The 72,089-nt window shown below is 41.3% G+C and overlaps 2 protein-coding genes across 5 annotated transcripts; one reads left to right on the plus strand and one right to left on the minus strand.

Annotated features, from left to right (window-relative positions):
• Positions 1-7,191: 7,191 nt before the first annotated feature.
• Positions 7,192-40,207, minus strand: CUL4B (cullin 4B). Of its 4 annotated transcripts, none has more exons than XM_056125851.1 (21): positions 40,111-40,207; positions 38,846-39,376; positions 36,759-36,874; positions 30,477-30,580; positions 29,944-30,013; positions 28,826-28,899; positions 27,907-28,069; positions 27,485-27,574; positions 26,767-26,849; positions 26,038-26,105; positions 25,003-25,121; positions 23,944-24,136; positions 22,838-22,942; positions 21,899-22,009; positions 21,248-21,333; positions 20,015-20,122; positions 18,634-18,747; positions 17,865-17,970; positions 15,763-15,935; positions 13,296-13,448; positions 7,192-9,368 (listed from the first exon to the last, which is right to left on the minus strand). In XM_056125851.1, exons 1-21 carry the CDS (start codon positions 40,136-40,138, stop codon positions 9,273-9,275), a joined length of 2,691 nt encoding a protein of 896 aa, XP_055981826.1. In that variant the 5' UTR covers positions 40,139-40,207; the 3' UTR covers positions 7,192-9,272. The 4 variants fall into 4 exon arrangements, with proteins under 4 accessions (XP_055981826.1, XP_055981824.1, XP_055981823.1 ...); XM_056125849.1 differs by having other exon boundaries at positions 21,242-21,333; XM_056125848.1 differs by having other exon boundaries at positions 27,485-27,601.
• A 24,328-nt stretch (positions 40,208-64,535) lies between these two features.
• On the plus strand, positions 64,536-65,732 carry LOC130034283 (ubiquitin-conjugating enzyme E2 variant 2). Its single transcript, XM_056125853.1, has one exon. It carries the CDS (start codon positions 64,557-64,559, stop codon positions 64,992-64,994), a length of 438 nt encoding a protein of 145 aa, XP_055981828.1. The 5' UTR covers positions 64,536-64,556; the 3' UTR covers positions 64,995-65,732.
• The last annotated feature ends 6,357 nt before the right edge of the window (positions 65,733-72,089 follow it).

Consider the following 72,089-nt stretch of genomic DNA (forward strand, 5'->3'; position numbering starts at 1 on the left):
ACTGTGTTGGGGCTAGAGCTATAGCACAGTGGGTAGGGCGTTTGCCTTGCACGCGGCCAACTCGGGTTCGAATCCCAGCATCCCATATGGTTCCCCTGAGCATTGCTAGGAGTAATTTCTGAGTGCATGATCCAGGAGTAACACTTTGCATCGCCGGGTGTGACCCAAAAAGCCAAAAAAAAAAAATAGACTACACTGTGTTGGATGAGACTTGGACCCTAGCTCGAGCTAGCGCTGGCTTGGGCTAATAATAAAGTTCTTTTGCTTTTGCATTATAGTATGTGAACTAGGTCTCTCCACAATTGGGGATGTGATACTTGGGCACGATACTACCTACAAAAGACTTCCACAACAGTCCTAATGATGATTTAAACCTAAAGTGAGATTACTAGACGAGAACTCCAACAAATTTAAATGATGAGGGAAAGTTTGTAAAACATCCAAATAATTCACTGAGAGAAGACATACAGTAGCTGAACTAAGAATGATAATAGATTTCCGGAGAGATGGTTCAACATATTAGAACACATGCTTTATAAGCAGGAAACTGGGTTCCATCCTCAGCACTACAAAGTCCTCCAAATGACCCCTGAGCATGGCCAAAGAGTAGCCCCCAAGTACCGGCGGGTGTGACCCCAAAGCAAACAACCCCTCCCCCAAATATAGGAGGCTCAAAAGAAGAATGGAAGAAGCCAAATATCCAATCTGTGAGCTTGAATATAAACTTATGGAAGATAAAAAAAAGACTATAGTGAAAAGAACTGAAAGCAATGAAGATGGCATACAAGCTCTATACAGACAGCAGCAGAGAAACAAAATTTACATCTAGGGTTTATAAAAGCGTGAAAGGGGCACAATTCTTATTTGAAAAAAATACTGGCAGAGAACTTTCCCAGACAGAAAAAAGGTATCAGAGAGTTCTCAGGCCCAAAGAGAATGATCAATGGGCTGAGCTGGTGCTTTGCCCAGCACTGCATGGTCCCCTGAGCACCTCCAGCAGCAGGAGTACGATTGACAAGGAATACGATTGACTGGTTCAGCACCCAACGTGGCTTGGTGCATGCCTCAGGCAACCACAAGCAAACGTCTGAGCTCACAAAGCAGTGCAGTGATGCGATAAAGGAAGACCTCAAAGAGAGAAGAGCAGAAGTACTGGTAGATGCGGCAGAAGCTGGGAAAAGCATTCGTAACGCCCGCCTGTCCTTCGCCAACTACAAGACCAAGATGACTGCCCTCCGACGTACTAATGGATCTCTCAGATCTTCCAGAAGGGCAATGGAGAAGATTATCCATGACTTCTACTCAGATCTCTTTGATAGCCACTTCCACCTGCCCACATACCAAATTCCGCAGGATGGATATGTCATTTCCAACGTTACTCCTAACTCTGCACTCTAGGGAGCACATCTGGCAGACTCGAGGGACTATATTGGGGTGCAGGGGATTGAACCCAAGTCAGCTGTGGGGAAAGGAAGTGCCTTACCAACTAACTGTAATATTGCTTCGGCACCCCGTCATCAAAGGGAAATGTGTTTATAGGAAGTTCCCAAACGGCAATAAGGCTCCAGTTGTGGGGATGAGGATGCAGCTATTCATGAGTGCTGCACAGTTTTGGGGTGGGGCTGTAGATTTGGGGTTGTGGGAGCCAATTCCAGAACTCAGCAGAATGGTAAGTATAAACACACACACACACACACACACACACACACACACAAACACCCCCCATTAGGACCAAGGGGATAGATAGCTCAAAGGGCTAGAATACAATCCCAGTTGGATTCTTAGACCTCTCCTTGGCCATGTGTTGCCCCACTATCACATGGAGAGACCTCAAGCACTGCTCTGAGTGTGGCCACACCACACCTAGATATATGCAAGACTTGAATCCTACAAATCTCTCCTTAGAAATGCTATTTAAGATATTTCAAAATCAGGGCTGGAGGAATAGTACAGCAGGTAGGGTGTTTGCCTTGCACGCCGTCAACCTGGGTTCGATTCCCAGCATCCCATATGGTCCCTCGAGCATCGCCAGGAGTAATTCCCGAGTGCAGAGTCAGGAGTAACCTCTGTGCATTGCCGGGTGCGATCCAAAAAGAAAAAAATACTTCAAAATCATTCCAATTTAGAGAAAAAGGTTTCCCACTTTCCATCATGGACTAGAAGCATACTCTTTCATTTTAAATATTTGAAAAATTTGGTGGAGACTTCTGCTTCTGAATTACGTTTTTTAAATTGAGGGGGGCACACCCATCTTACTTTTGACACTCTCTGCTCAGGCATCACTTCTGGTGGGACTCGGTACTCTGGTGTGGGGGACTGAACCCCAGTCATCTGCTTAAATGGGCAAGCATCCAACCTACTGTACTATTGCTCTGGTTCTTGCTTCACAGTTTAATCCCATTATGGTTATGGGTAATCCTTTGTATTAATCTTAAAAATAGAAAATAAAGGGGCCTTTTTGTCTTGCATTTTGGAGAACCATTCCCAGATGTACTCAGGGCTTTCCCCTGGCTTTGTGCTCAGATATCACTCCTGGTTCTGTGCTCAGGGAGCACTCCTGGCTGAGCTCAGGGGACTGGATGTGTAGCCATATCAGTCAAGTGCCTTCCTGTTGTATTCTCTAGCCCCCAAATTAGGGTTTTTATTTTGTTTTGTTTTGGGCCGGAGCGATAGCACAGCAGTAGGGCGTTTGCCTTGCATACGGCCAACTTGGCCGAGCTGAGTTCGATTCCTCCGCCCCTTTCGGAGAGCCCGGAAAGCTACCGAGAGTATCTCGCCCACATGGCAAAGCCTGGCAAGCTACCCGTGACGTATTCGATATGCCAAACACAGTAACAACAAGTCTCACAACGGAGATGTTACTGGGCCCGCTTGAGCAAATCGATGAACAACGGGAGAACAGTGCTACAGTGCTTGTTTTGGGCTACACCCGGTGACGCTCAGGGGTTACTCCTGGATCTGCACTCAGGTCAGGAATCACTCCTGGCAGTGCTTGGAGGACCTGGGGTACCAGGGATCTAACCTAGTTGTCCGCATGCAAGGCAAGCACCCTACTAGCTATACTCTGGCCCACCGAAAATGAGTTTTAAGATTTGATTACAATTAAGAGGTTAAAGGGGATACTTTTATAGTTTGAAAATCTACTAAATTCTAATTTCTTTGTGTAGAATTGTTTGTTTTGAGGCTATACTCACTGTGCTTGGAGTTTACTCCTGACTCTATGCTCAAGGATCACTCCTGGTGGGGTTTGGGGGAGCCTATGTGGAATCCCAGAATCAAACTCTGGTTGGCCTCAGGCAAAGCCAAGTGTGTATTTATTTCTCCAGCCAGGATTTTTATCTTTTACAGGAAATAAAAGAAGTTCTGCCACTGAGGAGCAGGAAACTAGTCAGTGGTAAAAGGCACTAAATTTAATTCCTGGCACCATCTGCAAGAGCCAGGCCCACACTGCCAACTTAAACATGGCAGTGAGTGGTCCCAGACCCACATGGCAGTCTTGGGTGTGGACCCTAAGTTTTTTCTTTTTTTTTCTTTTTGGGTCACACCCAGCAATGCTCAGGGGTTAGTCCTGGCTCATGCACTCAGGAATTACTTCTGGCGGTGCTCAGGGGACCATATGGAATGCTGGGAATCAAACCCATGCAAGGCAAACGCCCTACCTGCTGTGCTATCACTCCAGCCCCCAGTTTTGTTTTTCTTTACAAAGAATTTATTTCACTGTGTTGGTCACAATAAAGTTTGTGAGACTTTATTTTAGGGTTTTGGGGCCACACCAAGAGTGCTCAGGGCTTAGTCCTGTCTCTGCACGCAGGCATCACTTCTATCCACTTGGGGATCCCAAGGGGTGCCAGGAATTTAACCCAGGTCAGCCAAGTGTAAGACAAGAAACCTACCTGCTGTAGTATCGCTCTGGCTCCTAGGAGTATGAAACTTTCAAGTCGATGAAGGGCCTGTTCAAAACAGAAAGGGTCAAGAAGTAGAGAAGCAATTCCAGGCATGTACCAGGTCATGGCTTTGATTCCTGGCCTTGCCAGCATGACTCTGTGTGTGAGCACTGTGACCCCTCAGGTGAGCACTGTACAATGCAAGCACACTGCAGAAGGCTTGTCAACCTCGTTGTGCCTTGTGGTGGAGTGTGTGCCTGGGTGTAAGCATCACAACCTGAGGCATGATCTGTGGTGCTTAGCTGAACCTAAGCATCACCAGGGAGTGGCTCCCTGCTCCAGCCTTTCTGTTGGGCCACCCTTAGCAGTGCAGAATTGAGTCTAGGGCTCCTGCATGCAAAGCATACACTCCAGTTCTTTGAATCATTTCCCTGGGCCTCAAATCCTTTTCTTTTTGACAGCATGGAAAAGAATTCAATGAAGAGTTAAATTTATACCAAGGGTTTCTATCGCTTCACTATTCAAAACAAATCTCTTCACTATTCAGACATTAAGCAGTTTGGGGGTAGGAATCTGAAAAAAAATTAACAAAGGATCAGCAAGGATATACCACACAAAGCCTAATTATGCAAATTTCCATTACTGTTGCTCTTTTCTTTTTTAATGAACCATTTGTTTTGGCAATTTTATGTAGATGAGGGAACAGAACATGTTTATAACACTCCTGCCACTCATAGCATTAAACAGAATGGTCATTAAAACAAACAAAACCAACTCATGTTAAAAAAAAGATTTACAGATAAGAGGCTTACAGGAATGTCACAGCCTAGTGAACGCCTGCCTAGTGAATCACTGATCAAATCCTCAGTGTTGCCAATGTGCCAAGTGTGATCCTGGCAGCTCTGCTGTCTGTGCAATTCCCGCTGTCACAAAATCTAGCCAGGTGTGGAAGTGCAGAAAGGGGAAACAATTTGCAGGAAGCACCATGGCCAGGAGGCAATCATGTGTGTGAGCATTGTGACCTCTCAGGTGAATGCTGTGCAATACAAGCACAACAAGAAAGGAGTGTCAACCTTGGTGAGCATTGTGGTGGAGTGTGCGCCTGGGTGTAAGCATCGCAACCTGAGCGTGATCTCTAGTACTAGTAGAGCGTGTAGGCCATTTGCCTTGCACACAGCTGACCCAGGTTTGATCCCCCAGCATCTCATATGGTGCCCTGAGCACCACCAGGAATAACTTGAGCATTGCTGGGTGTGAGCACAAAACCGAAATAAAAATACTCAGAGGGTAGGGTATTTGCCTTGCACACGGCTGACCCAGGTCTGATCCTTGGTCCCCCAAGTGTAGCAGGAGAGATCCCTGAGCGCCGAGACAAGAGTAAGCCCTGAGCATCACCAGGTGTGGCCCCTAAACAAAACATAGACAATGATTTAAAAATGAATCTTTAACTTTGGACACAGATGCCTGAATAGGATAAACTCATATTGAAAACTGTACACACCAGGGCCGGAGTAATAGTACAGGGGGCAGGGCATTTGCTTTGCACCCAGCCGACCCAGGTTCAATCTCTGGCATCCCATATGGTCCCCCAAGCAACGCCAGGAGTAATTCCTGAGTGCAAAGCCAGGAATAACCGCTAAGCATTGCCGGGTGTGACCCTAAAAGCGAAAAAGCAAAGAAAAAAATTGTACACACATAAAAGATAAAAATCAAGAGTATGCTAGACTTTACGTTAATACTATTTAGTAGACTCAGGTTCAGAAGCCTTCTTGAAGGGCTGACAAGATGGCTTAAAGTCCTAGAGTGCATGCATTACATGTAGACTTGGATTGGTCTCCCGAGAACATCAGGAGTGACCTCATCCAAAGTGCCCCTGGAAAAGCCTGACACCACCAGGTGTGGCCACCTCTCCCCCATAAACAAAACAACCCAAAAAAGGTTTCTTGATTTGTCTTGAGACAAATCAAGACAAATCTCAAGGAACACTTTACTATACGTATGTGGCCCCAAACTGCTAACTCCAACCAACTATAAATGAGTGGGCTTGTTTTGATGTCACTCCTGCAGTGCTCATGGATTACTCTTTCCTCTGTGTGCAGGAATCACTCCTTGGGGGGCATCCTATGTGGTGGCTGGGAATCCAACCCAAGTTGTCCATAGACGAGGCAAATGCCTTATCCACTGAATTGTCTCTTCAGTTCTAAACAAGTAGTTTTTAATAGACAGGTTATGGAAACAACCTAGGTGTCCAATGACAGAAGACTGGGTTATGCAAATGTGGTATACATACACAATGGAATACTGTGCAGTCACAAGGAATTTTGAGATCATGCAGTTCTCTGCAATTGGAGGATCTCATCATCTTAAATCAGAAGAACAAGGAAAAATATGCTGTTTTCACTAATCCGTGGTAAACAGAGTAACAAGTCTGGGGAATGGAAGGAGTCACAGGTGGACAAACCAGTTGTCCTAGATTACAGAAATAAAAATGCCCGAGAAGGAGAGAAATAGAAAGGGGGGAACAAGAAGAGGTCTTGGGATCCTCTGGTCTAGATGTAAGTCACTGGTATAAGTATTTATCTAAAGCACTAGAACCAATACTACTGTAAATGGAGATTTAAGCTATAATAATTTAAAAGTGTGTGTCAAGAAGACATTGGGGGGTGTGGGAAGGAACCTGAAGCCACTGGAGGTGCTGGAACTGGAAGCAATGCATGCCTGAAACTATTATCAAACAACTTTTCTTTGAAAATCATGGTATCTATGATAGATAAATAGTTCTTTTTTCTGATATTCCAAGGGGCAGGGGAATCATAAGGTTAGGGAGTCATGATTCTTAGCCAGGTGGTTCAATGTGAGGGACTGAGGATATGGTGCTACTTGGGCCCTGCAGCACTAGAAATTACTGGGGCCACCCCACAGTTCTCAGGGCCTTAAAGGTTGCACTCAGGGATGCTTGATGCTTCAGTGCCAGTGACGGAATGGATTCACTGCACACAAGGCATGAGCCTTAACACTTGGATCATGTCTTCAGCACTAAAAGAGTACTTAATGATCTTCCTGCTAGCCCATGATTTAAGATTAGCTTCATACTCAAGTTTATGAAACTGAGTTTTGAGCATTTGGGTAAAACAGCGTTTATACTGGTACTCAATTCTTACAATATGACGTTTAACAATACCTACCCTTCAGGATTCCTGGGGATTTTAATAACCCTTTCCCATCCCTCCCCTCATCCACATCCATAAAACATAATCACTAAACCATAACAATCAAATATGCATTTTCAAGATCTGCACCAAAAAGGTTTTTTTTTTAAATAAAACTTTTATTGGAGAAAAATAGAACCACCACGTACACAGGGAAAAGAGCACAAAAATTCAACTGATACAGAACAACAACCGAAAGTCACAATTTTCCATGTCGTTTGTATTACCTTTTAATTGCTCATACAGCTCCCCTCAACTTGTTTAATAGCTACACCAATTTTTCAGTTGAAACAGCATCAAATTTTCGAAAACTGAAAAGCCACAGGGAGGGAGGGGACCAGCCTCCAGATAATAAAAGTGACACCAAGTCTCCTCCTAACAGGACCAAGTCTACCTAGAAATTCCTTAAGAGTAACTATCAGGTCTTATGATGTAGTCTACATCTCTCAGACACCATCAGAGAGATGTTTCAACACTGACATAGATGGTCCATTACAGAGAGGGGGTAAAAAAGGCATATTCATTCTCAAATGAGCTCATGTAAGGGACCCAGGGAGGATCTATGAAAATACAGGCAATGGTTGCTCAAAAAGCATTAGAAAGGCATTCTAAGTACCACAGATTATTAGACAACAGTGTTTAAGTTGGTACAATTAGAAACAGGCAACTTTTTATAGCCGATTTTGAGAGCTGAAGAAATAGCAGACACAAGAGCCAAAAGTCTCCTCCAGTTGAAGATTAGGACCTAGGTTGTTACTAATGGCTCCAAATAGTCTAGGATATATACGGCTGCAAAAAGCACTAAAGCAGTTTTGATATTAAAAGTCAAAACAACATTTTCTGCTTTTCCTCCAAAATCCATTCTCTTCAAAGTTCCAAGGAAAAATAAACAAAGAATCAAAAGTCTCACTTACACTGTAAACACTTTTGCTATTTTCTATATATGAACAATTCGAGGACATTTTCTTGAAAGGTGTCCAGTGGCTGTGTGAGTTTTTAAATCTTTAAGCAGTTTTGAAAGGAGTTAAGATCAGCATGACAGAATTTGAAATTCCCAATTAAGGGCTATGTGAGGAAAATGTTTATGTCTAAGGCTTCAGAAAGTTCGAATGAGAATAGAAAGGGCATTTTTTACCAACGAGGAGGAGAGCTGGGATGCTTCCCAAAAAAAAAACTTTGGTAAACAGGAATGGTAAATCCTAGGAAGCCTGTAACAATCTACAATTGGTCCAAGTTAAAGACAAAACTGATCAAACAACAAAGTCAAAAGGAAGTTGAGAATTAGTTGAATTTTTGCTCTTGTAATTTTTGTAAATTAAATTTACAAAACATATTATTTTGGTCTCTTTTGCAATGTTCAAATAGTATTCATTTTTAATATAAAGAAAGAGCCGGGATTTTTCTCTCCTATCATATTCTTCTAGTACAACTCCATCAGCAATTTTCTATTCCAGCTATTTTTTATAAGTACCTGTTAATTAGCACAGTAAACTTAGGGCTATTTATATACACACATTCCATAGTCATAAGTGGAAAATTCTAGGATGTGTATATATATATATGAGTAAGCAACTGTCCCTCTACTTGAAAAGTTGTTTCCAAATACGCTCTTTTTTGACCAAAAAAATCCCTTTTAATGTAACAGAACAATACCTAGTAAAATATCAATTAGCTATGACAACTTATTTTTCTTTTCAAGGGAAATCACAAAACAGGTGAACAACCAAGTCCAGGGTGGTTTTTCTATTTGATAAATACATCCAGAACTCTGTACAGTAAATAAAGTCTGCATGCAGTTTAAGTATCTTTAAATGACATTTTAAGCAAATAAACCTTTTGCTTAGTAATTAATGGTGTATAAGAACCCCCCTTCTGTTTTAATAGGCATAGGAACCTCTTCCCCAGTTCCAAAGAGGAATCATGAAGACCAGGTACTTTCTTAAGAATTTTCTGCACATCATACTAAATAACATGCAAAGAGTTCAACAACATTCTTCTTAAAGGTAAGTATTACTCTTTAACTGGGCATGTTAACCACTGAAACAGTCCACCAACTACTCCATTACATTGCTTCATTTGGTCATTGGTAGTATAAAACAAGTCAAATAATACAGGATCAACAGATTAGTTATTCACTGGCTACTGCATGACACCAAATGCTCCTCCCAAGGCCAATATTTTATGCGATGTAGTTGTACTGGTTCGGATTTTCTTTATCTCTTTCCATATAATCTCTGTCAATTAATGACTCTATTCTCTTCTTAAGATCAGCAGGCTGTAAGAGAAAGCAAACTTTCAGTGCAAAGTTCATAATCACAAGCTCAAGTCCACTGACCAAATGTCAATAAAAAATAAGTTTGGGCCTCAGACTGGAGAGAGTACAGCACGAAGGGCACTTGCCTTGCGTGTGGCTGAGCAGGGTTTGATGCTAAGAACCACAGAGGTCCCCTGAGCTCGCCATGAGGGATCCATGTACGCAGAATCAGGAACAAGTCCTGAGCACTGCAGGTTTGGCCCAAAAAACAGAATTAAAAAGTTTGGGTTTATTATTTCATATTTAGTCTTTTTTGAGGTGGGGGAGCCTTCCAAGAAGTGCTTTCTCTTGGAGATTCAGCTACTCAGGCTTTTCGTTCAGTACTGAAAGTCCAAGAATGAGGTTCTCCTTGGGTCCTACTGTGTTAGTGTTGGGGATCACCAAGGCCTTACTTAGTCCTCAGGTTTCTTAAGGGGCCAAGTGGTGCCAGAGACTGAACTGGGATCCTGAGCATACAAAACATGAGCCCCTGAACCCTATATAGATCCCCACCGTGGGCTTAATTTCAAAGCTTGCTTTTCTTTCTTTCAATCCCTGGGCCACAAATATGTATGGCATGTATTCTTCATTTTAAAAAACACTAACTGCAGTGAAAAGAAGCCCAGTTATGAAATGCTTTATGCTTATATATATACAATCACACATGTCAAATATTGTTAGATCACTTTTCTATTTTAAAGAGGCATTCAAAGAACTAGCTCCTTTATTCACAGTTAAAAATGAAAGACTAATATAACCTAACTTCACCCGAGTAACACATTAGGGAAATAATACTATATAGTTTCAACAAGATAGTTTGAAAAAATCAGCAGACCTTTACTTTACTAAAGTTCTCACACTTAGGATGCATTTCATAAATTAAAAAAATGAACTGGGAAATCATTACTCACACACACACAAGTACTCTACTGTTTAGCTATATTCCTGTTTCTTGGGAAAATCACAATTTACAAGCATAATAAAATGCGGGGCTGGAGAGACAGTACAGCTCAGCGGTCGGGCGCTTGCCTTGCATGCAACCCACTCAGGTCGATCCCAGTTTTCCATATAGTTCCCCAAGTTCGACAGGAGTAATCCCCGAGTGCACAGCCAAGAAGCCAAGAGTAACCCCTGAGCAATGCCAGGTGTAGCCCCAAAACAAAACAACAAAACAAACACTAAAACAAATGGTTTGATAGGTACTCCATAATTTAGACCTTCATATTTTAGGCTGAAAGTAACATTTAACTACCTACTATAAAAGATTTGGATTTCTGAATCCTTCTTATGTTTTAAATCTTGAGAAAGCTTATAAACTGTCCTCATGATTGCATTCTTAGCTCTTAAGTGACAAAATGCCACAGCTATTGTATCTAGTTTAATTCAAAAAATATAATCTTGCTTGCTTACAGAGGGTTTTTCAGTTTATGTAAAATAGAGACTTTATCAAGAGGTATAGAGAGAAAGTAGTCTGAGGAACAGTCAAAATTCTAAGCATTATTTTACTGAAAATTTCTAAGGTTTGAAAATCCACATAGCATTCTCTCAATCAAAAAAACCTGGAGGGGGGCATAAGAGTCATAATAGTGGGTAGGGCACTTGCCTTGCATGTGGCCGACCCAAGTTTTTCCCCACTATCTCATATGGTCCCCCACGCACAACCAGGAGTGATTTAATAGCTAATTTAGGGGCTGGAGCGATAGCACAGTGGGTAGGGCATTTGCCTTGCACGCGGCTGACCCAGGTTCAATTCCCTGCGTCCCATATGATCCTCCCACACACCACTATTTGCCAGGATCAAAGCTAAATTTATTTACTTGGGGAAGGGCACAGCTGATGATTGCTAAGGAATTATTTCCCATGTTATTTGAGGATCAAACTGTGGTCAGTGCATGTAAGATAAACACTTTAACCTTGTACTACCTCTGGCTCCCAGTGCTATATTTTCTATATATATCATCTCATTTATACCTCATGAATTTTCTATCTAAGTATCCTCATTTTACAAAAAAATACCCTCAGCAAAGTGAGAGAGGTATTACTTGAGCAGAAAGCTCATGAGAACTTTAGTCACCAAGAGTCTATTCAAAGTCTACTAGGTGTTCTTATTACAAGTTTAGGAATCTTCTAAGACTTGAAAAACAGAGGCCAAAGAAATAGTACAGTGGCTAGGACCTTGCCTTGCATGTGGCAGACCTTGGTTTGATTCCCAGCACCTAATATGGTCCCTTGAGCATTGCCAAGAATGATCCTTAAGTGCAGAGCAAGGAGTAACCCCTGAACACTGCCAGGTGTAGCCCGGAAACAAACAAAAAACCAAAAACATCTTGAAAGACAGTCCAGTACACTACACTGTCTGTGCCCTGGGTATTTATACTGGAACACATCCATACAATGACCAACTGCAGTTGGGCAGAACTGAACTTAAAAAAATAAGATGCCCAATGAGGACTATTAAATGGATGTTTTTTTAGGGGGGGATTTGTTCTGAGGGTCACACCCAGTAGTACAGTGCTGGAATTAGAACCAGTGTCACAGCCACAGCTGCTAGGCAGGTGCCTTAATCTCTGGGCCTGTACAGTTTTTAAATGGGCACTATGTAACTAAACAGAAGATTAGTCTATGAAATAAACTAAACAATTAAAAAAATCCGAACCTGTCAAATACCGAGGTGTTTCAAGTGGGAATAAGAGGCCCAAAAGAAATAATGATATTGAAAATTTTGAAAGACAAATTTAGGGGCTGGAGAGATAGCTCAGCAGGTAGGGCGTTTGCCTTGCACACGGCCGACCCGGGTTCGATTCCCAGCATCCCATATGGTCCCCTGAGCACCACCACGAGTAATTCTTGAGTGCAGAGCCAGGAGTAACCCCAGTGCATTACTGGGTGTGACCCAAAAAGCAAAAAAAAGAAAAAAGAAAAAAAAAGACAAGTTTAACAGTAAGGTGGCAGCTCTTTTTGGGGGGGAGGGGGGTCAGGGTTGGGTGCCAAAGAGCAAACCCATAGTGCCATATATGCAAGCCACCTACTTTACATCTTCAGACCCCAGGTTTAAGAGCTTATATACATTGCTTTCTTTTTCTGGCTGGACAGGGTAGAGCTGGGCCACATCCGGCAATGCTCAGGGCTTACTCTAGCCTTTGCACTTAGAAATCATTCCTGGTGGTGCTCGGGGATCACATGGGATGCCAAAGATTGAACCCATGACGCACTGTACTCTCTCTGGCGCCTATTTTCACAGCTGCTGACATAAGCTAATAAAGTTTTTGGCGGGGAGGGAGGGTTATATATATATATATATATATATATATATATACACACACATATGTCTATATATATATAATGAAAAAACTTTTTATTAATTTTTATTAGTGAAACACCATGAAGTACAGTTGTAAACTTACAAAATTTGTGTGCTTGGGTTTCGACCATACAATGATCAAATACCCATCCCTCCACCAGTGCCCACTTTCCAACCACCATGGATCCCAGTATCCCTCCCACCCCCATCCCCCCCTGCCTCTGTGGCAGGGCATTCCCTTTTGTTCTCTCTCTCCTTTTGGGTGTTGTGGTCTGCAAAAGAGGCATTGAGTGGCAATCATGTTCGGTCCATAGTCTACTTTCAACATGCATCTCCCATCCTGAGAGGATCCTCCAAACACCCTTTATTTGGTGCTCCCTTCTCTATCTGAGCTGCCCTTTCCCCTAGAATGCCTGGCTGGCCTCTAAGCCATGGAGTAATCCTTCTGGTACTGATCTCAGCTATTCTTGGGTATTAATCTCCTATTTTGTTACTTTATGTCCCCCAGATGAATGCAATCTTTTTAATGGACAAAACTTTTACACTATAAGATTCCTGTCTGAAAATCCTTTATAAAATGGTCAATATGAAAACACAGAAGCACCTACCTTCACTGGAAATTTCAACTGATTGTACACTTCTGAAACAAGGAGATTGTGGCTAAGGGTCTTTCTCATCTTCATAATTCGAACAATTGCAGCATCAATTTGATACTGTCTGTCCTGGAATACTCTTTCTGTAGTACTTGCTTGTTCTTCAACCTACCAAAAAAAGATTTTAAATTTAGGAATTCCACCTGAAGACAGTTATTTATTATTACACATTTTACATTAAGGGATATGTATGCAACACTTGTTAAGATTTCAAAGTACTTAAAGGAACTTTGTAAATATACACTATGACAGAAAACACCCTGCAAATATTAACTCCTTTCTTTCCTGTATCAATAGTAGTAGTTAATATACCAATACCATCTTTGAGTTGCTTTTCTAGAAACAGGTGACCGACAGGAAATCTGTCATTTCCTTCAACCTTTAAAATCCTCTTAGATGGCTGCTGACGAGAATTCTTTTTTGTTTTGGGACCATACCTAGCAATGCTCAGGGGTTACTCCTGGCTCTGCACTCAGGAATTACTCCTGGCGGTACTTGGGTGATCATATGGGATTCCGGGGATCAAACCCAAGCTGACCAAATGAAAGGCAAGTGCTTACCCACTGTATTATTATTTGTACAGCCCCATTGTTGTTGACCAGATTGATGTATGATGTTAGCTTATATGCCACTAATTTCTGACTCAAGATGTGGTACAAATTAGGTAAAGCCAAACTGAAAGAAACATTTTGTAATGTACAAAAATTAAAAATTCATAGTGCCTCTTTCGTGTTTTGAGCCATATCCAGCAATGCTCAAGGGCTACTCCTGGCTATGCACTCAGGTATCACTCCTAGTGGGCTCAGACTGGGATGCCAAGGATTGAATTTGGGTCAGCTGCGTGCAAGGCAAGTGCCCGACCCGCTGTACTACCACTCTGGCTCTAACACAGTTCAAGACCCACAGAAATGTAGTTGTTTGGGAATCAATTTACAAATCTAATACTAATTCGAAATATCTTTAGCACCAGTTAAAAGAATAGTTTTGAGTTTTTGCAGTTAATTTCTTTCTGGTACAGCATTAACAGTTCTAAAAGTTAGGAAATGAGTTTTTTTTCAGGTGCTGAGGGTGTGTGTGTTGGGCTACTCCCAGCAGTGGCTCAAGGCTCATTCCTGGTAGTGCTCAGAGAACCTTCTGTGGTGGCCAGGACTGAACCAGGGCAAGCAACATAAAAGTCAAGTGCTTTAACCCCTGTACTATCTCTCTAGCCCCTGACACAGTAATCCTCTAAGGGCCTACACTGCTTTCAATGTGAATGTGGAAAAGACGAGAACTTGTTTGAGATACTGAGTTGCCCCATATTAAAACTTTCCATCAAGTATAATTAGATCTTGTTGGAACTGAACACTACAGTTGTTGGTTTCCTTAATAAGTTTCTTAGAAACTAAAAAGGCTTTTTTGGGGGAACAGTCTTGGGGGTGGAACCCAGGTCACACTGCAACCAAAGTATGTACTTTACCACTTTGAAATACTAAATTATTCAGATTTTTACCAAGCAAATCAAAAAAGCTTTTAAAAGGGCAGTATAAATTGCTAAAGCTTTTCTAGAATATTGTACAACCATATGTATGAAGACCCTTATATTTTAATACTTTTTTTAGTTTTGGGGCCACAACTGGAGGTGCTCAGGCCTTCCCCCTTATTCTGCACTCAGGGATCACTCCTGGCAGTGCTCACAGGATCATATGGGATGCCAGAGATTGAACCCAGATTGGCCATGTGCAAAGACAAATGCCCTACCCACTGTACTGGTGTTCTGGCTCCATATTTTAAATACACGTTTAACTCAAAGGAACAACTTCCATAAATTTATCACAAGGGAGTGATCAAAAAGATTAGGACACAGGCAAGGACTGTTTCCTGCAATTTTCATTATAGTTTTAAGGAGCTATGAACTCAGTTGCTAAGAACAGATATAACAGTCATTTAAAAATACTGTATAGGGCTGGAGCGATAGCACAGTGGGTAGGGTGTTTGCCTTGCATGCAGCCAACATGACCGACACAGGTTCGACTCCCAGCACCCCATATGGTCCCCTGAGCACCGCCAGGAGCAATTCCTGAGTGCATGATCCTGGAGTAACCCCTGAGCATCGCCGGGTGTGACCCCCCCCAAAAAATACTGTATAGCCATCTGCTATCTCCTACAGATAGTTAATGACATGGGAAAACTCAAAAAACTTAATATTAAAAAAATCAGACTATAAAACTATGATGAGTATGCAATAACCAACTGAGTACCAATTGAGTACCTATCCCTCTCTTAAAACTCCAAAACCAAATGCTTAAGTTTATTTATGCTACTCTAGTCACAGAGAATGTTAATGCTACTGTGGTATTATAGGCATAGAAACTTTATATAAATTTAATTATGAACACATAATTCCAGAGCAAAGAGGACTAGGAGAATGCTAAAGAAATACCGTTTCTTTCATCTGGATCTGATTGATCTTTATCCTAAAAAGTTTGTGTTTGAAGTCATCATTACAAATGAACTTGTCACCATCTTCGATATCTTTGCCTTTTGGATTTTTTGCCAGAACTCTGGCTTTGCCACAAGCCAATGACTGTAGTGTTCTCCGTAATTCTCCATCCTCTGAAGAAGAAAGAGGCTTAATTACTTTTGTTATTAGCTCATCAACATGAACAGCTACAGTCAACCTCCATCTATCTATTCCCCCATTCCTCTTTTAAGTGTTTCTGATTTCCCTCAAGGTCACTAAAGACTTTCTCTTTGTTCCATCCAATGCCTTTTCTTCCTGGGTGTCCTCTAAACACTCCAATGATCATTCTAAGTAGGTAATTATTAAATCTCAAAAAATGACATCTCACTTCTTTTAGTTCCACATTTGGGAGTTGTTGGGCCACACTTGACAGTGCTCAGAGGACCATAAATAGTGCTAGGGGTAGATTCAGAATCAACTGTAAGTAAGGCAAGCACCTTAATCTCTGAACTCTCTAGTCCTTCAGCTCTGCATTTAAAAGACACCCTGAACCTGGCTGATTTAACAACTACTCCAATATGTACAAGATTTTATTAATCATTTTTCCCATGAAACCCCCACAACACTGTGTCCTCTTTTCAATTGTTATAGCCCTGGAATAATCACTTAAGGGGCTTGGATTACACACAGGGGACCATATCGTGCCAAGGACTGAACCTGAGGTCCCAGCATAGAAAGCATGTGTTCCAGCCCTTCAAATCATATCTGCGCACCCCGGAATCATCCACCATGTATCCAGTAGTTACTTCCTTAGAAATGTCTCTTGTTCATTTTCACTGGCCTCACTCTAGTCTAAACCCCCTTATTACATCTAAATTACCAAGTTAAACTGTGGACAGAAATCTCCTCATGCTCAAAACTGTCCTCCTGTATATCCCAGACTAGTCCAAACAGTTTATGTTAGACATTTGAGATGTAATAATGCGGGTTTATTTTGCTATGCTTACAAGGTTCTTCACATCTTGCCTAGGCTAGGAAAATACTTCAAAAGGCTGGAGGGCAAGCCTTACAAATGTGTGAATCCTAAATTCAACTCTGGCAGTGGACTAATCAATCCCCACTGGATGTTTTCCCCCCTCAAAACATTTTCTTGTGACTGTCAAAACATTGCTCATTCCTATCTCCAAAGTGTTTTCTTTCAATATTTCCCTTTGTGGCTATGCCTCCTGTTTAACTAAAGCTTGAAGGCCCAATTTAAGATTAACTTCCCTCATGGATATTGTTCCTATTGTGCCAGTTTACAGTGTTCTCTTATTTGTGGAATTTGGGGGTGGGGAGTGGGCCACAACCAACAGTGCTCAGACTGTGTGGTACTGGAAATTAAACTAAGTCAGGTGCACGCAAGGCAAGCACTTGCCCCTGTACTGTTTTGCCAGCCCCATATACTCCAGGAGTATATGTAGAAACCTCGATATACTATAAGTAGGCACCACAGATTAGTATGTGGTTTAAAAATTATTCTAATGTCATTTCCCTCTTATCCCATAATTCTATTTACAAGATTGAGAACATTATTCCCTCATACCCCTTAGAGCTCTTTTTTGTTGTTTTATTTTTATTTTCTTTTTTTAAAAATTTTGTTGAATCACCGTGAGAAAGAAAGTTACAAGCTTTCATGTTTGGGTTACGATCACACAACGATCAAACACCCATCACCTCCACCAGTGCACATTCCCCATCACCAATCTCCCCAGTATACACCCCCTCCCCCCGCCTCCATGGCAGACAATATTCCCCATACTCTCTACTTATGGGCATTATGGTTTGCAATACAGACACTGAGAGGTTATCATGTTTGGTCCATTATCTACTTTTGGCACACATCTCCCATCCCGACTGATTCCTCCAGCCATCATTTTCTTAGTGATCCCTTCTCTATTCCATCTGCCTTCTCCCCTCCGCTCATGAGGCAGGCTTCCAGCTATGGGGCAATCCTCCTGGCCCTTGTATCTACTGTCCTTAAGAGTACAGTGCACATAATGTACACCGAATGCTTACTCTTAGATTGATTTAACACAAACCTATTCCAGTAGCCTGCTTGATTTCTTCTAAACTGAACTCCTCTCCCTCATTAAACATTAGCAGCACCAAAGTTTGGAAGAGAGAGACCTGAAGTTCTTTTTTCCCCTGTTGGAAAAACAGCAGTGTTTAGACATTTTTAAAAAGCACATGAAATGTTAATCAAATACCTAATCTCTTACAGGAAAAGCATTATTTTAATTGGTGGATTTAGAAACATGGATTAACATAATCCAGAAAAGCCAGTATGTTCAGTGTAAGGTTTAAGTGTGATCTACCCAAAATAGGGGGATGGGCTGAGTGAGAGACCTTTCTACAAGTCTTTTATTAAACCTAAAAATTAAAAGAGAACACAGTAATAAAAATTAATAATGATGTGTCATCATAGACATTTATCTATTTCAAATGCATTTTCTATTTGCTTGCATCCAATTACTCATAAAAGGCTCTACGAATTTTTAGAATTAGGTATGGGAGATGTTCCCCTAACACAAATCTATTCTCTAGATGCCAGCAACAAGTTGTGTATCCAAACATTATACATCTAGAGGCAGGTAAAAAAGATGGAAGGAAAGGCTTTGTGGTTTTGCAGCAGGAACATTGAATTATGGGGAAAAAATCACACTCAGATTATACACAAAACTGCGACTATCAGCTGTCATGCAGATATTTAGGATACATGTATAAAACATCTTAAACCTTGGACTCAAGAGGAATGCCTTCAGCATCAAAGATGAAGGTGTACTTTAAATTTTGGGAACATCTACTTACTTCTTTAAATTCTGCTTTTAGTACACAGTGGCCGAGGGTTGACTGCCACTGAAGTTTTCGGCCACTATGTTTACCCAGATAAAATGTCTTAAAAATCTCCTGAAGTTTTACCATCTGCAGTGAATAAAATAAAGGTCTGTTTGAACTCTGTATACAGTATCACATTCATTTCATCCATACGTTCATAAACATATAAATATCCCTTGATTAATAGTATCTGGAAGTTTACAAGACTATATAATTTGCTCCTGACCACCACTGGATGTGTCCCTAAATGCTCCTAAACGTTAAAATAATGGACTACATATGTAGCAGATCCACCGATCATTTTGTTGTGAGGTAATGATCTCACAACCACCAACATCTAATAGTATTTATCAGTGTGCATACTCTTAGATAATTCTAGAACAGTCTATTCAAATTTCTGAAACTGGATCATTTCTAAACATTCACCTCTGGTGGTATTTGTGCCTCTAAACCTGCTGTTCCTTGACCTCATTTCTCAACTGATTTCTTTCACAGGTTTCTCTTCCTACCACCTGAGAAAAATGGGCAGTTTCTAAGTTTTGTCTTTCTTGTACCTTTCAAAATAAGCTGTTTTTATGTTCATCTCCTTTTTTTTGCTCTTTTGGGTCACACCTGGCGATGCACAGGGGTTACTCCTGGCTCTGCACTCAGGAATTACCCCCAGTGGTTGCTCAGGGGACCACATGGGACGTTGGGAATCAAACCCGGGTTGGCCGTGTGCAAGGCAAACGCTCTACCCGCTGTGCTATTGCTCCAGTCCCTCATCTCCCCTGTTTTTGAGGGAGATCCACTTCCTATACTTATAAGGCCATCACCATGGAGTATTTTCAATCTTACTCTAGTATTAACCCCTTTTCCAGGCTTCAGTTCTGATAGATTACTAAAATACCCATCCTTTATCAAATCAAAACCACCCAGGCAACCATCTGGGAAAAATAAAAGATGAGTCAAGGAAAGTGGTGCTGAACTGCGAGGTTTGAGTTTTTTGGTAGGCTTTTTGGGCCATTCTTCGCATGCTCAGGGGTTACTCCTGGCTCTACACTCAGAATTACTCCTGGCAGGCATGGGGGACCATACTGATGACAAATAATTGAACCCAGGTCAGCCACATGCAAGGCAAATGCCCCCCCCCCCCCGCCATGATACTATCACTCTGGCCCTGAGCTGGGAAATTTGGCTTAATAAAATATACTCTAATTAAATGAGAAGAGAGAAAAATACGAAAACAATGGTATTTGGTGGTAGTACACTTTCAAACACAAGGGCATTTACTATTTATTTGATGATAAGCCAAAGATAAATACCATGTGCTTCGTCTGGGTGTTTTTATTCAAAACCTAGACAAACATCTTACCTCTGGTGGCAAATGAACTTCCATAGGCACATAAGTTGGCCAATAACCCATTGTCAGGATATTCACAGTTAACTCAATATTTCCAGGTACATTCTGATTCTGCATATACTGTAAGAGGATGAAAACACACACTGGTCTTAAAAAAGTGCATCTATGTCATTTCATAATGACCCATTCAAGAAACCCCCCTATTATAAAATCACATGCAAATACTGACCATTCTTAAAATACAAAGCAGCTATTAAAGTTACTGTAAATAGATGAAACCTATTATTAAGTACACAAGGAAAGCGCATTGGTTAACTTCCATTTTGTTTCAAATAGCACAAAAAAAAATCACCTGCCAATGTTACAGGTACTATTAAATAATTTCTCACATCCAGCTGGGCTGTACAGGATCTCTTCTCATTCCCCCCATAATACCACCTGTTTTGCCCACCTTTGGTGAACCCTACGGAACACCTTGCAGCAACCCCCATTCCTCAACCCACCAGCCAGACCAAGTCACGGGTCTTTCACTTGCTTCACTGCCTGTTTGCAAGGAGTGACCTGAAGTGAGGAAGGAAGAAGAGGGGGGAAAGGGCAGAGCACATAAACCCTGTTCTACAGCTACTTAGGACTATTCTGCAGCTACTATCGAACTACTGATAGTGATCTTGTTCCAGTCATCTTTTCCTACTCTTTTTTCTCACCTCAGCAATAGTAAATAAATCACTACTATAAGTCTGAGAAAATAAATCTAACTAGCCATCACTACTGCCAATACCCTTAAATATTTCAAAATTATCTTCTACCAACATCTTCAAAACTGTGGATAGAACTTTTCATTCCCAATGTCACCAAAGATCTTATATAACCACTTATAAAGGTAACAAAACCTTTTCTCTTCCCTCCCCACTGCCACCTCTAAACATGCAAATCGCCAACAGTAATTAGATACTGGGTAAAGCCTGTTCTCACAACCTAGCTACAGATTTTGCTCACTCAGATCTTAGTTTTATGTATTTTATTGCTATGCTTCTGTTATCTTGGGTGTAGACTGAGAATATATGCTGAATATACTCACATTTCATGGTTGATCTTTTTCTCTACTGTGAATATCATCTGAGTTGCTATTGAGTGTTACAACAAATACATGTTTTTATTTATCCTTTTCAGTACAAAACATAGTATGGAGGTAAAGAAACACATTTAAAATTTGAGGAATTAAGTAAGAGTTTAACTCACTTTTACCTGTTTGAACTGAATCATGATGTCTTTAGAAAGTTCCATGTCTTTAAACATTCCTTCAAGTTTGCTGGTAAAAGCAGCTCCACATTCTATTAAAGATGTTCATACATTTATAGTATTTTTAAGTAGTAGAAACAATATGAAATCAAAACATAAAATGTGAAAATTATGCTGGAATGAAACTTGACCTGCAACTATTCTTAAGAATAAGAAGAACCCTTACCTCAAAGTGTATGCCCCACTAATTTAAACTCTTTAATTCTGTTGTAATCTTATCTACTTTTATATAAATAATGATGATTTTATTTTGTTTTGGGGTTACACTCAGCAATGCTCAGGGCTTTCTCCTGGCTCTGTAGTCAGAGGTCACTCCTGGTGGGGTTCAAGGGACCATAGAAGGTGCAGGGGATCAAAACCAGGTTGACAGCATGCAAGGCATTTGCCCCACCTGCTTTACTATCACTCTGTCCCCTATTAATTATTTTAAAAGTAATGTGTACTAGGTATGTACAAGAGAGGTTGGAATTCTCATGACCTAATTACTCAATTTATGTTTTCATTGTATAAACATGTACTGACGACTAAAAAGGCAACCAATTGTTTAAAAGAAAATATTTTCCCTCAGTAATGAAAGAAAAGAAAATGAAAACATACCATGCTTAAGTTTGGAGAGCATTGATTTTTCAGCATCTACAGATGCACTCTTCCCAACTAACAGGCGTTTGGCTAAATCTTTCTTGTAGAAGGCTTCAAAAACATCCTTGCCTATATTAAATAAGAAAATACAACTCAAATATTCCAAAAATAGTTCTGAGAAAATTTCCTCAGAGCGCTTAATAGATCACATTACTTCAAGCAATATATATATGTATTTATCCAAGTTTGTTAAATGCAAAGAAAAATAAAATGGAGGAAGATCTTTTGTGCCTGACATTTCAGAAGACTCCTTGCTACAAAGAATTAAGATTGCATTAAATTTTCTTTAGAAAGCTTTAGTTAACCAATGACTTTGGTGTCAATACTCTCAATATTAAAACAAGTATCAGGGGGCCAGAGAGATAATACAACAGCTCGGACATTTTGCCTTGTATGTTCAATCCCCGGCACCCCATATGGTTTCCCTGAGTGTAGAGAAAGGAGTAAGCCCTGAGTACTGCTGGGTGTGTAACCAAAACATTAACAAACAAACAAAAATAAAACATGTAGCGAAAGTCAAGGTTCTTATAATGGATAAGTCAAAAGCACAAGATAATTAAAAAAAATTCCTTAAGAAACCCAATGAGGGACTGAAACAATAGCACAGTGGGTTAGGGTGTTTGCTTTGCATGCGGCCGACCTGGGTTCGATCCCCGGCATCCCATATGGTCCCCTGAGCACCGCCAGGAGTAATTCCTGAGTGCAGAGCCAGGAGTAACCCCTGAGCATCGCCGGGTGTGACCCAAAAAAAAGAAAAAACAAAAGAACCCCAATGAATTAAATAGAATTTTAAATCTCTAACTTCCAAATAAGCACTCTCTCCAGGTTCATTATACTTGCCAGTTTTTCTGTTGAGTGCTTTGTTTTGATAGAAAAATATCAAAACGAAATACTTACCATAGATAAATCTAAAAATGATCATAATCTTATCCAACATTTTTTCAAGTTCTTCATCTGTGGCTTCTTTGTTGCCTGCACGAAGCTTTGAATCTACATACTTAGCTAAAATGGGGAAAAAGTTTGTTTACTGATCACAGTATACATAGTCAAATACACTGGTATACAATATACTGTTTTTCAATGTATCAGATTATTTTTTAAGGCATGGTGCTGAGTATCACATATAGGGCCTCAAATCTGAACATAAGACTATTACTGAGCTACATCCCTGGGGCCTTGCTGCATATTTTTCCCTTGGTGCATTTTTCAGTCTCCAAAGACAGGGAGGAAAGGTCAAGTGACTACAAATGTCACTAAAATAATAAGTATCAAAGACTGAATTCAAATCCAAATCTCCTGATATTTAACATACCTTCTAGTATACTGATGCTCAGTAAAATGGAGTATGGGTACCCAGTATTTTGGAGGGTGGGATGGGGCGGGGTATTATATACATACAGCCCGGTGCTGGTGTAATCAGTCACTGAAGACATGGCAATCTTCTGGAGTGTCCATTTTACACTGATGCTAAGCAATCTTAAACATTAATTTTCTATTAAAACAAACCATATATATTACAAATGCAAAATTTCCCCCTAAATAGAAGGATTAGTAGGCCAACAAATTAATCTTGTTGACAGAGGACACTAGAGATCTCAGGTACCTCTTCCTCTGAAAATAAGGGACTGGTATTTGGATAAGAAAAACTGAAATGAACTTCAATGTATCACACCCTTCCACTAAATGGGTGCAGATCATTAGGCCTGTTTTTTTCCTGGACTTTTATTTCCTCAGTAACAATTATAATTGTTTTACTTTTTCTGGTACCCCTAAGACCACTCAGAAATAACTGCTCATCTCTAAATTATTATAGGATTAGAAAACAGGTATATCGAATTTATTACCAATAAAAGTAAATGGAGCCCAGTGTCATATTTTATATCAAGATTCTTAGAACCCATCAGGTTAAGCAACCCTGGATCAACTAATATACCACACCTTGCTAAAAATCCAGACTAATGCAATTTTATGAATAAAATAACATTAAATTACTAGAAAAGTACCTATAAGTTCTGCAGGTTTGTTTGGTCTTTTGTTAATAAATGTTTCAAATGCTTCTTTCATGGCATTGATGAATTTCTCATTCTTCATAAAACAAATATCGATTATGTGGTCCACCTTATCTTTAAAATCCAGCAATTCTTGAACCATGGTTTTATCTTTTTCTGGATTAATTACTATAGTGCTGCCAAATGCCTGAAAAACAAGTATTGTCATATCTTATTAAAATTATCTACAATCTCAAAATTTTAAGTTTTAATACGTATTTAAAATACCCAAAAAGTAAAATAAAGTAGCTTAGGAACTCAGAAAAATAAAAAACTATTTTGGAGTGAAAAAACTCCTAGCCCATTTACCTGCAATCACAAATATGTAAAGGAATGACCATGAGGCACATTACCATAATAGAGTATTATAAATATGTGGGCTCTGTTTTCTACTTTTGAAAAAGTTAAATTTGAAATTTAAAAATATAGCAATCTGGAATGAAGAAAATAATGAATTGCGGAGGGGCTGGGTTGGGCACACTTCCTGGCAGTGCTTGGTGGACATATGCAGTACTAAAACTGAACCAGAGTTAGCAGCATGGAAGTCAAGCACCTTAACATCTTTGAACTATCGCTGTGCTTCCACCCCCACAACAAAATTTTGAATGCAAAATTTGTTCTGTCCTATCCTATGTTCACATAGCTAAAAACTATGTCTGACATCAAGAAATGTATTTTGGGGTGGGTCACACCTGGCAGTGCTCAGGATTTACTCCTGGATCTGTGCTCAGAGATCATTCCTGGTGGGCTCGGGGAACATATTGGGTGCTGGCGATCGAACCCATGTCGGTCACATGAAAGACAAGTGCCCACCTGCTGTACTATAGCTCCAGCCCACAAAAAGGTAAGTTTTATTGTTGATTTTACCATGTAACCATCATTATTGGGTTAACTGTCCCCATTACTTAAAGAAAACTGGATCTAACAAGTAAAAAGTTTTGCTAATGTGGATTCTGGTATATAGATTATAAACCATGAGGCAGTGGGGAGGGATCACAGAGTAATAGACAATACCTTAATGTATTCAATCCACTGTTGCAAAAGAACCTGAACGCCACCTCGAACTCTACTGAAAAGTTGGTAGAGTAGAGATAATTCTTGAATCCGGTTTTCATCAAGGAGATTAGTTAAACCTGAATTAAAAAAAAAAGTGAGTCAAGATGTCAAGTATCTTAAAGAAAGTTAAAATTTTTATTGTAATACAGGTCTGAACTATAGTTAGTTTGTGGGTTTGTAGAGATTTGCTTTGAATGAAACTCAAATAATCACATTTTCGAGTTAAAACTAAAATATAACAAACTTAGTCCATAAAAATAATTATGTAACAGTTTGTGCCATTTTCAAGCCAGATCCGATGCATAAATCAAATTATAAAAACTCACTGACATAAATAGATATTATAAATATTTTATATATACAGGAACCATATCAGGCATTAGTATACAAAATTGTATCTCAAAGCATTCAATATGGCCTGTGGTACATTAAAGGCCATGCATTCATAGGCCAGCTTTAAGTGAGGTTCGAATATGTCTTGTCAGATTAAAAGAAATATATTTCAAAATAAAACACTAAAGTAACTATAAAATTGAAATATATTCGCTTCTACGAAAGAAAAAATATAGTGTGAAGGTGGACTCCTGAGATATATGTAGTATATAAATGATAAAGCAGTAAAATTTAAAACAAGGAAAAAGAAAAGGTGATTGGAAAGAAAGGTATCGCCTATTTGTGGCATTAGTAAAGTAAAACTCACATTATTCTGTAAGATCACTTGGGATTAGAGGAAGTGCTTGATTTTATATGCTACAAACAAGAACTGGTACAATAATGTCTTTCTTTACTGTGGTCTTACAAATAAGTCAAGAATTCTCAAACTTCTACTATTCTTTTGTTGGTATTGCTGGACCTTTCTGATCCCACTTATTAAGCTAAGGAAAGTCATGTCCTGAAAATTTACTGTGGTTTAAGAGGGGACAGAGAAGATTGTATCCATCAGCCACACGCTAGCAATCTTTTAAAATCTCTTATTTATAAACTGCCAATTACCTTTCTGGAGAATTGCTGCTAAGTGTTCACCTAGAAGTTGCTTTTCTACAGTAGCGATTAATGATTTCCTACAAGGAAACAAAGTTAGGATCATCGGCATTTGATTTTGCTAAAAATGTAAAGCCTGAGGATGTGGTGGGGGGCAGGAATCAAACAGTACATTTTATATTAATTTTAGTATTCCTATCCTATGTATAATTTGTGAGTTACACTCACTAGAAAATATGCATACTTAAAATTTTATTCACATCATGAAATTAATATTTGCGTGGTCATGCCATGACTGGATTTTTCCAAATGTATCTGCTTTTATTAGGAAGGTAAAGAAGTTATTTATGTTGCTTACAGGAACTTCTTGGTTGATGATATTTTAACAGAGCACAAAAGAGGCAGGGGATGTAGCTCAATGGCAGAACACATGTTTCACATTTATGAGACTGAGGTTTGATCCTCAGTACCCCCACCAAATAAGTAAAGGCAGCTTCTTTCATCACTGAATTTTAACTGGTGTGAAGATTTCAAAGATCAAATCAATCTCTACTACTATTTTAATATTCTATCCTAAACATATAGATCCAACCAATAATCAAACCCTTGATTACATCTTAGGGAAACAGCTATGTTTGTATTATGAAAACAACTGCTACAACCTCCAATCACACATCAAAATAATTACGCTTGCGGATGCTTAAAGTACCTGGAATGATTCAACAAGTCAGTAATACTTACTGGGTGGTCTGATCTAAGTAAGTAATAAGTCTGTCTGCTTCTTCTTCTAGACGTTTGTTAACATGATGAAGATACTCAGGAACCTACAACAATAACTTTTTGTATTAGTGTTTTCCTACCCATAAATCATTCAGAAAGTATCAAACCCAAATGACCCTGAAAGCAGCCTTGTCAAATACATATATGAAAATTAATGATATGTGAAAAAATTAATCATATATGAAAACTATGAGTAGAGTTTAGGATCCAGAATTCTAATTTTAAGAGGAGGGAAAAAAAAGGACTGCCTCACAATGTTGGGAAGATAAATGCAAAGGGGAGATTATGTTCTAGAAAGTGAGGTATAGGGCAGAGGTTGCCGAACTTATTTGGGCCTATTAACTTGTCCCCTTTTCAGAAAAAATCTATGAGTTAGGACTCCTCCAAAATACACCTTCTTTAAGTGGACAGTGCTTTCCAATTGAACCCGAGGCTACTATTCCCCCTAGTTAAGAATGGTAGTGCCCACTTTGGTAAACACTGCCTAAGGGCTGGGGAGATAGCTCAAAGGGCTGGAGTACATACCTGGCATCCACACAGCTGAGTGATCTTCAGTCACTGCCTGTCTTCCTAACTACCTCGGCCCTGGGGGGCCCCAGCAGCATTGGTGAGATCCCACCCTCCAAAACACATAAGGTCTATTGTGAGACAAAGTATATAAATCATGACTTATACATACCTCTCTTTCCTGCATCAGCTTTTGGCCTTCTGCTGCGTACAGCCTATTAGTTTCTTCCAGAAATCGTTGTTCAAAAGAATCTTGATAAATCTGGGAGGGCGATACAGAATGAAAAGGCTAACTTATTTATAAGTATCCAGAATATTCTCGCATCAACAGCATTATAACTGTAGTTCTTAAAATATCAAAATGGTAGGTTTTGTTTTGGGGTCACACCTAGGGAATTCCCAGGGGCTACTCCTGGCTCTGCACTCAGAATTACTCCCAGCAGTTCTGGGGGTATATGGGATGCTGGGACTGGACCCGGGTCGACCACATGCAAGGCAAGTGCCTTACCCGCTATACTACCACCCTGGCCCCTAAAGCAGCAAAATGGGTATGGCAATCAACTCTGTAGTATAAGAAGTGGTAAATTAACTTACTTGCAAATCAGAAAGCATGCTTAAGAGGCTTCGAAGCAAACTCCGGTCAATGGCTTCACCATTCCTTTCCCTTTCTATCAGGAGGAGAATGCCATCAATTGTCTTATTCTGGACTTTCTGATCACTTATAATATGGGCTCTAAATAACTCCAGACCCATATCCCTAAAATAAAAGATATAATATATGTTAATTGATTACAATAGCACTTCTGAAGAGGCTTAACTTTCTCAGTAAATGTTAATGAAGACTTTTGGATCTGAAGCAGCATTTGTAAAAGGATAATATCCACACATTTAATTTTAAGTAACATCATTAAAGCATGCAGGAAACTCATTTTGTCTTTAATGAGAACAGAAGCTAAATTCTGAGTTCCTACATAACTAAGTTTTATTATTTCTGTTGGTAGAGCTCTCCCATGGTCTAATCAATAAGGCAAAATTAGTTCAAACAAATAAAATGGTCTTCACTGCATAGGTACTGAAGGCTTAGTTGGTCATTTATCATCTGACTCAGTATTCAACAATAAGTATGCTCTGATAACTGCTTAATTAGATACTAGGAACATGGTGGAAGAGTTCATTAAATTAGTCTATTTTTGGTATATACATAGAATTTTCCGTAATGTTAACAAAATCACCAGATTAACAACAGCAACAAAATTCTACACACTCACATTGCATAAGAAACTATACTCTCATGGGTTAACAAAGAAATTTCATAAATTATGTATGCTTAGGGAATATAATGATCTTCAATACTGAGTTGGGTAAAACAATTAAGAAGGCAAAATTAAAATTCTCTAAGTTGAAACGTGAATTTTTAGAGAATATTTACAGTATTACTTTCTTCAGTAAGTGTAATTAAGGTTTAAGTATGATTTGCAACAAAACCTTTTTTATAATTTTCTGGCATCCTTACCAAATGGAGGGTAGCATTGAGTTCTGAAGAACATAAGTTCTATCCAGGAAGAGAAATATGCTCCTGATCATTATCTGCCAATGAAAAGGGAAATCAAACAGATTTTTATATATTGTGAAGCTGAAATATTTGCTTTTTATAATGCAAGAGTAAAATTTCAGGAATCCTTGGACATATACCAGACAATTAGAATGAAATATGCAAAGAAACACATGTACCTGAGAATATTTCTATACCATTTCGCTCAAGTATTTAACTTTCTCAATCCTTCCTTGCTACAGTTCCCAGAAAAGAGACTTAATATATTCTATGATTTATTTGCAACTTGAGAAGTAACAAAATAGTTAAAAGGGGATCAAAGGGACTTTCACACAATTCTTCCTTGCCAACAGTGCTGAGGGTTAAAGTAGCTTAAACTGTACATGTAGGGGCTGATCACATGGCTCAAAGGGCTGGAATGCAGGCCTTGCAAGCAGAAACCCCAAGTCCGATCCAGGCTCTCTTCAAACACTGCTGGGAGTGACCCCTAAGCACTGCCATTATAACTCAAAATCACACCAAACAAAAATTGTATCTATTTTTGGCGGGAGGAAGGGGTCAATTTTAAGATTTTACTCTGCAGAATGTAAGGTATAAAATAATCCTGGGTAAGAAAAAAATGCTGGGATCTGAATTAACTAAAATACAGAATCATTATGCATCTTCACAGATAACCCAGATAATGAACAGGATATCCATCAAAACTGATAAACGATAACTTTTTTTATGCTTTTTGGGCCACACTCACTGATGCTCAGGGATTTCTCCTGGCTCCACACTCAGGAATTACTCCTGGCGGTGCTCGGGAGACCGTATGGGATGCTGGGAATTGAACCCAGGTCAGTCGCATGCAAGGGAAACACCCTACCTGCTGTGCTATCGCTCCAGCTCCACGATGTAACTTTTAAAAATGAGACACTTTTTACGTTTAACTTAAGAGTTTTATCAACAAAACTGAGGCTCTAGTTCCAAACAAGAGCAAATACAAAGGGAACACCCTATTGCAAAGCTTTTAGAACATTCCTATGTTTGCTGAAATTTACTTTTACCTATTTAGAAATATGCGTTTTTCAGCTTACCATTTGTCTACAGTGGTTTTGCCAGCATCTATCAATCTTCTTTAAGAAAAGAACACTATCCAACGAATCCGTGAGCCAGGTTAAGGATATTTTAAAGTGCTTAGTGCAATTAATATAAACAATGTCAGATGGCATTTATTATAATCATGGACTACCATACACACTAAATATAACAAGCACTTTCTTATAAAACAAAATACTATTACCATGTAAAAACAGATCCCACTTAAAAATATCTTTAAGAGTAGTCTTAGACATAAGCATTGTTTTCTCAGCTTATGATTTCCCTTCGAAGTTTCTCTTCAAGTAAAAATGTTAGAATGAAAAGATAATTATGTAAGAATATCTTATTAACACTATTCACAATGTAGATTTTTTGGAACCATAACAAAAGCTGGAAAGTAAAAATTTATTTCTTCTCTAGAAAAACGAGCAAAAAAATTATAAAAAATTCAGGCATTCCATTTAAGCTGGAAATGAGGGTTAAGAAAGGAGGAAATAAAATCATAAGAACTATTGTTTTGAAAGGATATTCTCTAAACTGGAGAATTTGTGATTTGATGTGATCTTCACAAATCTGTCTCAGCTGTTTGTACAAGTTGGCAGAAATCTTGTAAGAGCACAGATTTTCCACAGCCTGCCAAGATTAAATACACGAATAAATATATTATAGTTATATAGGTTAAGAATTAGGAAATCAAGCAAAGTTCTCCCTTGTGAACACACCCAATTTATAACAACACACACATATAAAAGTTGTGTTAAATATTAGGAAAAAGAGATAGTATAGAGAATAAGGTGCATACCTTGACGTGGCTGACTCTGGTTTGACTCCCCCCGTATGTACCACAAGGCCCACTGAATAGCATCCTGTGTAGCCTCCAGAACCCTTGGGTGTGGTGCTTGATCACTGCAGCAGGGTCCCAAGCAGAAACCCATCCTTGGGCCCCCTTAGCTGAAATTCTCTGGCAAGGGCCTTCAGTCTCTGTAGCACAACTTGAGAGCCCCTCTCAAAGTTGTTTATCAGTAACAGAACTCCATTTTGAGTTTAAAAATCATAATTTCAACTTTTTGTTGTTTGGACCATACCCTGTGGTACCAAGAACTTAGTCTGGCTTTGCGCTCAGGGATCACTCCTGGAATACTTAGGGGACTATATGGGGGCCATGTACAAGGCAAATGTACTACTACCTGCTGCTATACTACTGCTCTAGGCCCTAAAACAGAAATAAATATTCTTGATTGGTAGAAGTAGTAATACTGAGAGTAAAGTATTATGCTTGCCTGGGTTTGATCACCAGCATTCCATAATGTCCCCCAGCACCCCATACGGTCCTGCAGCCCTGCAAGGACTGATTCCTGAGCACACAGCCAGGAATGAGCCATGAAGCATAACTGGATGTGGCCCCTCCAAAAAATGTTGAATGAGACTTAAACCTTTATTCTTCCCAATTCCAGCCCCTCCATCTAAATTTCACACATATGAAATAAAAAACATTTGCCTTTAAAACACTCAAGAGTGTCATGCTGAATTAAATGAGTCAGAAGGAAAGGGACACATATAGTATAACTGCATTTATTTGTGGGATATAAAAAATATGAATATCCAAGGCCAGGGAAAATGGGCAGGAGGACTGTTCAATGGTTGGTTGATGGTGTGGGACATGGAGGATAGTTAAGATAGAGGAGGATCCATTGTGACAATTAGTTGGAAATGATCACTCTGGACAAGAACTGAGTGTTGAAAGCAGGTAAAGGGATATACATGATAACCGTTCAGCATCTGTATCGCAAACCATAATGCCTAAAATGAGAGAGAGAAAGAGAAAGAGAGAGAAGAGAGGTGTCTGTCACAGAGGCAGGCTAGGGTGGGGAGGGTGGCTTGAGGGGATGGGAGGGAAACTGGGGACACTTATGCTGCAAAATTACACTGGTGAAGGGATGGGTGTTGGAACTTTGTATGACTGAAACGCAATCATGAACAATTTTGTAATGCCTGATGTCACAGTGATTTAATAATAAAGATAAAAATAAAAACATTCCAAAGAAAACAAACATGAAGCAAATGAAACACAAAATTATAGTCGGTGACCATGTGATGCTTTGGGAATACAGGATTTAAGAAACAGTAACAGCATATAATAATCCACTTGGGACAAGGAAAAGAATGGGGGAAATGAAGGTAAAAATAAAGTATAAACAATTAAAATGACGACAAAAATATAGAGCACAAAAAAATTTTTAGCGCAGTAAAGGAGGAAATCTAGAAAATTTTCTGATTTAGCACTATACAAAAATATACTACATTCCCACCAGGGTGTGCCAAACACTGGTCATTGGTACAATGAGTTAAGTCTTAATTTTCAAACCACATATTTAAAGAAGGAAAAGCACACACCCCCAAAAGAAAAACCTCTAAAAAACCTGACAAAGCAGTAAAATCTAAATGGCCTCTTCATACTTACTAATAGCTGAAAAAACATAGTTAAACTACTTCAAATGCTACGAAGTCATATGAAGGAAACCACAAAACGAAACCACCTTTTTTCTTTCTCGCTTGTAATAAAGAAGGGTTTAAACAAGACAAATTATCAAGGACTAAGAATTTGTAGTTTTGGTTCCAGAAAAAACAGGACAGAGTGTAGAGTGTCTGCTTTGCATGCAGCAGACCTGGGTTCAATGCCCAGTATCCCACACAGTCCCCTGAATCTGGTTAAGAGTGATCCCTGAGCACCACCAGATGTGGCCCAAAAACAAAACAAAAAAGAAGCAATTTGTAGTTGTACGTATTTGTAAATCAGTAGGTATAATATTCACAATTCAGTGAAAAGAGGAGCAAGATATAATATGTGGCAGATGAAGCTAAAAATCAAGAGACACCAGTTATACAAATTTACATAGAATAGGTAGTCATATCTGCTAAGCATCTATTTTACAGTCAATGACCAGTTATGCAACCATATTTTCTATGATAATAACCTATACTAAGATAGACACACTATTTGTTTGCAGTATTGTGGTCATCTATTCAATGATATATCATTACTAAAGAGGTTCATTATCTAGTATTTCACAAAAATATACAAACATAAACTCCCATTATTAGACTAAGCCTGTCTTCAGAAATAATAGCTACATATAAGAAAAAATGGAAATCCTGTCTTTTGCTACATGTATGGAACTGAAGGGTGTTCATGCTAAGCAAAATAAGTAAGAAGGAGAAAGACAAATACCAGGTGATTTCATATATAGTATATAAAGAAACAAATTCTTAGGACTCTAACTACAGAACTAAAGTTACCAAACTAAGGTGGGGGTGGGCTGAAACGAACTGATGGACTGTGATAGATGGATACTGGCAAGTTTGGTGGTAAGGTAATGTAATATTACCATATTACAGATATGGTAATACTGTACCCCTAAAACAAACATTTGCACTCTTTGTAAGCCAGACTACAAAGTGAATTAAAGGCATAGAGATAGCTCAGTGATCAATGGGCTAGAATGCAAAGATTTGCATGTAGATGCCCTGGGTTAGCTCTAGCATTGCACGGTCCATCAGTTCCCAGCACCACAGGGATGCCTGGATTACAGAGCCAGGAGTAGCTCAAGCACTACTGTATGGCCCAAAACAAAACAAAAAAGACTGGGGCCAGGGAGACAGAATAGCATGCAACCACAATCAATCTGATGTGACCCTGGCACCATTATCTATTATCAGAGTATCAGCAAGTAAAGCTCTGGGCTCTCCACTACACTTCTGGGTGTGTGGGCCCTTGGCATTGCAGGTCCCAAGCAGCAGTGCATCCTCAGGTCCTAGCAAGGTTAACTGACAGAGCATCATGGCCCCTGAGCCCCCTGGAACAACTTGAGAGTACCCCTTAAAATATGGACACTTGGACACTTGTACTGAGAAAAAAGATTATACTTTCATATTCAAACTAACTTTGTCTGTTTCTCTGCTTGCCTGTTTCTACTCTGGAGAAGCCTGTGCTCTCTTGACCACTCACTTCTCTCTCCCTTCACATCTAAATAATTTTCAATAAAAACTGTCTTGCTTCACCAAAAAATCAGTACACTTAAATCATATTCCTAACAAACAAGCAAATAAACAACAACTAAAAAACCCAAGTCTAAATAATTATATCATTTCAACAGTTTCAACGAAAGGTAATTTTGAAACTCAGGTAGAATGCTAATCTAAAATCAACTGTAAACGATGTTTATCACAACTGCACTATACTAGCTTGTGTAGAAATAAAAAACTTATTAGAGGAAGTAGGGCAAAAGATAGGATAGCGGTTAGGGCTTCAGTCTCAGTGCCACATGGTCCCCCCATGCCATCATTGTGTGCTGCCATGGAGGCCCCCATGAAATCTGTTGTTTTCCATAAATAAACCTCTTATAACACTTAACTTATAAATTAGATATAATGATATATTAACAGCACCTAATAAAACAGGCCAATTAGACAAATGCATGGTAGCAAAAGTTATCTATAGTTTTTTTCTCTCAAAATGCCTTATTTTCCAACTGCCTTTTCCATGGAGCAAACCAAGGATTCCAGACACACTATGCTACATCCCTGGCCTATCAAAATATCTTACTGTACTAATATATTCAGACCTAAGTAGACTGCATGTAACTGAAACTAAACCATGAATAAGGGGGAAACTACTGTATGCCAATTAAATGTTTACTCTAGTGTTTGAGAATAGGATGTGGGAATACAGAGTTTGTAGAACTTTTATTAAGTATACTGCATATTTCTATATTGCTCTCTTAGGAGAGTAATTTAAAATTCATCTAGTCAAAATCAAACAAGCAGCTGGAATCCACAGGGTAAAAATAATTTTACCCCCTATATCCTTTGTGAACTTGAACATCTCAAGAATAACCTCTCTCACAAGAATCCAAGGAAGTATTTATAAGCTTTATGGTTAAGAAGAAAACAATAAAAACTAAAAACGTGTGCTTCTGAAGTTACTTGAGCAGAAGAAATAAAGTACGAAGAAAAATGTAAAGTGGAAAAAACTTGACTATTGATATTAGGCTGAAGAAGTGCAACTGAACAATAGCAGCATTAATTCTCACGTATGAGAAAGAAAAAATAGCAAAGTATGTGACGAGCACTTGAAACAGGAATTTAACAGAAATTTATCATGAGAATTTTTTTAAATTAAAAGCTCTGGGAAAAATATTAAAGTAAACAGTACTGGTTAACAATCATGATCAAAGATCTAAATAGAAAAGTTTTACATTACTGAAATTAAAGATGCTGCAACACTAGCATAGCCAAATAAACATTATACATGTACAATTGGGAAAAATTACTTTCTTTGCAAATAAAGATAACTTTTTTCCTAAAATAATTTGCTTCGAACAAGTACTGAAGTGCAGTCTAGTAGTGAGGCAGTATGGTAGTGAAAGTGCAGTGGACCAGCAACTTTGGTATCAGTTTGAGTCCCTCTGCTTGGTCAACAAATGACAGGGCATGTTATTTAACTTGCCTAAGACCTTGTCAAGTTTCCTCGTTATTAGGAGTGTGGATAATAACTACGACCCTGTCTACTTCATGAAGGATTCTGTAATGTGTGATATATAAAAATAAACTGACTTGCAGGTTGTAATGAGGGAGAAGATATTGGACTCTTGGATCTCTTAAGGATCTTCAAACTCTTAATTCCATAATTCTGCTTTTATGATTGAACCACCCAGGAGTCACTTATGTAACATTATTGCCAAAAGAGGTGGGCTTTATCCTTAATAGTAGTAATGTTACCTGACACTTAGATAGGATTATAATGCTTATTACAGTAGATAGTTTTATTAACTATGTGTTGGGCATCACTCTGAGCATTCTGCATGTCTTGACTCACTTATTTTTCAAGCAACAGACACTGGTCATCTCAACTGACATATTACAAGTGAAAATGTCACACTGGGGTTTATGAGATAGTATGGTGACATCATTTTATGTATTATACTGCTGCCCCATGTTTTTCCACAAAGCTTGCATTTGGTTCTTCTAAGCAACCACAAAAAATAGAGAGCAAGTATTCTTTCCCTTATTTTACAGAGGAAACTGAAGCTGAGAACTTCAGTATTTTCAAGATCACAAGGTAAAGGAGACAAAATTAAATATCAAACTTGTCTTGTGACTCCCAGTCTAAGATTTGTCCATCACTTCTAGCACGCAAATAAACTGATGAAAACTATAAATTATGATAAATTACACTAATATAATAACTTAAGCTATTGAACTCTTAAGTATGTCTTATATGAAACTGCTGCAACTATAAAAAAAAGTGACAAAAATACAGAAAGGCAAAATACCTTTGTAGAAAAAAGTTTCAATCAGTAAATCAGCCCTATGACCACAGGGAATACATTCCAATATACCTAGTGGATACCTGAACAACTCTTCCCAAAATAAAGAATAAGAAAAAAATGACAAGAGACTACTAATAAAAAATTAAATGAAACATATGGAGAATATCTGAATACATTGAAACTTTGGAGCAACATTGCAATAGCAATAGAAATCATCTTTGGGATCTACGCTACAGTACTGCATTAGATGATGTAAATCTTTTATTTTACAAAGTATTCCAATTATAAACCATAACCAGAAGGATTCAAGAAAAAGTACAATTTATGCCATGATACTGTACCTTTAGTTTGTGAGAGATCGTGGTCCGATTATGAAAAAAAGAATAAATTGTGAAATTAGAAGGAGATCAAACATCTACTAAAGCATCTTACTTTTTTGGAATGTATAATCCAAATACATCCCATTCTATGCTTATACTTACCTGATAAAGTTCTTCTAAATTGTATTTAATCGAAGTACTATTCTGGATAGCTTCCACTGCTTCTTTTAATTTATTCCATGTTTCATCTGTGTAGTTTTCTGGTAATTTAGGCTTATCTAGATGACATATAAAAGCACATATGAGAGTAGGATACAATAATGGAATGTCCCACAAAATATAGTAAGCTAACTGCCTTTTAAGGTTAAATTGTGATCTTTATAATAATTATGCCTAAATATTAAAGTAATTGCTATATCAAACCTTAGTATAAAGAATAAAATTTGAAATGCCACAGTACTGCTCAAGTCATTTGGGCTTACCTATTAAAATAAATGACTTTCTCTATTAAATATACCACTTCAAAAAATGAAAATCGAAGAGTAAGTAACAGGCAAAAATAGTCCCCTCTTATTATAAAACTTAAATCAACATGAATTTTGTGCGTGGCATTTAAAATATAAAATGCTCACAATGCTAAAAGTATCTTATAAACATCTTAGTTTCCCTAATACTGTCCTCGGGAAGGTATTAATAATTTTACAACTGAGGAAACTGAGGCTGACGCTTTTAGTAAGGTTTGCCCCCAACAGCCACCATAATCAGTCTTTAGCAAAGCTGGGATCTCCAATCCATCTATCTGACCCCAAATTTTGTAGCATATACAGAAATGGAAATGTAAATCTTAAATCGGGCTTTACTTTAAACTACATACTTAAACATAGCAAAATAAAAAAAAATAAAAACACTCAAATGACTTGAAAACCATGTAACATCTTTAAAATGGAACAAAACATGCAATACTGTGCTTTAATGTAAACTTTACTGGCAGCAATGAGTGAAATTTTTTTAATTGAAACATCCAAATGTCTTAATGCGCTTTTATTTTAGGAGAAAGAGAAAAAATACCTATGGAACCAGTTTGCAAATCTAATTACGAGCATAGTTTGTCTCTTTAAAAATCCTTGATTATATTTTCAAGTGAAACAGTGTAACCATTAGCCAATTACAATTCATATTTACTTAAAAGTGGTCTATTATCAAATCAGAAAGATTACACCACTTTTGAGAGTCTGGGGATGGGAGATAGAAAAATGGTTAAAAACAAACAATACTATAACCGCCTGCTTAAGACAAAATTGAGATTACTCCTGATTTTCACACTGTTGAAAATACAGCATGAAAATTCTACTTTTTTCTATACTAACAGTTATAAGGCAGTTGGTAAATATCACTTTAGTTCATTCATTTACTTCTCCATTTAATAAGCATTTCAGAATAAACCTGTCAGTTTAGGATGCAAGCAAAGTCAGAGAAAGAGAAATGCAACAGACAAAAATTGTGTTCAATTGTGTTCTTAGTTGCTGATTTTCTATTTGGCTCAATAAATTTATAATGCTCTTAACCACATATCTAAAACTCAGAATGAACAAAATTTCCTCAAAGCTGCAGGTCAGTACTTTTCCCCAGTGGTCAAAAAAATAGATGTAGCCATCCCATCCTATCTTTAGACTAGTGCTACAAAGAGTTACTACTTTTATGTCCACAGTATTTTTCATTCCTAAACTCTACCTTTGGAAAAAAATAAGAAATAATTTCCCTAAATACTGTTTTGGTAATGAGTTTCAAGAATTCAGTATTCGACACCATAAATCTATAAATTTTTGATTATCACATGATTTACCACTGTTACCTGCATTTCTAGGGACTGGAGAACATGCCTTTTGAAGCATAAAAATAAAATAAAAACCAACGACAAGGTTCAGTGTGCACCTGAAATAAACCTTTAGAGTGCAAATTTCTCACCTGTAAAATCCAGATCAACCATACCAAGAGTCAATGTTATACGAAATAATATGCAAAGACAGAATTTGAAATACTGCACAGAAACACCCCGCGTATGCTTCAACACAGGCTTTAGCCACCCCCCTGAAGGTACCCTCTACCCACAAAAGTAACCCTCTTCACCTCATTGATTATGCATAAAGCAGCATGCCATCTCTATACTGTTAAAACATATTAACGCAGAGCACGTGATAACGCAGGTGTCAAATCCTTAGTACGTGATTATGGATTTTGGCCATCGTTACCTTTAAAGTTCTTGATGACTAACTTCTTAGCCGAGCCCGGCTTGCTGCTAGCAAAACTAGAGACGGTGGTAGCTTTGGTTAGGCCGTTTGCGTGATGCACCGAAGACACAGATGAGAACAGGTTCTTATTTTTAAGTTGCTGCTGCTGAGATGTTGCAGCAGTGGGTGAAGATGAGGAGGAGGAAGAGGAGGATTCCTCAGCCATCTTCGTATCAAACCCTACTAACTCCAGGGTTTCGTCAAAACGGAGCTTCTTTTGTACCGGTGTGTGGCTGCTAGAAGCCACTGAAACTCCGAGGCAGGCAAAGGATGAAGTGGACGGGGAGGCAGAATCTCTCTGTTGTAAGGGAGGAGTGGAAGAGGACGAAGAGGCGGAATCAAAGTCTTCTCTCTCGTTACTACTGTTACTGCTACTGCTGTTTAACTTTCTCTTCTTGGCAGAGGTGGGCGGAGTGGCGCTGGTATTACCATCAGTGGCAGATCTGACCTCCTGTGCAGCAGCAGCAGTTGAGGTACTGGGGGAAGAAAAACCTGTTGGAAACATGAAAATAGCGGGGTCAACAGGCAGAGGAGCATCCAAAACCTACGTTTATATGCCTGCGTGCGTGAAAGAGAGGTGGTGGCAGTGGTAGAGGGGGAAGGGAAGAAAGATGAGAGGAGAAACACAGAGGACGAGAGGAGGAAAGTGAAGAGGGGGAGGGTGCCAAACCGGGAATGGAGGTTTTGGGAGGCGGTAGGCTGAGACCCGAAATGAGCAGAACGAAGGGGGGACAGCTACTGGGGCGGCAGGCAGGTAAACGGCCGTGCTGTCCCCCTCCTCAGCTTTCCGGCCTCGCTCCCCCCTATCTGCAGGAGCGACTCAGTGAGTCAGTAGCTCCTCCTCCTTTTCTCCCTCTCCCTGGGAGGGGAGCCGCCGTGGTGGAGGGGAGGGGGTGGGGGAGAGGAAGCCCGGCTTGTTATTGTCAATAGCACGGGCGAAAAGATGGCGCCACTTCCGGTCACGAGGGGCGGCGGGAGGGGCGGCGTCTGGCCGGGGAGGGAGGGGAGGGGAAGCGCTACGGGCGCCGAGGGACGGACTCGTGGGAAGGCGGCGGGAACCTGGCCGTGAAGGCGGACACACCGCTCCTCCGCTTCGGCTCGCTCTCCCCAGCCACTCCCGACCCCGCTTCCCTTCCCGCGGCGGCACGCTCCGCTCGCAGCCCACCGGCAGCGCCCACCCCCTCCGTAACGGTCCCGCGGGGAGCTTCGCGCCGCAGCGCCCTTACCGGAAGTGACTGTGCAGACACTTTTCATAGCTCCCAGATCCAAGCCCCCAGGTCCGCAGGATTGGAGTGGGGGGGTAGAGTGGGGAGGGGGAGAGCGGGCAGGGAGGAGGCGGGCCTTCCAGACACCTTTGGAGCTCCCGATTGGAGCCCTCGGCACACGACGGGGGTGGGGCGGCGGAGGAGGTGGCGGGAGAAGGAGCGGGAAGGAGCCTAAGGGGGAGGGTTTAGGTGACGGCGAGGGGCGGGGTGAGCTAGCTGGGAAAAAAAGAGGAGGAAGAGGGACGAGTAAAAAGTCAGGGAAGGGAGAATGGAAACTTTGAAAGAGATAAAGGGAACAAGGAGGGGCTGGTTCTAAGAAGAAGGGAGTCAAGCAAAATAGAAGAAAACAATCCTGCCATTATGCCTGCATCTAGGGAGGGATGTTAAGATAGGAAAGAAAAAAGAAAGAGTTTAGGTAGAAGAAAAGAGTTTCTGTTCCATCGGTCTATACCTTATTTCTTTTTTACCTTATTTCTTCTTTGTCAACCAAGGATATCACTGACAAAATACTGCACAGGGCCTGAGTTTGTTAACTTTTTCTCAGCAATGTTACTTGCGAATACTATCACCTTCCTATCAAAATCATTTTCTAAGATGGCTGGCCAGAATTAGGAGTGCTTTCTAAGGCCAAGAAGCTGGAAAGTAATTAATACCACCCCCCCCCCCCAACACAGTTCGGACTACCCCTAGCCCAGTAATTTGCAGACCAAGCAAAACTGAAGACCCACTTCTTTTTATCAAATCTCAGTCCATACACTTTGTTTTCAAAAAAGACATTTTGTAAGAACAGTATGAGCAAAGTGAACGCAGGTTTTAAAATAAATTGCTCATGACAACAAACCTCTAAATTTGGATAACACTGAAAAACCTTTAAACTGTTTTTAACTAGTCCTCATTTGGAGGGAGCTGGAGAATCCAATGTAACAGAGCTTACCAACTTGTAGATCATTTCATCTGTAAAAACATTGAATAGAGTATGTATTGGAAGAGTTTGCATACCAGAAAATACATATCCCTGCCCTTGAGAAGCCAGTGGGGGAAGATTCAAAACTACTTTCTAGGGACCAAGGCTATATATAGCTCAAAAGGGGGGCATGCTTTGTATGCAGGAACCCTGATTTGACTCCTGGCACCCCAGTCTGAGCAGAACCAGAAGCAACCCGAAGTATTGAGCCAGGAGTAGCTCCCAAGCATCTCAGAGAATGACCCAAGCCCCCTCCCCCATACCATTAATTTCCACATAATAATTTTATATAGCATGATGTTATATAACATGACAACATATAACAATAATTCCACAACAACATGCTATAGGAACTGGGAAAACAAGAAATGGGGGAGGGATTTTGAAATCTTTTCACAGAGGAATGAATGTTTGTTCTGGGTCTCACAGTGGATGTTTCAAAAAAAAAAAAAGGAAAAGGAGGGAAGAGGTTGAAAGGCATTTTCCGCAGTGGAAACAAGCAAAGCAAACGCAGGTTGTGAAAGAACTTGGCCTGTCTGAAAATATGGAAAGTAAAATAAAACTGGAAAGTAGGTCTTGTTAGAAGAAGAGACGCTCATGAGTGTCTGGAACAATGAACCCCAGAAATGTGGAATCCACACTAGCAAGGAGATGAGCTATGCAAGCTGGGCTTTTAAGAGCAATGGAGAACTAGTCTCCCATAGAGATGTACAGGGGTGCGCGCCTTGCATGTAGTCCACTGCAGTTTGAGCCCCCATAACCACATATGGTTGCCCGAGTACTGTCATGAGTGATTCCTCACTACTACAAGATATGGCTGCCATCCCTACCCTCCTCCCACAAGCTATAAAATGAGAACAAAGGAGTGGGGTCGGGTATATCATTCAAAATGGTAGGTCCTTGGTTAAATCCCCAGCACCATTAGTTTCCCACATCCCCAGCACAGCCTGCTGTAGCCCTAAACACCTCACAGTTCCACAGCACAGATACTGCCGCATGCCCCGGGAATACTAGACAGCCTTGCTCAGTCTCTCACTGCAGCCTCACCACCCACCCGCCACACACAGCCCCCTACTGCCACAGGGCAGAGCAACTGAGTATGGCTAGCAATCCCATGCACTACACGCAGGGTGCCCACCACAGCACCTGGGAAACTCTTAAGGCCACTTTACAGCAGGGCCTGAGTACCACTAGCAGGCCTAAACTCTGCACAGACCCCACACCACAGTTCCTCAGATACTCACAGTACCTCTTTGCCAGGCTGGAGCACCAGAGAGCCTGGCACTGCAATGTGAGACTACCAGAACCCAGCACCTCCAAGGCCACTGCACCGCGCAGTTTGCACCACACAGTTTGCTCTGCCTACCATCGCCTGGCATTGGTGGGAGTGGCCCAGGGATAACCCACAGCCCCAGCATTGGTGGAAAAGGCCCCTTTTTCAAAGAATGTAAGAAAGTGACAGGACTGTGGGCGGTGTTATGCTCTGGGATCCCCAGGCAAGGCAGGCTTATACCACATTGTATAGTTTGAGACAGAATCAGAAGGCTAAGAATAAATCACAGGTCCACTTATTTTTGTCCTATAGTCAAGAAAACACCTGAACTGAAATGAATATTCTTTGGGGTCACAGCATTAGTGCAGCAGGTGAGGTGCTTGCCTTGCACGTGGCCGGCAGACCTGGGTTTGATCCCTGACACTCCATATGGTCTCCCAGGCCCACCAGAAGTGATCCCTGAACACAGAGCCAGAAGTGAGCTCTGAGTACCGCAGGATGTGTGTACTCAGAAACCAAAACTAAATATTCTTTGGCCAAAAGAGATAGCTAAAAGGGCTGAGCGCATGGTCTGCATGCCAGATGCCTGGGTTCAAGCCCAGCCCCATGTGGCAGGAGCAACCCACAAGTAGTGTGACCTCCCAAAACACAACAAAACGAAAACTGAATCAGGCTAGAGCCCCTGATTCGACCCCAGTACGTCAAGGTCCTGGAGCACTGCCAAATGTGGCCTCCAAATAAATAAACAAATAAATCCTGCTAGAAAAGGCACCACTTTAGGCCGTTACCATTATTAGCTTTGTGTTGATGACAACTGGTTGATAACAAGGCTCTAGCGGAATTTAGGTTCCAAGAATCAGCAAAGTGAGGGAGAGAGTCCTGAAAGCAGGCATACTGAGTCCTTTCAGTTTAAATCTACCAGATTGCTCTTCGTCTTTTGTGGGGGAGGGAGGGCACACCTCATAATGTTCAGTGCTTACTCTGGCTCTGTGCTCAGGAATCACTCCTGATGGTAGTCTTGGGTCCATTGCACTGTCAGGGATTAAACTCTCACAGGTAAGGCAATTGTCCTACCTGCTATACTCTCTCCTATCCTGTACCATGTTCCTATTACTGTGTAAAAAAGACTAAACTCTTCAACTCCAGGCGGTGGAAAAAATATCCTAAAACATCAAGCACTGCTTTATTGTGTATCACATTTCACATGATTCTGAACAACTGGGGCTGGACCAATAAGCAGTAGGGCGTCTGCACTGCACGTGGTCAATCTGGGTTTAATCCCTGGCATCCCATATGATCCCCTGAAAACCACCAGGACTGATTTCTGAGTGCAGAGTTAAAAAGATTCTGGACAACTATATAAACTAGTAAATACTGAATATTTAGTGAACAAGAATAAAATATTGCCACATCTTCAATAATTTTCAGGATTTAATGAATAGTGTTATTGTAATTCATGTAGTTAATATTCCTCAGAAAGATATATAAAAGTACTATTTTTTGCTTGCTTGGGGGTCATACCTGGCAGTGCTCAGGGGTAATTCCTGGCTCTGTACTCAGAAATCACTCCTGTCAGGCTTGGAGGACCATATGGGATGCCAGTGAATGAACCCAGGTTGGCAAGTGCCTTACCCACTCTACAAATCTCTGGCCCCACAGTGCTATTTTTTCAAGTTACAAATATTAGTGTAACTGAAAGAGAATGGAAATAAAGATAAAAGTCACTTTTGCTGTATCAAGATAAACTTTTATATTAACATAAAGGATAGCCACGTCTTGTTAATATTCAACTACATTCTCAATCCAGCATGATTATCTAAGCCCTTCAGTCTTACAGGTTACATTCTAAAGCTCAGGTTCATTCTAAAGCTACTGATTTGGGCCAAGGGTATAGCTCAGTGGAAAGAGGCCATGCTTCACCTGTGTGAAGCCCTGGGTTTGATACGTCACCAAAAATAAGACAAAACACCGCTTGAGTTCTACTCCAGGAAGCTTTCTGACCTGTGGATAGCTTGTGATGAACGACCCAAGAGTTCAATGACATACTGTTTAAGCCTTTCATTAAACAGTTTTAACTTTTCTGTGGAAAAAATTTTTTTCTTATGATTACTTTTGACAGTTTACTATCTCATTTCTCGCCTGAAGTATGCTCTAACATGGGTACAGTTTTCTAAATGTAACATGGGTAAATGATGATTTCTGGTTGGATCATATTGTGTTTGGGATGAAATATGGACCTCCTACATGAAAAGCATGTGCTCTGCCCTTTGAGTTATCTCTCTGGTTCATAACAGTGATTTTTAAACATTTACAATTTGAGACACAACCTACTGGGATATTACTATATGATGTGGGGGGGACCAGAAACTATGTGTCTTCTTACATCCTGTTCAATTTAAAAAGAACATTTTAAATGGGATGTTGTTCAGTGGTAGAGCCCAGGCCTCCAATGCTCCAGTGTCCTAGGTTTAACTGCAGTACCACAAAAAAAAAATACAATAGCAAATAGAAAAGTCCTCTCATGTAGCTTTATAAGATATCTTTTATATCAGGAATTGACTAATTGTGGATAGCTGAAACATAAGTATATATTTTATATATCCAAACCAACATTAGTCAAACAACATTAAAGATATTCTCAACATTAGAACACATTTTTTACAACAAGGTTGGACTCCGTGAAACCACAGTAATAAAGGACACCATACAATTTAAGGCTATTATCAGACTAAACAAGATTGGGTACTTAACACCTAATTCCATATACAGAATCTTTCATCTTGAGAGTACAACTCATACCTTAGAAACATTAATTAAATTTTATAACACTGTCAGATGAGTTATTATTATTGGTCTTCTATTAACCAAGTAAACAAATCTGTAGCTATTTATAAAGGCAGATACATATATAAAGAAGGAAATACAGAGAGGGGAATAGATTTGCAGATACTCCGGCCTCTATTTATGCATATATCTATTTAAAACAGAAAAAAGTAACCTGGTGTTTGGTTTTGATCGCTGGGCTTCCCCTGGGGATCTGGTGATTCCTTATCAGCCATCTCAGAGCAGGGGCTTGTCAGTTGGTGGACAGAAACTCCAGGAAGCTTTCTGACCTGTGGATAGGATTTTCTTTAAGAATAGAATACTGTTTTCTTATGTTACTACCAGAGATGTTTCCCCAGACATGGTGTAGGAGGTGTCTAGAAGAGATGGAAGCTAGGTAGAAGATGCTTCATCTTCTCTAGCCTCTCTCCTTAAGTACCCTCTTTGAAGCAAGGAAAATACATGTAAGGCAAACCAAGAAGTGGTGAGCTAGTAAGCATTCATCATAATAAGGGCTTTGTTATGCTATCAGCAGCAATGAGCTGCTATGGATGGCTGAGGAGGCCAAACTTAGCAAATCTGAAATCACCATTTGTCCATCCTAGAGATGTTTTAGTAAGCAAAGAAACTTAAATGCTGACCTTAGTGTTCTAACTTAAATGTAAAAGACTAACACAGAACTCATAGTTTTAGCAAACATTTATCTTCTATGTAAAGTGATCTTCTCCAAAGAAGATTTACTGACCCAAGAATATCTACTATTTAAGAACTCAGCCCTGCAGCACAAGAGATTTTAATCTACTGTCAAACCCAGTAACCATCTGGAAAGCAGATTTAAGGGCTAAGAGGGCCAGGCTGTTTTCCCTAGCGTTAGGGTACAGGGGACCTGATCAGCTACAAATTACTTACTTCTTCCTTTGGTGCTGCCAAGCACTTATTATGGAGTTACAGGCCTATTTTTAACCTGCTCATTTTATTAATGACTCCTACAGTTTCTCCACCTCCATCCCTGCTTTAAGATTTGTCTTCCAATGACATTCAACACTGCTTCTTTTTCTTTCTTTCCTCGGGGGTCACACATGGCAATGATCAGGGGTTACTGCGGGCTCTGCACTTTGGAATTATTCCTGGCTGTACTCGAGGGGACTATATGGGATACCAGGGATCAAATCCCTGTCCAGCATGTACAAGACAAGTGCCTTACTTGCTATATTATCTCTCCAGCCCCAACACAGATTCTTTTTCAAAAGCAACCCCATTTAGATTTAAATGTGTAGTCCCAATACTGACAGTACAACCAAATTGCATCAGAGGGAGGTGTTCTTTAAAAAAAAAAAAAGCAAGGGTAGGGGCTGGAGCGATAGCACAGCAGGTAGGGCGTTTGCCTTGCACACAGCCAACCTGGGTTCGATTCCCAGCATTCCCATATGGTCCCCAGAGCACCGCTAGGAGTAATTCCTGAGTGCATGAGCCAGAAGTAACCCCTGTGCAACACCGGGTGTGACCCAAATAAAGCAAAAAAAAAAAAAAGCAAGTGTAAGAAAGAACACAGTGGGCTGAAAGCATACTAGAGGTTCAGGTTTGGTTCCCCAGCACCACAGTTTCCAGAGCACTGAGGAGAGTGACCCACAAGTAGCTCACATATGGCCTCCAAACAAACAAACAAAAAGGAAAACAAACAAAAACAAATGGCCAAACACCCAGATTTTCACTTGGGTGAAAATAAAAAATAAATTACACTATCTTTAGTGTCCACTAACTACAATATTTTGTGATTTGGCAGTGGTGGGATACAGTAATTTTGTATATAAATACACATAACACAACTATAACCATGTTGGAATAAATAATGCTCCATCTTCTCTAGCTACTCTCCTAACTATGATTTAAATATGATTACAATAGGTAAAGGTAAGGTAAAGGCCCTCCCGTTGATCGTCGATTTGCTCGAGCGGGTCCAGTAACATCTCCATTGGAGACTTTGTTGTTACTGTGTTTGGCATATCGAATACTCTCGGTAGCTTGCCGGGCTCTCCGAGAGGGATGATTACAATACATAATAAAATACATAAAATAAAGAAGAATATTTGTGAGTAGGACTCAACCACGAGTACTTTTTTAAATAAGAGGGTGCTCAGAAATTGATAAATGACCCAATATTATTTTGTTTTTGTTTTGGGTCCCACACCCAGTGGGGCTCAGGGGATCATATGCAGGGCCAGAGGTTGAACTGAGGTTGGCCACACTCAAGGTGCCTTATCCTCTGTACTCTCCAGCTTAAGAGGTAACTTTATTTTTAAACTAGGGCTATACTGAAGTGCTGCGGAATGTCTAGGCAATGAATGCCTGACTTTTCCATGCTTGGTCCCTAAGGTGAGGTCCTCGGAGCCACTAAGCCTAAGTTCAGTGCAGTTCTGTGTGCTTTAATTTTTTTTTTTACTGTTTAATTAAAGATAGTGTAATTTATGAAGTTATTCATAGTTGAGACATACTATGTTCCAGTACCAATCCTACTACAGTGTCAACTTCCACCAGTGTCCCCAGGTACCCGCCCACACCTTCCCCCAGCCTGCCTCCTTGACAGTCACTTGTTATTGTGTTCTTTTTGGGAGGCGGGTTGTACACCCAGTGGTGCTCAGGGCTTACTCTTGCCTCTGCGCTCAGGAATGATCCCCCAGAATGTGCTTGGGGGACCATTTTGGGGTGCAGGGGATTGAAACTGGGTCGGTCCCTTGTAAGGCAAACACCCTACCTACTGTAGGGTATTTTCACTCCAGCTCGACAGGCAATTTAAATTTTTATTTGCTTTCTTTTAGTTTGGGGGCCACATCCAGTGGTGCTCAGGGCTGTTCCTGGCTCTGTGCTCAGGGATCACTCCTCATGGGGCTCAGGGGAACATATGGGGTCCTGGGATCGAACCCAGGCTGGCCACATGCAAGGCAAGCGCCCTACCCACCTTACCATCTCTGCAGCCCAACAGGCACATCTTTAAATTTGTAGTGGTTTGGATCTCTTGCTTCAGTGTTGTTGACTCTGCAGTTTGAATATATAAATATACTACTCCTCTACACTATCCATGTACCCGAGGCCCTTGACCCATACTTCTGCTGTTAAATGCCAGGGCCTAAGGATATGTAGCTTCCCATGGGCCCTGCAATGCTGGGGATTACCCAGACCAGCCTGGCAGTGCTCAGGGGACCACGTGGTGCTGGGTATAAAACTAGGGACGGACTCCAACCCTTGCAGTCCCTTTAATTCCTGAAATTTCACAATTATACATTCACCCCTTTCATTAAAACATAGCCTCTATCTCCAGGAAACTTTTTTAAAAAAATTCAAATAAAATTAGCCAAGGAGATTTTTAGTTTCTGAACCTTTAAGGTAAATGTGTCTTGGGAAGAAAAGCTAATGCAAAATTCCACCTTCCTGGAAGTAGACAGAACTAGAAGCAGGCTTTGCACTGGGAGATAATGAGGGAAAGTTAATGTCAAGGGGAGAAAAATTTCTGAGTTACAATTTGCTGACCTCACAAAGGACTGCCTGGGGCCAATTCTGTTTTACCATGACTACATATTTAAGATCTAGCCAAGTATTTTGAAGCTACACTCTGCAGCCAAAATTATGTCAAAGGAAAGTTTAAGTAATTTTGTGAGTTGCATGGTTCGGTTTAGGAAATGTAAAAGAGAGGAGAGAGAAGAAAGAAGAGGAAAGGAGAGGGGAAGTGAAAGACAAGACAGTGGACAGAGAGAAGAGAGGAAACATGACAGTAGAGAAGAGAGGAATAGTGGAACAGAGGGGGCTGTGGTAAGGAAAGAGGAGAGAGAAGATAGAGGAGAGGAATGGGAAGAGGCCAGGACATACGAGTGAGAAGAGGGGAAAGTGAGGAGAGGAAACGAGAAGGCAGAGGTGAGGAGAGGAGGTACAGGAGAGGGGAGAGAGGCGAGGGAAAGAAAAGGAGTGGAGAGGAAAGAGAAGAGATGAGACAGATAAAAGGAATAGAGTGAGGAGAAAGGTAAGGAAACGGGAGAATAGGAGAGAGCAGAAGGGAAGGGAGGAGGAAAGAGGGGAGGAGAGCAGACAGGAATGAAGAGATAGGAAAGGAAATGGGAGAGAGAAAAGGAGAGATGAACAAAAAGGAGTGAAGGGGAAAATGAGGAAAGACAGGAGAGATTCTTTTTGCTTTTTGGGTCACACACAGCGATGCTCAGGGGTTACTCCTGGCTTTGCACTCAGGAATTATTATCTGGCGGTGCTCAGGGGACCATATGGGATGCTGGGAATCGAACCCAGGTCGGCTGTGTGCCCTGCCCGCTGTGCTATCACTCTTCAGCCCCAGGAGAGGGGATATTTGAAGGAAGGGGAGAGACGGGTGGAAGGGAGGGGTATGTAGGCCACTCTGGAATGTAGTTCTCCATTTTTTTTATTTGGAGCCATATGAGGCAGTGCTAGGAGAGCCTATATGGTATCACAAGGTCAAACAGAAATCAGGTGCGTGTAAGGCACATACCTTAATTCCTGTACTTTCTCTCTGGCCCCAATTTAAGCTTTTTATAAGCAAACCAAAGAGCAGACTTTGGGAGTTTTGTTTTAGAGCTATTCATAAATGTACAACATCTAAGTTATCATTTACCATATACATGTTCTTTTTCTAAGTGATCTGTTTTCCCTGGCTCTATTGACTGTCCTTTATTCCCACCAATAGTATTACTTTTCTTGCCAATATGTTTGGTCATTCAACAAAAATCCATTGAGCAACTTTTCTTGGTAAGGCTTGGTGCTAGATGTCATAAGGGAATACAGAAGAACTATTAAAAATACAAAGTTTTAGTTGATCTGATTTTACACTTTCACACAATTCTATTTTGTTTTCATAGCACACTGTGAAATAGGTCAGGCAGCACCCCTACTTTACAGATGAGAAACAGACTCAGAGAAAGTTAAAAAATGATTTGCCAGAGACCAGAGTGATAGTACAGTGGGCATGGAGCTTGCCTTGTGTGAGGCCAACCCGAGCTCAGTTCCTAGTACCTTATGTGGTTTCCAAAACTTGGTCAGAAGTGATCCTTGAGTGAAAAACTAGCTGGAAGCCCTGGGCACTACTGGATGTGGCCACCAAACAAAGGTAAATAAACAAATTTAAAAAAATTACTTGCCAGGAGCAAAGAGACAACAGCGCCATTGTCTTGCACATGACTAATCAGGTTTCCATTTCCAGTACCACAGGTGGTCCCCTAAGCCCCACTAGGAGTGATCCCTGAGTTCGGAGCCACGAGTAAGCCAGATATGGCTCAAAACCAAAAATGACTTGCCCACGTCACACAGCACACAGTTAAACCAAGCCCAGTTTTCCCTGGAACTCCAAGTACAGTATTTCCCACGGTGTGCAATTTAGCAAGTGGCATGCCACAAAACTATCAGAAGTGGACAAGCTCAGCAAAGATATTCGGTCACACTCACCAGGAAGCAAGAAAATGAAAAATAATAAAAATAATTCCTTTTATGAGGTAAGGTAATAACAGAGTCCAAATGGAGATCCAACTTGCATTCCATTTAGTCCATCATTATGCAGATAGGACCCAGCAGCAAACAATGTAAATATTCAAGGAGACAATGACAATTTGATTCTACAGTCCTTTCCTGGCTGGGCCCTCAGGCAATGGGCAATCTTCACCCAAAATAGAAACTAGCAGTACCTCCTAGCAAAAATCCAGGAGGATACTGAAGGAACCTTGAGCAACAATCCCCAACCCCTTAAAGATCTGGTCACTGAGCATGCAAAAGACAACCTTGCCCTCATTCAGTTCCCAACTGGCCCTGTGAAAGAGACAATTACCTGGAGGAGAGAAAAAGACTTTGGTAGGAAAACAAAGGAGACGCCTGAAGCCTAGGAAGACAGGGTGTGGTGGTGGTGGTGGTGACTTAAAAAAGGAATGAGTTTAAGTCCCCCCAAATAACTGAGAATTAGGCTAGGGGAATGGAAGGGATCACAGGGGCATAAAAAGGTAAATATTGGGGTCAGAGCGATAATACAGAAGGCAGGGCATTTGCCTTTCTCGCAGAAATTCTACGTTGAATCCCCAGTACCCCATATGACCCACTGAGCACTGCCAGAAGTAATTCCTGAGTGCGGAGCTGGAGTAAGCCCTGAGTACAGGCAGGTGTGGCCCCAAATCCCCCTGACCTCTGAAAGTTAAATATAGAACACATTTTTGTTTATTTGGGGGACACATCTGGTGATGCTCAGGGATCACTCCCAGCTCTGTGCTCAGGGATCACTTCTGGTGGTGCTCAGAGAACTATATGTGGTGCCAGGGGTCAAACCCAGTTTGGCGACATGCAAAGCCAGTGATCTACCTGCTATATTTCTGACCCCGCAGCACACTTAAATGCCAGAAGATTAATTCTAAGGAAAGCGTTTAAGTCTTTAACAGAAATTTTAAGGAGGGAACATCCATGTTGCATGTTCAATACAGAAACTCCTAGGTCTCTTCGCCGGTTTTTATTCCTATGCCCTACTGCTCTTGGAGCTGTGACTACTGCTAGTATTTATTATTTGAACGACACTGCTTCAGGGTTTAGATTTATTCCCTGGGATCTGCCTTAAACATTGGAGCAGAGAATCATAAAATTTGGAGGAGAGGTAGTGATGAAGCATGGGAAAGGAGTCACCAGCGGATGAGATAATACAGATGCACGAGTGACCATGATATTAAATAGGCACTGCTACAGAAATTCTAATGAATCAGAGCAGGGAGTGGGAAAAAGGACCAGTGCACCAAATCCAGTCAGCTGCCTATTTTTCATCATTTTATTGGAACACAGCCTTACTCATTCATTTAAACATTGTCTGTGGTCACTTTTGTTCTAAAACAATAGAATTCAGTAGTCTCAAATATTGCACCAAACCATATGGAGAGCAGAGTCTAAAGCTATTTCTAATCTAGTGATTTGCAGACGGGGAAAATCCTTACTGTTAAATACACTAAAACAGAGAACTGGAGAAGCTAGATCGATAGTACAGTGGGCAGAGCTCCGGCCTTGCTTGTCACCGACCTGGGTTTGATCCCCGGCACCACATATAGTCCCCTCATCCCCACCAGGATCCTTGACCACAAAACTATGTTCCCTGACTATAAAACTATGAGAAATCCCTGAGCAGTGCTCAGTTGTCATTCCAAAAAACAAAAATGACATTAATAAACTGCCTCCGGCTCCGGGCACATCTCTTTGATTCCACTGTTCTTCCTGCATTAACATACGCCTCAGAGACCTGGGCCCTAAGCAAACAGGATGAGAACTCTATTTTGTCTCCCAAAGAGGAATTGAAAGAGTTATGCTTGGAATATCACGTTTCACTCAAATGAGAGAAAGAATCCGGAGTTCCGACCTCCATCGACGATCAAGAATCAGGGACGCTGTCTCGTTTGCCAAGGTGTCAAAAATCAGATGGGCTGGTCACCTAATGAGATTTAGAGAGGACCACTGGACTAGAGCTGTTACCGACTGGATTCCAAGGGATGCCAAAAGACTGTGTGGCCGCCCACCTACCAGATGGTCAGACTTCTTCATCAAGATCATGAACGATCTGTTTGAGGCTCTTCGTGTTCCTAGAGCGAACAGACACCATAGGGCTACACTAGCACGCGACAGGGACAAATAGAGACATTACTGGCGCCCGCTCGAGCAAATTGACGATTAATGGGAAGTCAAGTGATCAAGTGATATTTACACAGTTAAATACTACACAGCAATTAAAAGTTAATTATAGCTGTTTGCTTAAATCAGAAATAATGATTTTGGAGGGCCTAATACAGTGGTGCTCAAGTGACTATTCCTATCTCTGTGTTCATGAGTGACCCCAGGCTGTACTTGAAGTACTATATGTGATACCAGGAATTTGAATCAGGATTAGTAGGGTAGAAAGCAAGCACCTTAACCCCTGCGCTATTTCTCTGACCACAGAAATAATACATAAATAAAACAAATCCAGGGGTCCAGTGGCTGAGTGGTATATTAACTTCCTTGCATACGTGAAGTTGTGAGTTCAAGCCCTAACATCACACCACATTTCCAAGTGCACCCTGACAATGCTTGTTCTTATGCTGAGCATTACACCAAGAACAACTCTGACAGCATAACAACACAAAAAGCAGTATCACTACCAAAACAAAAGCAAATTATAGAAGAACACTTATCATGGATAACTTTTTGGGTAAATATAAACAAAAATAGAAAGCGGTAGAAATTAAAACATACAGAAGAAAAACAAGTATCAGATGAACTCGCTTATCTGTGGACAAAGGCAAACAAATTATTAAAGGGGGTAGACCAAGTTTTTTTTTTTTGGCCTTTTGGGTCATACCTGATGATGCACAAAAACTCAAAAAACATTTGCTGTGAGTCAACCAAGGACGGGAGAGATGGTACAGCAGATAACGCCTTGCATGCAGCTAACCCAGGTTTAATCCCCAGCATCCTAATATGGTCCCCTGAGCACCACCAGGAGTGATTCTTGAATGCAGGGCCAGGAATAATCTCTGAGCATCGCATGGTGTGGCCCCAAACCCCCAAGCCCTCCAAAATACCAACAAAAGATAAACATGTTAAACTTTAAATCTTTTGTTGAAACAATTTATGAATTCATTTTCACAGCACAACAACCAAAGCAAAAGCAGAAGTGCCCTTTTGCCCACCATCCTAGTCCCAATTGTCTTTGGAAATTTCTTTCCACCCAACTATTAACTTCTGATTATGATTTCATTATGTTTGATTTTATGAATACTTTAATAATTGACTCAAGCTTCCTAAATATATTCTCAGCTATTGTTTTTAATGCTTATTTTGTTGGGCCATAGACGGAAAGAGGAACTAGGAATAAGGAGATCCAACAGGGGGAGGAGATAAAAAGGGGGCCAGCTATTCACAAAGCAAATGCCTTTCCCCCATTAATATCTTAAGCACTCTTTTACATTGGGATGGCTTAAGTTCTGGAGAGATTGTGCAGTGGGTAAGGTGTTTGCATTGCATGTAGCCGACCTTGGTTCGATCCCTTGCATCCCATAAGGAGTCCCCCAAGTCCTGTCAGGGGTGATACATGAGCACCGCTGAATATGGCCCAAAACCCACAAAAATCACAAATCACAAATCATCCTGTTAATCGTCGATTGCCTCGAGCAGGCCCCAGTAACGTCTCCTTCATCTTAGCCCTGAGATTATATTCAAGGCTCTTTAGGAGAATGAGACCCATCATTGTTACTGGTATTTGGCATATTGGGTACACAGGGAGTTTGCCAGACTCTGCCGTGTGGGCAGGCTACATTCGGTAGCCCAAAAACCAAGGAAATAAAATGAAATTATTTAAACAATGGTGGAGGGACATGGACACTCTGGTGAAGGGTGTGGCATTGGAACACTATGCATTAATTACTATCATAAACAGTATTTACTGTCAATCATCTGAAGTGTTTCAAATACCAAAAAAAAGTACACCAAATGGAGAAAAAACATTTTTAAAAAAAGATCACTTGTGCCGGAGTGATAATGCCAAGGGCTAGAAGTACAAGATTTTTTTTTTTGCATTTTGGGTCACACCCGGCGATGCTCAGGTGTTATTCCTGGCTTTGCACTCAGGAATTACTCCCGGCAGTGCTCAGGGGACCATATGGGATGCTGAGAATCAAACCGGGTCCGTCGCATGCAAGGCAAACACCCTACCCGCTGTACTATCATTCGAGCCCAGTACAAAATTTGTAGGAGCCCCAGCTAGAGTCACAGCACTGCATAAAGCCAGCCCCAGTTCCCTGGCACAAATTATAAGAACAAGCAAATATCCCCCAGACCCCTCCCCGCGAAACCTCTAAGCACAAGCCTGGAGCAGCTTCCTAACACTGCAGGATGTGGTCCCCAAAAGCCAACAAATAAAGAAAACAAAAATGGCATGGGCTTTCGCTCCTCGAATACCCAAACCCGATCCCCTTAAAATAATCCTGCCCTTTTATTTTTTTTATCCGTTTTTGGATCACATCTGATTGTGATCAGGACTTACTCCTGGCTCTGTGCTCAGGGGTCCCATGCAGTGCCAGGGAACAAACCCACATCGGCCTCATCAAGGCAAGTACCTTACCAGTTGTACTATCTCTCCAGTCCCTATCCTGCAAATCTTTCAGAGCTTCCGCCAAAGTACAATCTCAAAGCAGTGTTGCTGCGCCAATTTTGGACACATCGGCAGACGACCACACACTGGTGCTTCAACAATCACTGCTTTGGGGGAAGGCGGCGGGGTGTTGGGGAATAAACAGGCCATCAGCCATTGAGAGCTTCACACCTGGGAGGCATGTGCTCAACCTGCCACACAGCGCCACTTCTCGTATCCTGCCGCACCCCCAACTCCGGCTGTAACCGGTTCGTCTCTAAACTCCCGACCTTAAATGGTAGACATGTCAAAGTCAGCACTCCTAACAAGTTCTTAAGTGGATCTAGTTCTTCTAAGTATGGGGGACAGAAGGCACGGACATTAAGTGGCGCTTGAGGCAAATGTCTTCCCTTCAAGTTCTCCCGTCCAGAAACCTGGCGTGATTCGGGAAATCTTAAACGGCTTATTTTCCCCTATATTTTATAACCATTAAGGAGAAGTTTAACTCACCGTCTTAGTAGGACCAACTGGCGCGTATCCTCCTCCTCCGGATGGCAGTTAGAAAATGCCTCGGGATAGCAGTTAGAAGGTGCCTCGAGAAACTGGAGGGCAACCAGGGAGACGGAGGGCGGGCTTCCGGTTTCCGACAGCTTTTAGGGGTGATTGACAGCAGAGTTGGCCAATTGTTTAGGGAGTCTCCACTCGACGGACTCTGATTGGTTTCTGTTGGAACCAAGGCCCACAGGCCAAACACCTCCATTCGGTTTCCGATGTGGGGGGGGAGGGGCGGACTGCATTGATCCCCGGGCTCCCTGTTTTCCTGTAGATTTCAACCTCCTTCCTGCCTGACTGCCTGACCTCCCCCCTCCACGCAGTAATATGGAAACTCTGCATCTGACCCTCATACGTGATTTCACGGGGAAGCGAGGGGGGTACAAAGTGGGTGAGTCACATGGTGCTGGGAGACTCATAGACTCATTACAGCCTGCTAGGACCAGAAGGACCAGAAGGCCTTTTTTTTTTTTTTTTTTTTTTTTTTTTTTTTTTTTTTTTTGCTTTTTGGGTCACACCTGGCAATGCACAGGGGTTACTCCTGGCTCTGCACTCAGGAGTTACTCCTGGCGGTGCTCAGGGGACCATATAGGATGCTGGGAATCGAACCTGGTTCCGCCACATGCAAGCAAACGCCCTACCCGCTGTGCTATCTCTAGCCCATGGGACCAGAAGTCTTGACTCTGCCTTTATTTTTTGGCTATGGCATTTGACAAGAGCACATACATCTTGAGTTATTTATTTTCTGGCAGAGGTTCTAGGGATTGAATCCAGGGCCTCAAGCACTCCACCTTATGCCATTAGGCTACATTCATGAGGGGCTGGAGTTATAGTAGAGCCGGTAGGGTGCTTGCCTTGCACGCAGCTGCCCCCAAACCCATATGGTCCTTGCAAGCCCCGCCGGGAGTCATCTCTGAGCTCAGAGTCAACAAATAGTAAACACTGAGCACAGTGTGGTGTAGCAGCCCCCCCCCCCACACATACACACAAAATGGCTATGTCCTTGATACCTTACCAGTTATTTTATTTTGGGGGGGAACATATCCGGAGATGCTCAGGTGTTACTCCTGGCTTGTAACTCAGGAATTACTCCTGGTGGTGCTCCGGGGACCATTAAGGATCTAGGGACCTGTTTCAGTCCCCAAGCACCGGCAGGAGTAATTCTTGAATGCAGAGCCAGGAGTAAACCCTAAGCATCACTGGGTGTGGCCTAAATACAAAAAAATTTAAACCAAAAAAGTTCTTTAATGTTCTCCAACCCTTTGATACATAATAACAATTAATTGCAGAGATGGGGGCTGGGATTACACAGCAGGTAGGATGTTTGCCTTGCATATGGCCAACCAGGGTTCGATTCCCAGCACTGCATATGGTCCCCCGAGCACCGCCAGGAGTAATTCGTGAGTGCATGAGCCAGGAGTAACCCCTGTGCATTGCCAGGTGTGACCCAAAAAGCAAAAATAACAATAAATAAATAAATTGCAGAGATGGTCTTCTTTCATCAAATTCCACTGATTCGGAATTTTAGATCCTGCTGTTGAGCCTGTGGGCATAAGCAGGGGCCCTAGCAAGGATGAGTAAGCACATCTCCAGGATGATGATCCTGGGCAGAATTTCCAGTGATGCTGCCCACATCATTACTTAGGACACATACTTCCTCACAGACCTCTTAACGATGACTGTTCCTTCAGTTAAGTTCCTTCCAGGTTAAGCTACTCATTAGCATCAGAAATCGATTTATTAACCTCTGATTTGGAATAATCCAGAAAAGGTCCTTTATATGTCCTGGGACACTTGCCTACCACGTTGATGCTGCCACTGTGTCGAGCAGGGTTTGAGATGATCTTTAACCCAGCTTTAGAGAGGGAAGGGAGGAGGTACTGTCATTGCCTATTCCATCACAACTATATAGGAAAAAATGCAGAAACAGATTGCCAAAGGAAAAGGAACACTTTTTAATTTTTTGCTTTTTGGGTCCCACCTGGCAATTACTCCTGGCTCATGTACTCAGGAATTACTCCTGGTGGTGCTCGCGGGACCATTTGGAATGCTGGGAATTGAACCCAGGTCGGCCACGTGCGCGGCAAATGCCCTGCACACACTGTGCTATTGCTCCAGCCCCCTGAAGAGGAACACTTTTTTTTCTTTTTGGGTCACACCTGGCAATGCACAGGGGTTACTCCTGGCTCTGCACTCATGGAGTTACTCCTGGTGATGCTCAGGGGACCATATGGGATGCTGGGAATCGAACTCAGGTCGGCCGCATGCAAGGCAAACGCCCTACCCGCTGTGCTATCTCTCCAGCCCCTGAAGAGGAACACTTTTATCAGAAGCAGGGATGAAGGAATGATGGGCAAAATAATATAGAAGATGCTAGTTTTTTCAATTATATGCATTGGATTCTCAATGGGTATAATCATATCATCTGCAAATAATTATACATTCCTTTCTGTCTCCATTTTAGATATATACTGTAAAACGCTGAAGGTTGTGTGTTCACGGGCTCTCTGGACGGCTCTATCTCACCGCCCGCGTTCGTTGCCCTAGAGCCGCAGTGTGTAGCCTGGATGTGGACGGCTGTTGGCCAAGAGCAGACGAAGGAAGAGACGAGGGCCAGGCCGGTTGATCTTAGTAGCAGTTTATTACAAGGAAGTTTATCACATAGAAGAAATTTATGTTATGGAGGGCCTAGGTTCTCTCAAGCACAGGTTCCCCTTGCTAGTCTCTCAGTGGTCCATCTTGCAGCCCTGCTCTCTCTCTCCAGCTCCCTTCTGGTCTGGGCTGACATGCCACCCACTCAGGTAGCCAAATCAACATAAGAAAGCCCTACCTGACTGCCCCAGGCAAAATAACTCCTTAAGGTGTTTTTCTCTTTTCCTCAGTCCAAAAAACTATCAACTATCAACTATTCCTGAGGCTATGCAGGAAGGACAGAACAATGTTATCCTACATCTCCCCCTTTTTCTTTTTACAAAAAACACAAAATTTGAAACAGGAAAAATTACTAGCTATTTTTTTATGGACACAGTAAGAGATAACATTGAGACTTGTAGGGCAGCTCTCCTGGGAACTTCTTGCCACAGACTCAGGCTACAGTGCTCAGGCCAGATTAAACTTTCCTAACCCTAGCAGGGCCAAATCTAGTTATTACTTTTTGGATCATGACAACATTTGTCCATGACCGAGCTCTTAACTTATAGTTAAGCATTATGGCACTTTGGCCAGGCCCGTCTTGATGCCAGGGTAGCACATAGCTTACGGCTTGCCCTGGTTCCATCCTGTCCCTCGTCGGGACCCTGCTTTTACGGGTGCTAGGAAGTGAGAGCAACTGAGGCTTAAGTTGAGAAAGCAGATGCCCAGGAATGAAATATCACTGAGAGTCACATTAGAAAAGCATGTCTTCTTGTGTCCATACAAAAAGAACATTGCTCTGAATAAACTATGCTAAGGACTTAGGGAGAAGAGAAAAACAGTATTTACAAGTCAACAGAGCACAATGAAAGAAGTTACAAATAAACACAGAGGAATGGGAGCACTGTGATGAGAGCAACCCAATAAACCTAAACTACCTGAGATTATACATACAGGAAAGACAAAACAGTGCTATCCTACAATATACAGCTTGTTTATTTTCTTGCTTTTTATTTATTTTATTTTTTATTTTATAAAATAGTTCACAATATTTGATTACATTTAATATTCGAATCAACCAATCCCACCAACATTATGCCTTCCCACCACCATATTTCAGATGTTTCCATCCTGAACCCGAACCCCTGCCCCAAAGCAGAACCAAAATGATTTATTTTGTATTGTTTGTTATGAAAAAAACACTGAAAATGCTCCAAAAAAGTTTCCTTAGAGGAAACAGTGTAAAGATGGTTTTATTTCACCCAGGGGCCATTAAGACCTTCAATAAGAGATCATTAACATGTTGTTAAAGGTTGAGCCACATGTGCGTATATATATAAAATATTATACTATAAGTATCACTGTATCACTGTCATCCCATTGTTCATCGATTTCCTTGAGCCAGGCACTAGTAATGTCTCCATTTGTCCTAGTCCTGAGATTTTAGCAAGTGCCACACTGGAGGCTCTTTCAGGGTCAGAGGAATGAGACCCATCATTGGTACTGGGTTTTGGCATATCAAATATGCCATGGGGAGCTTGCCAGACTCTGTCGTGTGGGCAGGACACTCTCAGTAGCCTGCCAGGTTCTCCGAGAGTAAGAACTAGACAATAAAACCAGAGACTATATTATATGTATCTGTAAAAAATATATTTCCCCTTTAAGATTGGTTTCCCCCTACTTTAAACCCCATCAAATGTTGTGCAGTACTCTTGGAGTATGGGTGGTATGTTATGAGTTGTCATTCATGGTCACGTGGTCCAGGAATACATTCACTTGTGGGTGCGGCTGGACCCGAGTGTTTGGAGTGTGGCTGTGAGCATGGCAGCAGTTGAGTTCTGGGGGGTTTTGGCTGCAGGGGCTGGGTCCCTAGGGGCGGAGAGGGGTCTCACCCGCCCCTTCTGGGGCCCCAAATGACGTGGGGTCCGACGGCATGGTTACAGCATGTGTCGTGTTATGCTCCCTTTTTTGATGTTTTGTTTGTTTTGGGGGGCCACACCTGACGGTGCTCAGGGTTTACTCCTAGCTATACATTCAGGGATCACTCCTGGTGGGGCTTAGAGGGACCATATGGGGTGCCAGGGATCAAACTCTAGTAAGCCACATGAAGACAAGTGCCCTACTCACTGTACTATTGCTCCAGCCCTGGGAGATGGTTTTAGAAAGGCAAAAGGGAGACAGGTATGTGGCTCAGTGTTAGTGCACTTGCCTTGTATGTATGAGACTCTGGGTTCCCTTCCCAAGAAAGGAAAGGAAAAGATAGGAAGAAAAAAGGAAGAAAGAAAGAAAGAAAGAAAGAAAGAAAGAAAGAAAGAAATTAAGAAAGAAAGGGAGAGGGGAAGAATGAAGGAGGGAAGGAGGGAGCAGGGAAGGTGGGAGGAAGGGAGGGAAGGTGAGAAGGAGGGGAGGGAGGGAGAGGGAGGGAGGAGAGACAGGAAGAGGGAGGAAAGAAGGAAAAGAAGAAAGAGAAGAAAGTAAGAAAGGCAGGAAGAAGGACCCTTTCCTATGTATTTCATATGTACATTGTATATATGTAGCATATTAAGTCACTTTCTTGGCAGCTTCACAGGAGGTGCATGTGTGTGTATGAGTGTGTGTGTGTGTGTGTGTGTGTGATGTGTATATAATAGATACTACTTCCCAGGTTGCATGAGGCAGGTAGGTATTAGGCAGGATAGAGGCACTCTAATGTCGCTGATAGAGATAGAGGCTATGAAAATCAATTTACAGAAAGCCTATATTAAATGAGGTCAGGAGGCTAGGGTACTCACTTGATCACTTGACTTCCCCTTAATCATCGATTTGCTCGAGTGGGTGCCAGTAACGTCTCCATTCGTCCCTGTCGCATGCTAGTGTAGTCCATTGGCGTCTGTTATTCTGGGAACATGGAGAGCCTCAAACCGATCGTTCAGGGTCTTGACAAAGAAGTCTGACCATCTGGTAGGTGGGCGGCCACGCGGTCTTTTGACGTCCCTTGGAATCCAGTTGGTAACGGCTCTAGTCCAGCGTCCATCTCCAAATCTCATTACGTATCCAGCCCATCTGATTTTCGATGCCTTGGCAAACAAGACAGTATCCCTGATTCTTGACTGTCGACGGAGGTCGGAACTCCGGATTTTTTCTCTCATTTGAGTGAAACGTGATACTGTAAGCATAGTTCTTTCGATTCCTCTTTTGGGAGACCCGAATAGCGTTCTCATCCTGTTTTTGTAGGGCCCAGTCTCTGAGGCATATGTTAATGCAGGAAGAACAGTGGAATCAAAGAGATGTGCCTGAGCCGGAGGTTCTTTGTCCTCTTAGCTATTTCTTCGACTTTCTTGAAGGCGTTCCAAGCTGCTCTCTTCTTTCTGTGCAACTCAGGTGTCAGGTCATTTATCATGTTGACTTCTCGACCTAGGTACTCACAACTATTGCATTCGGAGATGTTCGTCCTGTTGAGAGTGAATGGAACGTCAGGAACGATACTGTTTCTCATAAACATTGTCTTTGTGAGATTCAGCTGTAGTCCAACCTTTCCACACTCACGGTCGAAGTCAGCCAGCATTTGTACCACTTGGCTAATGTTTGGTGTTACTAGAACGATGTCATCAGCAAAGCAGAGGTGATGTAGTTGCCTACCATCTATCTTCACTCCCATTCCTTCCCATTCCAGTTGTCGCATGGCATTTTCGAGGGTGGCACTGAAGAGTTTTGGTGAAATGATATCACCCTACCGAACCCCTCTCTTGACATCGATGATCACTTCTTTGTAGAATGGTGAGATCCTGGTATTGAATCCGTAATACAGCTCATGGAGGATCCTGATGTAATTAGTATGAATGCCCTGATTGGCTAGGGCTTCAATGACTGCTTCTGTCTCAATAGAATCAAAGGCCTTCTTTAAATCAATGAACGTTAGACAGAGCGGCATCTTGAACTCCCGAGAAACCTCAATGAGCTTGGTTATAGTTGGATATGGTCGATGGTGCTGAATCCTTTGCGGAACCGGCTTGCTTGTAAGGTTGTCCTTCATCTAGTTTTCTCCCAGTCCAATTCAGGATGATAAAAGTGAACAGCTTGTAGATGACAGACAATAGGCAGATCGGGCGATAGTTGCCAATGTTGTGGATATCTCCTTTCTTGTACAGTAGTGCAGTCCTTCTGGTTTTCCACTGGGATAAAAACTTGCATTCAGACAGGTAGTGCATGAAGAGCCAAGCCGGTGTATTGATGAGTACTGACGGCAGGTTCTTCAGGTGTTCGTGTCTGACCTTGTCTGGTCCAGGTGCTGTTCGTTTCTTTACTGATGAAATGGTGTGTCAGATTTTGGAAGGGAGAACGTTGGGAATGACATATCCATCCTGCAGAATTTGGTAAGTGGGCAGGTGGACGTGGCTATCGAAGAGGTTGAGTAGAAGTCATGGATAATCTTCTCCATTGCCCTTCTGGAAGATGTGAGAGATTCATCAGGATGTCGGAGGGCATTCATCTTGGTCTTGTAGTTGGCGAAGGACAGTCGGGCATTACAAATGCTTTTCCCAGCTTCTGCCGCATCTACCAGCACTGCTGCTCTTCTCTCTTTGAGGTAGGTCTTCCTTTATCGCATCACTGCACTGCTTTGCGAGCTCAGACATTGCTTGCGGTTGTCTGAGGCATGCTCCAAACAACATTGGCAAATAACCTCAAGAGTTTTCAAAGACAGGCATTTTTTGTGGCTATCTCTCTCTTGGTGTTCCTCGCACAATCGTGGAGGTGCTGAACCAGTCGATCCTATTACTTGTCAATGTTGTCAACAACGGCATCTTCCCATGTAGCAGCAATAGTGCCAAAGAGCTCCCAGTTGGTGGTCATTCTGGGATATCTCTTGAACTTTGCAGCCCTTTCTCCCGACTCTGTGAAGTAGAATTTTGCATGAAGGAGACAGCAGTTCCTGGCAAGCTATCTGTGGTGTATTCGATATACCAAAACCGGTAGATACAATGGGTCTCATTCCCTTGACCCTGAAGGAGTCACCAATACGGCAGCATCAAGAAGGATGAGGAAGGAGAGGCTGATAAAATCTCAAGGCCGAACTAGGCTGCCGAAACAAAGAAAGACAAAAACTATTGTCTGTACTTTCAATGCACGAACGCTGACATTAGATGCATCCATCGAGGACCTGATGGTACAAGCGCAAAAGATCAAGTATGACATCATTGGTCTGACCTAGATGAGAAGGCATCAATCACATCACGCTGTTTTCGACAATGGAGAATAACTGTTCCTCAGAACATGCAACAAAAGAGATGTCGGAGGTGTTGGTGTCCTTGTTAACACAAACTTGGCCATGAGCATTGATTCATTCGAATGCCTAACAACCCGAATCGGATGATTATACTTGAATAGATGTGGCTCACTGCCGGCAGTTTCTATCTTCATTGTCTAGGCATCAACATCCAATTATGATGAAGGAGAAATTGAGAAGTTCTACATGGAGCTAGAGAAGTTCTATAAAGAAGACCACACCTTCTACAAGATCATTGTGGGTGATTTTAATGCCAAGATAGGACCAAGAAGATCAGCCAAAGAACTCCACATCGGGACCCATGGCCTAGAATGGAACGAACAGGGTGAGAGACTGTCTGAGTTCATCATGTTGACCAAGACCATCCATGGTAACTCACAGTTCCAGAAGGCCGAATCTAATCGTTAGACATGGGAGTCTCCTGGTGGACAGTTCCACAACGAAAATGACCACATCATATTCAATCGACGGTTTTGCCTGACTGCTGTCACTGTTGTCCCAAAATTCCAAACGGGATCGGACCATCGTCTCCTTCGTGCAAAATTCTACTTCACAGGGTTCTCATACATGCACAATCATGGAACTTAAGCTATAGGACTCAGGATATGATCCCACCAACAACCGGAGTCCCTTAAACAGCTGATTCCTGATGGCCAAGACAATATTCGGACAAGCGACTTTCTACTAACAAATCAAAACTCCCCAAGTCCTACAGTAAAGTATCCATTAAAATTGGAAAGAGGGGGGCGGCGTCGGGCTGCAGGAGAAGATGGCGGTCTCCACAGGAGTTAAGGTTCCTCGTAATTTTCGCTTGTTGGAAGAACTTGAAGAAGGACAAAAAGGAGTAGGCGATGGTACGGTTAGCTGGGGACTCGAAGACGATGAAGACATGACACTTACAAGGTGGACAGGCATGATTATTGGGCCACCAAGGACGAATTACGAAAACAGAATATATAGCCTGAAAGTAGAATGTGGACCTAAATACCCAGAAGCTCCTCCGTCAGTTAGATTCGTAACCAAAATTAATATGAATGGAATAAATAATTCCAGTGGAATGGTGGATGCACGGAGCATACCAGTGTTAGCAAAATGGCAAAATTCATATAGCATTAAAGTTGTACTGCAAGAGCTAAGACGTCTAATGATGTCCAAAGAAAATATGAAGCTTCCACAGCCACCAGAAGGACAAACATACAACAATTAATTTTAATGGATCTCAAACGTCTTAAATCAACAACCTTCTACTCATGTTAATGTCTTGATTAAATATCACAATGCAAAATACCCACACATTAAGTAAAAGAATTCCAGCTGGCAAAACATGACCTGGACATTTATAAGAATGTATGTACACCCATTATGTTTTCAGGTGACAGGAGGAAAGACGCAGCACAATTTTTTTCTCTTGTTAAGGCACTGTCATTTAGGCATAAGCCTGGAGCACTCCAAATAGAATCCAGGTTTGCAAGGTGAAAGCACGGTGAGAAGGGTCAGGTGGCCGTGGCGGCGTGTGTGTCTCTGAGAAGCCGGTCTCGCCAGAGGGAAACCAGAAATGGCATGCTTATCCATCTTAGTGAAGGCTACCGTTCCAATTGTCTAAAGTAGCAGGTAAAATGAATATTGTCACAAATTGTGTTCAGTTTTAACGCAGTGTGGGTGCTGATTAGTAGTAGTATCAAAAGTAAGTTCAGGATTGTTTTGATACCTGTATTTATAATTTAAAAAAATGTCGTGGGGAGGTCAATGAATTTCTGTTAAAAGCCGTTCCTGTGTGTTACATGTAACAGACATGGTAAATATTTGTTTACAGTCTTTGACAAACCATGCTATCAGTTTCAGTGAAATCAACAAAAAGGAAATAGGTGTATGGCTATGTGATTTTGAGATTAAAGTTAGTCTTGAAATGTAAATAAAATGTGGAATATGTCCTCAAAAAAAAAAATTGGAAAGAGGGGCCAGAGTTATAGTACCATGAGTAGGGAGCTTGTCTTGCACCTGGCTGACCTTGGTTCGATATCCAGCATCTCATAAGGTCCTGTGGGAGAACTAGGAATGATTCCTGAGTGGAGAGCCAAGAATAACACTTGAGCATTGCCAGATGTGGCCCAAAACCTAAAAACAAGCAAAAATAAAATCCAAAAGATTCTGGGGCCAGTGAGGTAGTACAGGGAGGTATGGTGTTTGCCTTTCATATGTCCAATCCTGGTTTTATACTGCCACCACAAATGTTCCCCTGGGCATTTCCAGGGTTCTCTTTTGAACACAGAGCCAGAAATGTCTCTGAGCACTGCTGGGAGTAGCCTTAAGGCCCAAATAACAAACGAATGGCCTCAATATGTCCCATACTTCTTATGGGAAGTGACGCTGCTTCTCCATTCCTGTAGAAGGAAAAAGGCTTGACAAGGAAAAAAGCTCTATCAATAGGTGCTGACTTTTGTTTTCAAAAACCACACTCATGGGCTGGATTGATAGCACAGCGGGTAGGGCGTTTGCTTTGCACGTGGCCAACCGGGGTTCGATTTCCAGCATCCCGTATGGTTCACCAAGCACCACCAGGAGTAATTCCTGAGTGCAGAGCCAGGAGTAACCCCTGTGCATCGCTGAGTGTGACCCAAAAAGAAAAAAAAAACATACTCATGTCTTACCACACCACTGCACTGTTCTAATTGCTGTTTTGTTTTTGTTTCCAAATAAACCCATTTTATTGGAGACATAACTGGTTGCTTTTTTTTAAAAAAATTGAATCACTGAATAAACTGAATCACAGTTATAATGATATTGATGATTGAATTTCAGGTACACATTGTTCCAACGCCAATCCTCTCAACAATGTCCACTACCCTGCACCAATGTGCCCAGCTCTCTCCTACCCTCCAGTTTCTCTCCCAGTTTCTCTCATGCCCTCCAGCCTGCCTCTGTAGCAAAGAAAATTTGGTCAGATTAGAGGAACATAGCAATCTAAGCACTTGTAAATTTTTCTCTATCCTTCCCTCCTCCAATTCCCTGAACGATCAGAATAGCAAGAGAACAAATAATCCTATTATTGAAAGAAAGTGTACCGTCAATAGTTGAGAACTATAAAGAGCCCCTTGAAGAGAGAAATCAGATATAATTATATTAACCAGAGGAGGAGGACCCCCTTCCAAAACCTGCCAGAGAAAAATACCTTAGTAAATAAAAAGAAAATAAAAATCTTAGAATGAATAACTGCAAAAAAGCAGAGTCCTTCCAACCAATTAAAGTTTAAGGAAAGAAGGACCAGATGGGTCCCCTTGTGACCTGCTTGGCTCCTTCTCCCTCCAACTCATTCCAGTATTAAAGACCAAAAGTTCACTAAATAAACTGACTTCTTTGCTCACAAACGTTTGCTAGTCTGAGAGCAGAGTCCTAGAAAAACAAAACAAAATAACAACGCTGACCTTGCAGTTATCTGGACTTTTACGAAATGTACAGAAAAACATGGGGGAAGGGAGAAACATCTGTGGCCAGGAGAGATATAATGAAGCCATTCACATCTGTATGAAACTTGTTTTGGCACTTTGGAGAGGTGGAAGAGGGGAGACAGCTCTTCTATCTCATCCATTCCCACCCATCTTAAGGGACAGTTGAAAAGTCAACTGTCAGCAATCTACTCAGTGCAGAGGTCTCCAGCTCTGGACACAGGTCAGCCAGGGAAACAGAACTAAAAAGAAACCCCAGGCATGCCTTTTTTGTGCTTTTGGACCAACTCAGGGGTGCTTAGGGAGACTACTCCCTACTAGGTGCTAGGGGACCATGTGGTGGTAGGAATCCAACCTGGGCCTCCTGCATGCAAAACATCCTTTCCAGCCTTTGAGCCATTTTCCCGGTACACTTGACCTTTTTACTGTAGCAAATATCTTGAGATATTTGCAGATGTTTAGCAAATTCTAAGATTTGTACAGAAAAAATACAAGAAAATTACAGAATCTGTTATTTTTTTCCTGAGGAGACTTTATAATAGGGTCTTTATAGAGAAAATTAAGGATCTTGGCATAAGCTCTCCTTAGGTGCCCCTCCCCCATCCAATGACGCACCCAGCAGGCTAGTCCTAAGCGCCTAAGGTGCTCAGTTCCGAGAGCATCCTGGGTTGTGTGCCCCCCTTCCACCCGGGCACTTGGAACCAAGTCCCGGCACTGCAGGCCAGTCCGCACGTGCCCACGGAGTGGAGGCCTGTGCTTCGGGGTCCAGAGGCTGAAGTCATGTGGCTGATGGGCCCCGCACCCTCCTCCACACATCCCTGGAGCCATGTGAGGTGTCCGTGGAAGCTGCCTTGATCTGTCTCTGCACACTCCAGGAAATTTGGGGTCGCAATGAGGTTTGGCTTCACACTCCTGCTTGAGTCAAGCGGGTCCCATTTTCTGGGGATGTCTCTATGCCACCCTTGCTATTTCCTCTGAGTGCATCTTTGGCCCCTGAGGACCAGCCTTGGTGAACTTCAGGCCCCTCCTTGGCCCCCTAACTATAGTATAACAGGTAGGGTGTTTGATTTGTACATGGCTTACCCGGGAGTGATCCCTGAGTACAGAGCCAAGTAAAGTCCTGAGTACAGCCAGGTGTGGCCCAAGTTCCTCACCCCCAAAAGAATATTACAGTTCCTGAATAGTCCATACTCAAGTTTCTCTCCTTGTTAGCATTAATAGGGCACATTCCTCAAAATGAACAAATACTAATGTTTATATATTATTAATGGATATTTATATATTCATTTACCCTTCCATCATTTTTAAGTAATATTCATTTTATTCTTCTGTTCCAGGATCCCATCTAGGATGTCACAATGTTTAGTTATCAGGTCTCATTAGATTCTTCTTGGTAGTGACTCTGTGTGTGTGTGTGTACCCAGGAGCTCACACATGCAGTGCTAGTGCTCTACCACTGAGCTACATCCTTGGCCTTTTTGATGATGTCAGCAGTTCTAAAGCATTTGTTCAGGTATTTTGTAGGGTATCCTTCAATGGGGCTTATCTGATGTGTTCTACATAGATAAGGGTTATGAATTTCTGGAAAACTGTTCCGTGTTGATGTTTCAGCGCTGGGTTGTGTTGGTGCTGAAGAATTTCATTTTTGTGATATGGAATATCATACGCCATGGTGCTGGTAATCAAACTTAGGACTTCAGACATGCAAAATACTGAGCCCTATTCCAATGCTTATCACATCATACCAAGGTTACTTACCACCTGCAAGTCTTATCACAGATGGAAATTTGATCGCCAGACGTAGTTTTGTCCAATTTCTCCACTGTGATACTGCTTCCCACTTACTAAACTATACAGTATGCTCTACAAGTAGTCATTATGTGTACCCGACAGTTAAAGAGTGGAAAGTTTGGTTCACCTTTTTTTTTCTTTTCTTTGTTTTCTTCTTCATTTCTCACTCTCCCTACCCTTTTTCCAGTTTAAGAGAGTATCTGCATAATTTATTTGGAATTCTTCTATACAGGAAGATTTTACTAACCTAGTCATTTACTTGTATGGGTATGAATTTTGGTACTTATTTATATTTTTAATTATAAACCAATGTGCATTAGTTTTGTTGCTCAAATTGTTACAGTGTGGCGATTGTGACACCTTTTAGTTGACCTTTTATGTGGGGAACTTTTTGTGTTTAGGTCACACCTGGCTGTATTCAGAAGACATGCAATGCAGGGATTGACCCTAGGCCTCCTACATATAAAGCAAGCACTCAGCCCTTTGAGTTATCTATCTCAGCCTTAGTTGACTCTTACATCTCTTAGAAGTAGTTACCTTGCAGGGCTTTGGTTTTAGTATGTTTTTCAGTTTTTGCTAATTTGTAAACTTTCTGGCACTCTAGTCCTAGAGCCAGGGAAATACAAATTGGAAGTGATAATTTTCTTATGCATGTCTTTCTCCTTTGGCCAGAGTCAGTTACCATATGCTACTAGCAACATTTTATTCCTTGCTTTCTTTCTTACTTTCCTGATGTCTTGTTTTCTCTCTTTCTCTCTCTCCCAAGCTGTGCTCAGGGATCACTCTTGGCTCAGGACACCATATGGGTACCAGGGATCAAACCCAGGTCAGCTGCTTGCCAGGTAAGCTCCTTATCTTCTATATTATCTCTATGGCCCCATTGTCAGCATTTTCTGAAATCTCAGTTTCCATCCTTTCAGAGGATTGTGTGCTTTCAGGGTGCTATGGCATAAACAGTTTCCATCATTTAAGCTTATGATGATCTTGAGTCTTTTTCACAGAGAATGGAGACTTGAAAACTGCCTGAAGCCTAAAGCTTCACTAATAAAAGCTGGAGTGTAGGGGCCAGAGAGAGCACAGTGGGTAGGATTCTTACCTTGCAGATGGCCAACAACCCAGGATTGATACCCTATCTCATATGGTCCTTCAAGTCTACCAGGAATGATTCTTTAGTGCCAAGCCAGGAGTAAATCCTGAGCATTGCCAGGTGTGGCACAAAAAACTAAAAATAAACCAAAGTGTAGATATTTAGTGATTGAATTTATAGAGCACCAGACAGGGGCTTTTATGAACTTCTAATCTCATCCAGCCAAAATCAAATTCATTATAGCCTATTAGCTGTCTAAGATCCATTTTTTCTACTGAGTAATAATTAACATATAACACCATATTAATTATGTTAGGTGTACATAATGATTCATATTTGAATATATTGTATAATGACAATAATTTGTATATAAATACATGAATTGCTTATTATGATTGTGTTTATCAATAATTCATTTAACAACTATTTGGGGCCCAAATATTTGAGGTAACTCAACAAGTTGGAGTGCATGCTTTGCATGTGGGAGACCCAGATTTAATCCCTAGAATATTATGTTTTTTCTGAACACTGTTGGGAGTGACCAGTGAACTCATGAACAACTTGGTCAGAGTAATACCTGAGTACTATTGGGTATGGCCCCAAACAAAAACAAGAAAAAATAAGCAATTATTACTTATGTGTTTAACACTATTCTATGCCTTAGAGATACACAGGAAATCAAAGTCTCTACTATTTTGGAGTTTATAGTCTAGTAGGAGAAACAGACAAGAACAAAATAGAAAAATAGTATTACTGTAAGGTCATGCTGTCATTATACTGGCAGAAAAAAGATTGCACCTTAGAACAGAAAAATGCATACAATTTTAACAAAGTCGTGAAAACTATTTAGAGAAAGAATTAGAAATGATTAAGCATGCAGGTATGGGTGGATGGGAGGGAGTGAGAATATTATCACAATTTGGCCTGGGGAAATAGGGGGTGAAAGAGGTTACTCTGAGACAAGTCCAATGTGTGCTCACTTAATGTTCTTAGAAAGGTCAAATTTAAGCAAAACAGGTCCTCCCATAATCTTCCCTTTGTTCAAGTGTGACCTTGATCTTATCTTTTGTCTTTATATATGGAATGAAACAACGTTGCATAACATGCACTCAGAGGGACTCACTGAGAGCTGTGCAGTAATTGCTAAAACTCATAGTGGGTGGGGGAGAGCAGAGAGCCAGTACCATGCCTAACATGCCCCCCTTTACTACTCTGGTTTGTTTGCTTGCTTCCAGAACACCACTGGTTATGAACCTGTAGGCCCTGAGCATTGTTGGGGTGGCCCTGGTGGCCCCTGGGACTTCAGGGTCCAAGTAGCACTATATCCTCTTTTAGCACTGAACCATTGGCCCTCTTGGCCAAGTATTGCATGGAGGGTCCCTCCTGCTCCCCTGAGCACTGTTCACATTATAGAAGGAGGTAGGGAATATTTACCACAGCATCTATTTTTCCCATAATCCCATAATCCTATCTCTTGAGGGTACTACTCATAGGCAAGGGGAAGCCTGAAGGCAAAAAAGGTAAGCATTGACACAGAACAGAGCAGGCTTGAATAAGATTGAGTGACTCTGGAGAGATGCAGTCAGAACACCGGGCAGGGTAGTGATAAGTCCTATGGGGAAAGTTCATGAGTGACAGAGTATGTCAGTCATAGGACTTTCAGAAACACTCTAGGCAGAAGGATCAAAGTGGAAAATAAAACCCTGCACTGTTATTCCACAATAAAGTATTATACAATCATCAATTAAGTGAAGAATGCCAACTTGAAAATACATAGAAATGAATCTTAGAAAATTAGCGGCCAGAGTACAGCAGGTAGGGGGCTTGCCTTGCAGGTGGCCAACACTGGTTCTATCATATAGTCACATGAACCCTGCCAGGAGTTATCCCTGAGTGCAGAGCCAGGAGTAAGTCCTGAGCACAGCCAGATGTGGCCCCCAAACAAAGCAAAACAAACAAGCAAAAAAAAAAAGTAAATCAA

The sequence above is a fragment of the Sorex fumeus genome, unplaced genomic scaffold, assembly GCF_029834395.1.
Source record: "Sorex fumeus unplaced genomic scaffold, SorFum_2.1 ptg000058l, whole genome shotgun sequence".
NCBI lineage: Eukaryota > Metazoa > Chordata > Mammalia > Eulipotyphla > Soricidae > Sorex > Sorex fumeus.

Coding starts and splice junctions, on each gene's coding strand:
- LOC130034283 (XM_056125853.1), top strand. CDS start 64,557: ATGGCGGTCTCCACAGGAGTTAAGGTTCCTCGTAATTTTCGCTTGTTG.
- CUL4B (XM_056125847.1), bottom strand. CDS start 40,138: ATGAAAAGTGTCTGCACAGTCACTTCCG. Junction 27,602..27,906: donor GCATGCTTTCTGATTTGCAA/GTAAGTTAATTT, acceptor TAAATAAGTTAG/CCTTTTCATTCTGTATCGCC. Junction 18,748..20,014: donor AAGTTCATTTGCCACCAGAG/GTAAGATGTTTG, acceptor TATTCACTGCAG/ATGGTAAAACTTCAGGAGAT.